At 41.7% G+C, this 72,089-nt stretch overlaps 1 long non-coding RNA gene across 1 annotated transcript; it reads left to right on the top strand.

The window, feature by feature from the left end:
• Positions 1–27,066: 27,066 nt before the first annotated feature.
• On the top strand, positions 27,067–32,572 carry LOC143692025 (uncharacterized). Its single transcript, XR_013179884.1, has 3 exons — positions 27,067–27,206; positions 27,765–27,833; positions 32,507–32,572. It is a non-coding gene; the product is annotated as an uncharacterized LOC143692025 (long non-coding RNA).
• Positions 32,573–72,089: the final 39,517 nt, after the last annotated feature.

Consider the following 72,089-nt stretch of genomic DNA (forward strand, 5'->3'; position numbering starts at 1 on the left):
TGACACAGTCATTTGGGAAATAATCCCATTGCTCAAACTCTCGTTTGGTGGCCAAGAGCCTCCTAAAAACACTTTCTTCCATTTCTTTGTTTTGTTTGTTGTGTTTAATAGCATTCTGCTTGACTGCTGAACATCATTGGACTGAAGTTTGTGTTTACACAGTGAGTTCCTAGGTGTCTGTTAATCTAGAATGCCAACTCAACTGCTTTTCTGGTTGCTAAATACAGCTACCATAAAATTGCCTGTGGAATATAATTGTAGCTTTTATTTTCTTAAAGCAGAGCATGTTTGGAAAAACAGAGAGGTACATTTAAGGTACATGAAAATGATCTAGGAACAGGATCAGTTTGCATTAAAAAAAAAAGTATCTAAAATGGGTGGTTTCAAGACTGTATTTCAAAATCAGATGGGATAAGATGGAAGCTATGAATGCAGTTTCTGAAATATTTATTTTCTAGATGTCTCGCTAGGAAAAAGAAATAATGCAATTAAGGTTGGAACTTGAGAAAGGAGAAGCTCTTCCTCAACATCTGGAGATTGAAATGACATTTGCTAGAAAAGAAGCTAATTTACAGCTGTATTCTGCAGAGGATGAACTGTGTGATGCAAAAACCAAAGTTATGGAACTTCAACGTAATCTTCAAAAAAAAAACCCAAACACAGGCCAGAGGATACATCAGTCCCAAGTCATTAAAAAAAGCAGAGATTGCACAAGGTTTTACAGTGACAGCGTTTTTTGAAAGTCTCTTATTTTCTTATTTGCCCATGTCTTACTCATCTGCTTCTATAAGCTCATAAGAGTTTGCAAAACCCTTGCTGTCTCGTACCAATTAAATATAACCTGCTAAACCTATCAATACCTTTTTTTTTCTCTTGCTCCTTACCTTCTGTTATTCCTTCCTTCAGTGGGGAGAGAATTGTAATTAAGGAGTCCCTCTCCACTTTCTGCTTATCACTATATCCAGCCGTTCTTCCTTTTTATTTTCAGGGGGGAAAAAATAAAATAAAATCCTGTTTATTTGTTTATGCTCTTTCCAAAAACTTTTTCTTTTCCCCCTGGAGTTCTCATCATGCTGCTTTTCTCTTTTGCCTTTTCAGATATTTCTAGCTTTTTGTTGCTCATATCTGGCCTCTTCATGTCATCTTTGGTTTTGTTTTTATACAAATAACATGGGTTATGACAATAGTATGTGGAAAGGAAGGGTTTTACCTACATCTTAATCCTTCTCAAACAGAGAGAGACTTCTCACTCTTAAAATCTGGGCAGTTTGGTTTTTTGGTTTTTTTTTTTTTTTTGGTTGGTTTTTTTTTTTTTTTTTTTTAGTATGTGGAAGGGTTTTACCTACATATTTTTCCCCTAGTAGTTTTGCATTCACAAACTCAAATTTTCTTAATCCTTCTCAAACAGAGAGAGATTTCTCACTCTTAAAAGCTGGGGAGATTTTTTTTCTTTTTTTTTTTTTTGTTACCTAAGTAAATATAATACTGTTTAAATTCAGTACAGGAAATGTATTTGTGAATCTTTGGTGTTCACTGAAAAGACTGGAGGACTCCTGGAGTTTGTAAGCTTATAAGGATGGAAGGAGACTCTGAAACTTGAAAGTGCATTTAAACTGCCAGATTTTTAAAAAAGATAATAAGAATTCTGCACTTTCATTCATTTGGAGAACACACAAATTACAGAAATCTTGGTTGGTTTAAATTTCTCAAACTGGCTTTTTTTGGTTGGCTTTTTTATTTGTTTTATTTTTTGTTGTTTTGTTTTTCCCTGGTTTTGTTTTTATTGTGACAAATGTCAAAGAAGCCAAATAGTTGTAGTGTTCTTCTCATTTCTTTTTCAGTTTTTAACTTACTGCTTCTTCCCTATCCCTTGGAGCCTTGCTCACCTCATGTGGTGTTTTTGATACAACCTCAACTTAACTTCTTGGACAGAGCACCTCACTTGTGCCCTTTCATTAGTATTTTCTCCAAGATATTTTTCTGCTGCTCTTCTTGAGGTTTGACTTCCTGACATCTGACAGGTCTATTCCATCATTGTGTCCACAAATTCTCTGTGTTTTCCCAACATGTCTCTTCTGGTTTTCTCACCCTTCTCCATCTAGGAAGAAATTGCAGAAGAGTAGGATGAATTTGAAGTAAAAATCTCTTAGAAAGTGGTGATCACATAAATGCCAACATAGCTAGTTGTACTCAGTAACATAAAAAAATACTACAAAATATTTTGACTGAGTTTGTGAAATGAAGCAAAGTTCCTAGTAAAACTGCTTTTAGAAAAGAACTCTTCCTTGGCATTTAAGCTTTCACAGGGAAGTAGATCCAGTATTTCCCTATCTTGGGGCAGCCATTGGGCTGAAGATTTAAATCTCTTGAGCAGCAGTAAATTTCCCCAGAAAAGCTAAGCCTTTGCTCATTAGCCCAACCTGCCTAAGGTTCTCCTAGAATCATTTTCATGTGGCAGGTGGCTGTCTCTATTGTTACTTAAACTGAGCTTGAAATTAATTGATACAGACTGAAATGTCTCATAAATATTTGGAAGTAAGCTAGCCAAGTGTTACAGAAAAATGTCATTAAGTTCCCTATGCTATAGAGGCCTCACTTGAAAGAGTTGAATTTTTATTCCTTTCCAAAGGGAGAAGAGCTTAAATTTGAAATCTAAGTTTTTGAAATCTAATTTTTTCAATGCTTTTGAGAAATCTCCAAAGCAATTCTATGTCCTTGTGTGAAAGATGCTACAGGAACACAAAATGTGATTGTTTCTCTGTAGTGAAACTGGAAATGTTACCATTCCAGTGTTTCACAGGATACCACAATACACAGAGGAACTTATGTTCATTATACTTTCTTTCCTGAAAGTGCTTATTTTTTTTCTTTTTTTTCTTTTTCTTTCTCTCTTTTTTTTTTTTTTGTAAACAACAGTAATGAATGACAACCATCAGCAGAAAGCATCAGGGACTGAGAAAAGAGTTCAAAGTGATCAGTGGCAGTTTCAAGAGGAGCAACAAAGATTTGCAGTGGAGAGGGATAACATCCACAGAGTACACCTTGCTGAGCTAGAATTCCTTTTTAAAGAAAAAGCTGAAGCAGCAATGGCTTTTCAGGTATGATGTAGTACTAGATGCAAAGTTCCATGAGATGCTGGCTGAAAGTTTTTTGATGCAAAGTATATGGTGGGTTGGAGTTTTTCTGGTTTAATGGAGAAAAAAATCCCCCAAACAGCTAAATACTGCAGAATAGTTCTGAAGATTACAGAAGTCATGAAGTTACAGAATTATGAAGTTACACTTGGTGTGTAATGCTGGTTTGGGGCTTTGATGGAAGGTGTTGTGCCTGTTTGTCATGGGAAACACCTAACCCAAGTTATCAGTACACAGTGGGAGTGAAAACAGGAGCTTGTGGACAGGACAGGAGCTGTGGACAGGACCTAATGTCCTTCTCAAAAGAAGCCAGTTTTTATTCAAAGCTGATTCTTGCAAAGGTAGGGCAGGATATAGGCTGTGAAGAAGCCTACTTTTAGATAGAGCTTTCTTTTTTAAGTTGCCAGGGGCAGCAGGGTCAGCTCTGAGTTCTGCCTAACAGTGAGTGGCTGAGTTAGTTTGAGGAGGCTCTGGGAGGGTATTGCCTTCTGTTGTGCACAGTGTTTTGTAGAAGCTACCTTCAGAGAGTTTAATGCTGCATCAAAACTCAGTGTTGAAAAAGTATGCCATGCTCTGTCGAGTGATGTTTGTCCTTGAAAAAGGACAAAAGGAGCAGTGTATGGCTCAGGACATTGTCTTCTCTGTCAGTTCCTTGGCAGTGTTCTCTGACAGTGGTTGTAGAGGAAGGGGTTTTGTTGGTAAATGTATTAAAGCTACAAAATTGTAGGAAATGTAATTCACATGAGTAGACTAAGATTGCCATGAATGCATCTAGCTCCTTAAACAGGCCAGAGTGAGCTGTAGGGTTTCAGAATCTTGATGTCACTGAACTCAGAAATCTTTCAGGACTTTCAAAACTCACTGCAAGGAAAATGCGATTCCCTGCTAGGTGTCAAACCCTAACCTGCCTTCAGTAGTAAAAATGTTACATTTTTCCACTTTGCTTTTGTAGCTGTTCCCCTGCCCACCACCCTAGAGTTATGTTATGTATAATTATAAAATGCTGGAAAATAAAAAAATCTTACATCTTGATTGTCCTTGACTGCATGGAAAGCTTAATTCATTTAAGCTTGTCAGATGAACATCAGAAATATCTGGGTTTATAAATGATGACTTTGAATGCATTGCAGTCTTCTTTTGTGTTGTGTATTTATGGGCCCAGTTTAAATCCTTTAGTTATTCTGAGTTTTAAAATGAAATGAGTTCTAAAATGAAAGGAGATTTAATTGTGGTCTTAATACGTGCAGAGAAGTGGGATTCTGAGCATGTAGGCAAATCCTGGCTGGAAAAACTGCACTGCACAAACTGTAATTCTGAACTTGGCGGTGAAAATGCTGAGGTAGGCGTGGGAGTGGAGTCATGGAGTATTGAAATGTGCCTCTGGAATGAGCACACAGGAAAAATCACCCTCCCTGCTGTGTGACAGGATCTATTGGGCGGATCCTGGCCTGGGGTAGGAGGGGTCGGATTCGGTAGGAAGGGCAATAGCATCAGCTCTTGGTTAGGCAGGAGTTCACATCCCTTCACGTTTTTTTCCTTCAAATACTTGGGAGAGTGTGTCGTTCACAAACGGTTTAAAAAAAAAAAAAAAAACAAAAAACCAGCTGTGTTTTTCATGAGCAAATATTTGTATTTGCAGGTGGCTACGAGGATAGTATTCAACAGTCATATCACCTCCAAAAAGTTCAGAAATTCTTCAAAATTCTGAAATCCTACAGCTCATGCCGACTTATTTAATGAGCTTGATATACTCACAATAATTTTAGTTTTCTAATGTTAATTATATTTCCAGTAGAAAATATTTAAAAATTTTTTGTTGTATTTCACAGCAAACTATTTGTTACTTATTTCACATTTCCCAATTCACATTTGTTAATATTTGGAAGATAGACCTGAAGAAATAAATATTTCTGTATCTTTCCAGTTATAGAGAAGAAATGTTAGAAAATGTAGAAAACAGGTAGTTCATTTTGGCTTCTTTATTTCTTTATTTTGCATTGTGAAGGGTAGAAGCCTGTCTTGCTGGATGTGCAAAGCTAGAGGATTAGCTTAAATTTAATCCAAATTCATATGGACAATGGGGATTCTGTAGCAGTGACTTCATGGAGCTGCAGTGTCCAGTAATGTCAATAATGCTTCCAGCCTCTAGCTGAGTTCAATTTCTGTATGCAGAAATTGAAGTGGGGACCATCTTCTTTTATTCTACTGAGGACTTCATAAGTTTTGAACCTCAGTTTCTAGAAAGAAGAAAATGCTTTTCAGAAAAGCAGAAATCAAAATTATTTAGTCTGTGGGACTAACTGTTTCTAAAAACATCTGAAGTTTCAGCAATCAAAATCATTACAAAAATGAACTTTTGTCCCCATGCATAATTTCCCCAAATGACCTCTGTTTCTATCATTGCCACTGAGCTGGGAGACAGAAGAGATTGGAAGGGCTGTACTCTTTAAGGGAAAGGTTTCCAGTGGAGATCTGGCTCTGATTTTAGTGTTACCACAGAAGATCATGTTCACAGTGATTTTTGGGCCAACACAGATTTCTTGGTGGTGAATCAAAAGCACCTCTGCTGTTGGGTAAACACTTCTGTTGACAGGTGCTGGCGTCGTAGATTTTAAAATCCTAACATCATCTTCTGATGCAGTCTCCATTCCTCTCAAACTGCAGTTGAACTCTCAACTGCAATACTTTATCTTAGAAAAAGTGCCTCTTGATGTATTGATTTATTCCTTTACCTATTTATCTTTAGAAAACTAATGCTGCCCTGCAAAGCATTGCCAAGAAGTTGAAGGATATGGAGGCAGAGCACAATGGCTGCACCAAGGTGCTGAAACTCCAGGCCGCCTGTCTGGAAATCAAGAATAAACGGCAGGAGAGGCTCCTCAAAGAACTGGAGGTAAAGCTTTCTGCCTGCTGCTGGGAGCCTCAGCAAGCACTGGCACAACTGAGCAGTTTCATTTCTGAGGGGTGAAACCTCTGAGTTAGGCTATGGGTGCCCCGTGTTTGATTAACAAAATGCAGAGCATCGCTTGGCAGGAAAGGTGGATTCACAGGTGAATGCTGCGAGCCTGACCTGAGAGTGGTGTTTGAACTGCAGATGGAAAGGGGTTTATGTCACTGGGAAAGTACTCTTAGCAATATGGGTACAGAGGGAGTATTTGCGCAGGATTTGTGATTTTTTTGTTTTTTATTGCAGCATCTTAAGCAGATAGATCTTGTGGGAGGAGGCAAAGCTTAAGCCTTTTGGCTGATGCTTTTGTGGAGTGGGTTTGGTAAGCTCTGTGCTGTGACTTTCTCTTTAATAGGCCTTCCACAGATCTCTGTTTCTCAATTATTTCCTTTTGTGAATGAGTGAGCTAATACAGAGTTTAAATTTATTGCCAACAGCTCGTATGTTCATTTTATTTATTTATTTATTTTTCAGTTAACGTTTCCCTAACTGAAGTGCTTAGAGTTAGGATTCAGTCTCACATGCTTGCTCCTTTGCTTTACCTGTCCAAAATCAATGACTTGACTTGTATCTGTGTAACCTTGAGTGTCTTAAATTACTTTTCATATGAATGTCCTTTTCTTCATCTTTCTGGCATCACTTGAAGGCAGAAGTCATTTTGGGGTGTATTGTTCTTTTCAAATCAATCATCAGTCAAAGTGAGAGGATGCTTTTGAAAGGAAACAATGTAGTTGAAATTTCCTGTGAATTTCTATTATAGCGGCTCTGTAGTTACTGCTTCTGCTAAAACCATTTTTTCAACTGAAATACCATGTCCAGGCCTTTATGTAGAGACAGGTTTCTGTGACTATAAAAACTGTAGCAAGAACATAATCCTACATCAATTTCTTTAACTAAATAGAAAATATGACTTTAATATCCTGGATATGTAATTGTTTCCTTTTATTTATCTATTGACATGAGTTTTCACAGTTCCAAAGTGCAAGTAGTTCAGATACCACAGGTTGGTTTATGGAGCCCTAATAAACTGAAGAAATTAAGTTGTCTTTGCATGATGTTATCATCTTTCTGGACTTAGATATTTTTTAAATGTACTTCCTTTTAGGCAGCTGCAGTGAAAATAAAGGAACTGGAGGATGATGCTGCAGCAGCAAGATGAGCACATGTAGAATGTAAATACACTACAGAAGTCATGCAGGTAAACTTTTGATTAAATATTTGGTAGAAGTTTGCAGTAAAATAGAAGATGAACTTGTAAAGGTGCGATCTTCCAAAAATGTTAAGACTTCCTTGCTCCAGGGGAAACACTGAGTAGATTTTTTGCAATGATTGTCAAGACTGTAAAAGGTAATAGAAAAATATCTCCTTGATTTCCAGGGAACCATCAAGTTCATAGAATCAATAGTCAAATAAAATGTCACATTCTTGTGTTTTACAATTCAAAGGAGCATTGAAAGAGTGAGGGAAAAGGAAATGCTTCACAATAGTTAAACTGCTAAAATATTCTGTCCTATATCTTTGGAATGAGCACTTAGGTAATTTCAGATAGAGTGCATTCACCCAGCTTCTCTAGGTGTGAGATATTAATGCATCCTGAGACTGCAGTTCCAAATGTAACTATTCAGAATACATTTCAGCTATTACATCTGCTGTTACCAGAAAAGTTTGAATATATGAAAAAATGCGATATGCATACTTGAATATTAAATTTTTGTATTACTAAACTGTGTCACACAGGGTTTGATCCATTAAAGCAATTAGGGTTTATTAAAAAAAAAAGTGAAAACCCCGTAAGATGATTGTTGAGTGATCTTGTACTGACTAACGAAGCCTTCCTAGTGGATTTTTGAAGAATTAAATGAGAAAACAAAAGGGAATTTCATATTTTTTTTCTGGTTTTCTGAGGAACACAAGCATTGCCACTTCTTCAGTCAGTTTTTTTCTTATGACCATCTCTAAGTACAGGCACTTGGATTTCTGAAGTGATGATTAAATAAATTGTGATGATTCAGGTTCTTTTATTCCCTCTCTACTTTTACAACATACAAAGGAGCTGGAAAAGTAACATTCCGTGAATTTAGCGATTTATCTTTTATGGGTGAAGAGCTCAGAAGGTTTTCTTCCTTGTTTATGTACATGAACAAGCTCCACATGAGCTTTGCTCTGAGTGCAAGTGTAGCTTTTACTGTTAATCCCACCCTTTTATGACTCTACTTCATGAATAGAATTCCCCTGGAAAACTTCTGTAATATAAATAATGGAAAACAGGAAAATCCAAACACCATGCAAGGAGAACAAAATGTGCTTTTGGTCAACATATCTATTTCTTTCTGTTTTGAACTCTATGTATTAATCCATTTTTATGTGTGTTAAATGCTTTCTAATTCCATATAGAATTAATAGAAGATATTCACCTATAAAAAGCAGAACAGAACAGTGAACAGCATTCAAGACCATGGTAGTCTTTCCTAACTTCCTTTAACTGCTGTCTTATCACTTGGTAGTTGAGAATTCAAGAACTCGAAAGGATTTTGAATGAAGAGCAATGCGGCAGGAGAGAAGATTTTCCAGAAGGGATAGCAAGGGAAGATTTCAGACAGCCAGTAAATGCACTTGAGACAGGGAAAAAAGCCTAAGTTTCCTTTTAAAGCCATTGCAAGATGGCAGTAGACAGCCTCAGTACAACTCACAGTTTACAGTCCCTGCATTTTTCAGTCAGCAGAAAATCTGGTGCAATGTACCAAACCAAACTAAAGGTTCAGAACCTGGCAGTCCATTAATAACAGGCCCATATCAGTAACCAAAGGTATCGTGAATGGTACAGATAATAACTAGCTTGTTACAGTTTATTTGCCAAACCAAAAATTTTGAAAATCATAGTTATGGTTAGGTCCAGCCTACAGCAGTGGTTGGGGTGAGTGTAGGAAAAGATATCCAGCAGGTCTAGAAAAGATGGCTTTTCTATATACACTGATATTATTATGAAAACATTGTTTTCCACTTCAATGAGTCAGTTGGATCTCTAAGACTCCTGTCAAGAAGTTGTGTATCATTTATAGTGGATAATCTTTGTTTTCAACTTTTGAATGGCTGTAGAAAGCTTTAAATGGTTAAAAAATATTGAAAAGTGTGAGAGCAGAGGAAATCTCTTGGGATGTTTCCTGGCCAGCACAGTCTGCTGTGCCTGTGGTAGCAGAACTTGGGTGAGCTCTCTTTCAGCCTAGAGCTATATGGCTCTGTATACACAGGTGTTTATGTTGACTTACTCACACAAGGAGCAGTGGAGAAAGAAAAAAATGTTTTCCCACAAGAAGGGAAGTTTGTGGCCTGAGCAACTCATTCGAAATTCATGATTATGAACATGTTTTTAGTAAAATACTAAAAACTTGAGCTGGAAAAGCCTTTGTCATCCTGTGCAAACATCAATTTGAAGCAAGCTTTTGGCTTTCCTGATGCCATGCCTAAATACTCAGGCAATCTTTTAAAATTCTTCCTTGGATTCCCTCTCTGTACTTCTGTGTCCTTTATGCTATTGTTTGGCCTTGGAGTTTTCTCTTCAGCTGCCTGTTTAGTCATGCCAGGCTCTTGATATATCTGTTTTCCTGACTGACACAGTACAAGAACAGATTAAAATTCTGGGCAGTCTGCTTTAAAAGCCAGACACAGTAGAGTCAGGCATGTGGAAACCTCAAGAGCAAGAATTGTACTTGAAATCAGCATTGATGATGCAAGATGTGACATGGTGTCTCTGAAGACAGCTGTTGTGTTAATTAAAATATGAAGAATTCTGTTTGATATATGTAACTTTGAGGCCACATCCAAATAATCTTATGAATTGCATGTCACGAGGCTTGGTAACTGAAAATATTACCTCTTGAAAAATCGTTCTTAGAAGGAATATAAATTTCTTCATTCACTTAAGAAAGGCAAGCAGCTTCAGAATCCATGTGATGTGCTAAAGTAGTATCTGCCAAATCCATTGATTATCCTTTAGAAGAACACAGGGCATTTGACAAAAGTAATTTTGGTTAAAGTATCTTTTTTGTGGAAACTTTCCAGTTCATGAAGACAGCGTTTATCCTCCGGTGTGCAATGGAAAGACCAGGTTGAGGAAAGGAAGAGAGCTCAAGATTCCAATGCAACAGTAGTGGCTCCTCCAGACAGCTTCAGCCTGCATGAAGGCTCAATAGTAAGGAAAAAGAGCCTCCATAGGAAATAGTAAATTGAAAAAAAAGCTCAATAGTAGGGAAAAAAATGTGGCACACTGTTGCAGTGTGATGCCACTTCCTGTTTCACCTATCCCAACCCCTCAGGTGTGCCAACCTTTCCTTTCCCCTTTTGCCCTCCTGCTAAGAGCTGTCCATCAATCTTAACATTCCAGCAGGGTCATGGTGTGGTTGGCAGAAGTTCAAAAGATGCCCCTCAGGTCCGGGCTCATTGGCCTGTCCAAGTGTCTGTATCCCTTGAGCCTTCCCCTCCTCACACCTGGTTGGTGCCTCACCTGTCCCTTCCCCTCCCCCTGTCCCCGGGGCTTAAAAGGAGACGGGACCATGCGGTTGGGATTCTACTGGGAGCTCTTTCAGAGGTCTACTATCCTGGAATAAAACTCTGGATTAAAACTCTATGGTAGAATCCTCTCCTTTCTCTTCACCGTCGCCTGAACCTTTTCCACCAGAGGTAGACTGAGTTTCTACTATGCCTGGATTTGTTGCGAGTGCGCAGCTGCAGCACCCAGCCGGCCAAAGGTATCTCTGAGGTGAAACACCACAGCTGCCGCCTTTGGTCCAGCAGCAAGGGTCAGGTGGGGCCAGGCACGTCCCACCCAGAAATATTGGATTAATCATCTATAGCACACATTGCTTAGATTTTTTAAAACATACTGTCAAAATATTTACTGAGGTGAGGATTTGCTGCATTTGCTGCGCTGAGCTGTAGAAGAATTCTGCCATTCTCTCACCCTTGTCGTTATTATGTTACCTTTAAAAAAATTTACTACATGAATAAATGTAACCAATGCCTTGGAGAAACTAATTTGAAAATATTTTTTAAGTATGGGTAGGATGTACTGGCATTCCTAATTAAGGCATTTTGTAGATATTGATGATCATTTCATGTGAAGAATGTTCTTTCTACCTAACTTTTTTGTCAAGTTTCATTAGCTATCATTGTAGAAATGTTTATTTCTATTTCATACACCCTTTTAGTTTTAGTGCAAGTATTTGACTGTAAAAATTGCTTGAAAATTGTTTCAAGCTTTCAGGTGGAAAAGCAGAGAGGATTTTTGTTGTTGTTTTGTTTTTTACTTGTTTTGCTAGGGATTTGGCACATTGGATGTATTTTGCTGGATTATTTTCTGAACACTTTCTCCTTTCATATGACCACTTTAGGCTTTTCTACTCTCTTTACCCAGCTACACCTTGAATAACAATTTTGCCATCTTTTTTCATAGCAGCAGGGAAAAGGAAAGTTGTCAGCATGTTTAGAAAATCTCTCCTTTCATTGTGTGGTTACATTTGCTCTCTTTCTACTCTTAGCAATATACTTTTTTTTTTTTTTTGATAGTGGCTTGCAAACTTCTCCTCTTTCTCTGTCAGAGCTCTGAGCATGGAAGGTGCATGAGGTCTGTTCCCTGTGGACAGGAGCAGAGACCTGCATCAGAGAGTGTTCAGATTTGTGGGTGTCTTTTGTTCCCTTGATGGAGTTATTCCACACTTTGTCTTAGTGCTGTCCACTGCCCAGGCAGATCTGTCATTCATAAACTGGAGGCAAATAAAATCAGGATCCTCTTTTTTCTTTCTGGGAGAATAACAGCTTCTTCCATGCAAGCATTAATGTATTAAAAGACATTTGCTGGACTACTTAGCCTGAAAAAGTCATTTCATCAGGCACAAAAGGAATACATACAGAGAAAAGCAACTGTCTGCCCTAACTACAGGCATTAATGATTGCTATTTCTAACTACAAAACACAATTGCAAGCTGAAAATATTCTACTGAAGTGCTTGCTTCCAAACGTGAAGTGCTTGCTAGCTGTTGCTGTGGTAGGAGTTTTCCTTTTTATTTGTATTCCACAGCAGTGTTCTCTCTGAAAGTGGAGAATGTTATTACTATTGTTAAGTCAATTCCTAAAACTGTCTGGTGGGCAGACAGGTGGTGTTGGACCTTCTGTGAGCTGTCATGGTGTTGGTGGATTGTTTTCAGAAATCAGGAGTCCATTTGCAATTGATTATCATGGAAATTTCCCTCCTACCACTGTTTTTGTTTCAGACATCTAATTCTGTAATTGCTTTCTAGAAGAGATACTTTCATCACGATTATTACTAGCAACTTTTGCTCCTTTAATGCATCCTTTGAATGGCAAAGCTAAATTTTCTTTTCATTCTTGTCTAGGTAAAACCCACGTAGTTATTGTTTCTTCCATTATTGTTTGGTTTGTTTCTGTCGCAGGAATGTGAAGAAACGGCGCAGAAAAAGAGGCAAAAACTCTATGGCCTCAAACAACTCTCCGACAAACTGGCCCAGGAAAACAATTCCTTGAAGAATTCATTATTAGATGCTTTCAAGGCACGCTCATCCCTGCTGGCAGCCTGTGCGCTGCTGTCAGGGGCCCTGTGCTCTCTCTAGGGCCGACTGTGCGCCACGTCTTGCCAAAGAGACATTCTCCAGGAACAGGTGAACCAGCACCAACTCCTGAACCACAAGATCGTCAGCCTCCTTTATGCTCTCCCTGCTGTCATGGAAAGAAACCAGGACGAAGGCAGGCTGAGGCAGAGAAGAGCCAAGAACCTGGTTTATGCGTTCCGAAGAGCCGTGATCGCAGTTCTGGCTGCTAACAGGCTGAGGGCTCTGGCCCGATATTCTTGTACATTTTTCATCTGGACAGATGGATGCAGAGGAAGCTCTGGAATTCAAGTTTGTCTGGGAGAATCCAGAGGCAGGCATCCTGTGCCATGTAAGTGAAATCTTCTTAAAGAGTTAAATCAAATTACACGCTTAGGGAATAACAAAGAGGAATAATATTTTTCTTGCTGGGGCATAAAGACATATTTAATGACATTTTGACAAATGTTATTTAAAGATTTTACGTTTTTATATTGCTTGACGAATTGATTTCAATCTAAGAGGAAATGCCCAGTCTTATGTTAAACATTGCAGGTAAAATTGCAATTATGCACATGAACTCAACACTATCTGGTGGTTTTGATATTTGTGTTATGGATTTCAGAATTAGGTGCTACAGCATCTTCTCTGTGGTAAATACCTTGCAATGTTCCTATTTTTTTTTTTTTTGGAAAAGGTATTTCCTCTTTTTTTAAAAATAATTTTTCATATTTATTTCCTAAAAATCCACAAAAATTGCTTTCTGATTCAGGTAAAATATTAGCATAGGATTTCAAAATTTTCTTTCGAGATTATGTCTAGATTGCCCCTTTCTGTTGCCAGACCAGTTTAGATTTCCCTCTACAATGATAAATGGTATTAAAAATGTTTTCCGAATTACAAGATTCATCGACTTCTTTTTTTTTTTTTGAGTCATTCTGGAAGCACGCTTAAAACAGTCAAAATTGTCCTGACTAATTTCTTGTTTATATGCTTATTTTTGGTTAATTTCTGAAACAGCTGGAGGCAGCAGTGTGCCATAGTTTAGTGATTTACTTATCCTGCTAGCTGCAATTCTCTTTCACAGGTTTTGGAGAGGAAGGAGTTGACTGGATTGAAGCACTTCACTGGTTGTCTAGCTCTAACCTCTAGACTGCAATAATCAGTTCCATCTCAGAACTGCAGGGTGTTCTCAGCAACCAAGGTAATTTTAACTGTATATTGTTGTAGCAGAAATATAGTTAAAAAATAAATAAGTCAGGGTGGTCATATCATTTCCATTTTTATGATTTTATCTAAACTCTTCTGGATCATAGCTCTGAAGAGATATTTCTGATATTTATGATAGACGCCTTTGACTAGAGGTTATATCCTGAGCTAGTCAATACAAATTGTAGTGGGGCTGTTTCCCTGAAAGAGTAATTTGATTACAGGGTAAAATAGTTCCTCTTCTCTACATTCTCTGAATGATCACATTTCTGTACTGTTGGAACAGATTCATTTTCTTAAGCAGCTGATAGGATATTTTATCCTTTCAGTATATAGAGTCATGGAAGCTGAAGGCTGGAGAGTGTTTCTGGAATTTATTTACAGTGAGACCTGATACACATTCCCTTGGTTCATCTGCATTTCTGCCATCCCTGGTCCTTATTAACCTCTACTTTTAGAATCCCCACATTTTTGTCCCAGAAGAAAGGATCTTAGAAGAGGGATAATTTATGTGAATAAAGGGAAATAACAGGACAAAGACAAGATGATGCATTTTCCAGAAGCCTAAACCCTAAATTGGTATCAAAGTTGCCATTGAATCAAATGGGTTTGGATTCACTTTCAGGCCCTTTCTTCTTTGATCATGCTGTTGTCAAGAAATTGAATTCATATCCTTTAAAAGCAAAGTTGGAACAGTGGTTCAGATTCAGCATTCTGTGATTCAGAATATTTACAGCTTCCATCCTGTAGAAGTGAAAAAGAATGTGATCTTATAAGACACGGGAACTAATAACCTGCTCGATGTTTCCTTTGTTTTGTTTTTTTCTTCAAGATTTGGAGCTCTGGCTTTCTAGTAACTCACTGATCGGCACAGCCAGGAACTGCTTTGCACAACTGATGGACAACCTGAGCGTTCTGATGGAGACAGTTCAAGGGAACGCTCGTGGGTGCAGAGCCTACCTGGAGAGGGACTCGCTGATAGAGAGGCTGGCTCGTGGCCTCCAGAGAGTAAATGCCAGGCCCTGGAAGCTGGATTCCATGACAGACTGCCCAGCACAGTAAGCAGATTGACAGTCCTCCTCCATGGAAACAGAAGGTTTACAGCAACGGTGAAGCTCCCTTGATAGCAGCATTTCTTTGGTTTCAGGCTGGTGATGAGTCCAGGGCAGTCAAGTGCTACTATATGGACACTCCACAAGTTGATTTGTCCCACATTAGGGTGTGAGTAAGTCTTTTCTTTTATTGAGAAAGAATTTTTGGAGGAGGTTTAGTGTATCCAAGTAAACGATTTTTTTTCAAGTTCTATCAGATCTGTATTAGCTTATAAGAACAAATTTGCTTTTTGGCTTGATGTAAATGTTAAGGTTACTTTTTATTATTATTTTCTACTTTCTCATGTTTACCATCCTTTCTTTCAGTAAAGATAACCTTCTTCCCTTTAACCAAAATGAAAGGATAAACTCTTTCTCTAATCATCTTCATAGTAAACCTTAGGTGAAAAGAGTAGTTCCTTGTAAACAGAATTTGCAGTAACCCTTGGTAGGTGACAGGTTCAAACTTTTGTCCTTGTGTATGTCTTTTAGAGCTGGAGGAAAAAATTATGTTTTCTTTTTCTTGAGTCTTAAGTCTTATTTATTTGATTGCTAAAATAGCAGATTTTATAGCCCATCAACTTGTTTCTGTTTGCTGACAGAGAAACATAGCAACTTTGCAGCAAGAAATACTTGAATTTTCACAAAGGCTTCATGCAGCAGAGGTAGAGTCCCACTCACTGCACCTGCAGCTTGCAGAATGCAGATGGGCTTTCACTGAGATGCAAAAAAGATGCTGAAAAACCCCACAGACTGCAGAGCCAATTAAGTGAAGTTCAGCAAGTAAGTGCATTTGACTTGGAGGCTCTCTTGCTTAAAAGAGATTCTCCTTTCTACACATTTTTTGATTTGTGTTCTTTTGGAAAACAAGCATAAAATTGATTTCCTTTCAACAGAATTTTCCAGAAACCTTTGCAGCAGTGCAGCCGTGAGAAAGACGTCCAGCTAGCCGACCAGCACCGCTAGCAGCACAGGGGGCACTTGTCCCCATAGCTCAGCTTCGGGACAGCGCCTAAGGCCAACGCCCAGCTTGCGGCTGTCAGCGTTGCCTTGTGCAGGACGAGACCGTATTGAAGCTGCAACCAGCGCAATAAGAGGGCGGACTCCAACTGCGGTTTTATCCAGGGTTTAGGGAATCCCAGGGGAACCAGCAGGAGAAGACGGGGAGGAGGGGATTTACAGCGGTTTTTAAAAGCTGGAGGAGGTAAGGGAGGTGCCAGACCTAGGACCAATAGAGACACAGTGGGGAGTGGGATCCGAAGGACTGACACAGGGAAAACACCAATGGGGACAATACTGAGGAGGGGCCCCGGTCCTTGGACCAATCATCCAACTCTCCAGCTGGAAACTTCTAGCAACAAAGGTGGGGATGGAGAGTGACTGGCAGGGCACTGGGGAGGGGTTGAGAAAAGGATACATTGGTTTCTGGGGAACCCGCGGAGGAGTTTTAAAGGATACAATACCAACTGGGATGGAGTTAGGGTGACAGACACTAACAGGGATGGGAGGGAGAACCAGGGCAGAACCATTGTCAAACAAGGGGGGAACAGAACAGTCCAACTTTAACTGAACACGGTACAACAAACCTTGCCTGGAAATGTCACTAAACCAGAAGACAGATTTATTTAGAAATATCCCTTTTCCACTGGAGCTATCTTTTGATTTGTAGAAGGAGGTATCCTGTATAAATTAGAGTTTGGTCTTCAGCAATCCAGGTTCTATCATTTGTTGGAAATGTTGATCTGATTTATGTATCCTAAAAGAAGATTTCACTTCAACAGAGTAAAGTCAGTGGGAATGGGGGTATTCAATAGGAATGTTAATGAAATATAAAGATAGCAGTTGAAACTCTGTATGGATGTTGACGAATGTTATAATAAATACAATACAAATTTTAGCGGGTCTGTTTCCCTGAAGAAGTAACTTTATGGCAGGGGGAGGAAAAGCTTTTGTCTATATTCTCAGTAGCACAAAATTCCCCTGAGTCTTTTGATGTTGCTGATTGACTTACCGAGACACTGTGGGTTCCCTAACCTGAAGCCTAGTTGGTGGAACCTGTCAGGGTGTCCCAATCCAAACACTTCTAAGCAGGGAATATCTGCTAGATGATGTCTCACCCATTGTCCTTCCTATTCTTAGCTAGTGAAATGGATTTTTTTTTTACTCAAAAATCTCTAATCATCTTCAGTTTTGTTCTTAACAGGTTTTATGCCCTTAGTGGTTTTGGACTGTTAGATGAAAATTATCACATATTGGATTGTAGTTGAAATGCAGATGACAACTTTCTTTGAAGAATTATTTCTTTCTGGAACAGTTTTTGGACAGGAAGAACAGTCCACAAAGGTGTTTACAAGGGTTAAGAAGCTCTCCACTAAAATTCTGAACATTGATCTGCATATTTTTCCTTCTAAATACTGAAGTTTTGCATCCCACAGTGCTAATTAGAATAGAATAATGAATGTCAAGACTTTCCATGAATGTTCTTTATAAAAAACACAGCAATTAACTGGTCTGCCATTTTATTGTTCAGTGATGTCTTCATGTTAAAAAAACCTCAATACTAATCACAAGCATGCGTTTATTTTAGAATTTGATATGTGTGCAAATGGAACTCACTCAATGGTAGGGAAACCACTGAATATAGTTACAGAATCAGGCACAACTTGTTTCTCTTTCCAGAAAATCAACCAAGACAATGTACAGGAGGAGTTACAAAATGCTTTGCAGCGTGAGCATGAGGCACAATTGCTTTTACAAGAACAGCAGTGACGGGTTCAGGAGCTGAGCAATAGACTGGAATCACACTCATTTACTGAGCTAAGTAAAAGCCACAAATCTGTGACGGTAAGATAATTCTTCTGGAACAGTCACCAGAGTATTACCTTTCATGAAAGAAGCCAAATAGCGCAGTCCTTGTGTAAATAAAATAACAGGAGTAAATACACACGGACTACTCAAGTCTGCTGGAACTTTAGGCTACTGAGAAAACACTTCAAAGGCTCCTTTTTAAAATTTTTTTTTAAGCTTTTTTTTTTTAACAGTTTAAGAAAAAGTCTTCAATGGGGTTTTGTTTTGGGGTTTTTTTTGCCTGCAATCATTTTGCATTCTAAAGCACATTTATATATAGCAAATATACTAAAAACTAGGGGGTTCTGAGTCAGTAATGATTTTGCTAGGAAATTCATAAAACCTTAGGATGCAGTGGTCCAAATGTACTTCACAATCAATTTGTCTGCCACGTTGGTCAGTAGCCAGTGGCATAAAGTGAAGTTTCTTTGGGCGACAGAGTAACTCTGCTCTCTGTCTGCTGGCAGGGCCTCCCTGATACAGCGGAGGAGCTGAGGAAAAGAGACCAAGTTCTGGATCAACAGGAGAAACTCCTGAAAGACATGGAGCAGGACCAGAAGCGGCTGTGGGAGACTCTCGAGGAGGCAGAACGTGCCCTTGAACAGGGAGTAAAGTGAGCCCTGGGGCCAGGGGGATGTCACTTAAAATGAACAAAAATTGAAATTCCTACTTCCATGGGCAGGGCTTTACTTCCCTGGACAGCGTAAGGTTAGAAAAGTACATCTGTCTCTTTTGTTTTGAAATTCAGGGATAGTCTTCTAAAACCAAAAGTGTTAGTTCAAAATATTAGGTCATACATTTTATGCAGTTATCCCATAGTAGTGCTTCAAATTCTGGGTGCTGAAATAACTGGCAAACAAAATACCTGTGCTATCTAACTGATCTGACAAGATCTCTTTGGCACATCCTTAAAGTTCTGTTTATTTAAGAAATGATTGCTTCCTCTCTGTGTTTCCACACCAACTTTGTATAGGCAGATACAATTTATTTATAGTAAATACAGAAGCATCAGCTAGGGGACAGGTCTTCACTGCCAAAGGGACTGAAACCCATTTTGGATCTTGCCTTTCCTGTGGTACAAGATAGATCTTCCAGCTGATTTCAGGGAGTTTTGGATTTAGACCTAATCCCCACACCACTTGCACCATAACCTGGAGTGGCAGAAAAGGCTCAGGCACTGGTCTTGAAAAGATTGGTAGTCAAAAGGAGCCCCCTTGACTTGAAGGAGCTTATTACTCATCAATTCTTATGCCATATGAAAAAAATAAGTCTTTGCAGACTTTGTGTCTAATACTTTTCATAGTATGAAGTATGTGTTATGAATATTGTTGTTCCATGGCTAGGATCTAAAAAAATTTTAGTTAATTAAAATTTCTCATCATACCTGGGATCATTCAACCTCTGAAGAACAATATCTGAGAAGCTTTAAGGGTTTTATGCACCAGGGAAATAATGCAATTTGTATGGTCATCAATGAAATGTTTAACAAACTAATTAAAATGACAAATGTTATTTGGTATGAGTTGATCAAAGCAGGTGTCACCTGCAGAAAGATTTGTTCCAGAAAGCTTGCCCTTTTCATCCTGCCCCAATCTATTTTGGGCATTTCAGTAGAGATCATTCCTTGTGGCCATATATATATATATATATCCAGAAAAGGTTATTCTAATGTGAAGTAACTTTAAAACTGGCTTTATTTTTTTTTCTCCTGTATATAGCAGCTGAATATCAACAAAGAAAGCTACTCTTCCTCCAATCTTACAGCAACTCTTCACAACTAATAGGTTTTATTTCTCCCTTTGGAATATAAGCAAAAGAGATTAAATAAACAGAATCTGTCTGTGGTTTCCAATACAAGAATATAATTCCATCCTGCTAGAGACTTTTTATGACCTCTGTATCCAAGCCATGATGGTTGTTCATTGATAGGCCTATAATTATCTCAATTTTAATTGCTTATCCTCAACAGAAGCATCTTTCATATGGAAATGCACCAAATAGTGGTACATGAACTATATTTAGGGTTGGCATTGGAAATATGAAAAAGAGAGAAAATCCTAACAGTTTGGATTATCAACAATTATTTCACAGAACATGACAGCCATCAAGTAGCAGAAGATTAATTTCTACATTGGTAGAGTTTCAGTTCCATAAAGTTACTTCATTGTTCTTGTTTTGTTTTGTTTTCTTTTATCTTCTTTTATAATAGAGACAAAGAGTTGATCATTAGTCAAATGAAAGCTGTGGAAGCTGCCCTGAACGAGGTAAGAATTTGACGTGTTCCCTCTGATTTGTGTTTCTAAATCAGCTAAAGCCTTAGAACTGCTTATTCTCAGGGGACGAGAGAAGTTGTAGCAAAGCAACTTCCTTTCCTTAGTGTTGAAGTTTCCCCTCTCAACTTGTTCCATCTTAAAAAACCACAGTGAAATAAAATGCAAGTTTGTAGTACATACACAACTTTTTCTGAATGTAGAAGTTATGACAAAATTCACTTGCCTTCCCTCACTGAGCACTGTTTCTGGTTGACAAGGGAAGACTAATGGAACACACCAAAAATTGGCAATTGTTGTGGAGTTACCCCCTCTACTGAATAATAAAAAAGTGACATACTTGGTGGCCATAAAACATTTGGCTTTGTGTCTGCTACTTTAACCTATGAAACATCATCAATAGGAAGAGAAAAGGCAGGAAGTAGTAATGTGTGGTCAGAAACTTCCATAGTATTTTTTAAAATCATATTTTAAACTTAATAGTAATCTCAAGTTTTCCCTCTGACTTGTGCAATTGTGCCCTGATATAGGACTATTTGAAATTCCAACAAAGCTATACATATGAATTATTTAGGAGAAAGGACTTTTTCAACTATAGCTCTCATGGCAGATGGTTTCATAACTGTTTTTAATCTAGAGCAGCACAGAGCAAAAGTGATTTCTTACCTGGGAGTGTCAATTTCCCTTACTATATCTTTAATTCCCAGCAATGTGGGAATCACTATTTTAGTTTCAGAGGTCACCAAAACTGTTGCTATTTATTTAATTTATTTATTTTCCGATATCTTTTTCTAGTCTCTTTCCTTTAATGTTCACGGAAAGTGACAGAATCTGAACTGCATCTTTCTCCTACAGCAAACTGTGCTGATAGAAAATTTCCTTTGTGCCACCACCATCTCCATACTGCTTCTTTCAAACTTTGGAAGTGAATGTCATGCAGCAAGTGCTGTGTTCTTACAGTAATACATAGGTGCCATATCCTTGGCCTTTCTCTTTTCAGGGCAGGGCAAGGTGCTTTGTTTTGGTAGCAATCTCTCCCAGCCCTTTGAATTAGAGATTTATTTGCAATGAAAATTCAATCAGTCGTACTTTATTCATGGATGTTAGGTGCAGTGATCAAAGCAAGTCCACTCAATGGGCTCAAGGGGCCACCGTTCATCCCCGCTGGTGTGTCTGAAGGAGAATGACCACTGATGCTGGGGTATTTTCCCTTCAGGCCAAAGAGCAGGCAGCAGCATCAGGTGCTGAAGCAGCCGCGCCACTCCCCAGCCTGCAGCTGCAGACCCTTCCAGAGGAAGCAACGGCGGGCAGGCCAGAGGCTGCATCCTTCCAGGTTAGAATCTAAAACCAATCCTGTTTAATTTTTTTTTAATTTTCTTTCATTTTTTGCATCTGAGATACAGCTGCTCTGAGCATGTGGAGAGCAAAAAGCTTCAAAACTATTGCAGTCAACAGTTGAAAGACAATTTCTAATTATACTCCTGCAGATGGTATTTCAGAGATGATGGTAACTTTTAATTTTGCAGTTACAGCGTTAAATAACTGACAGCAATACAAACATGGACAGAAGTATATTTACCTAAAAATTAATATCCCTCTATCCCCCTCCCTTTTTTCCCATTAATATACAAAAGACTAATTAAAAAACCCAAAAAAACCACAAACAAAACCAAAATCAAGATCCCCACCAACAAACAAAACCAACCAAAAAAAAAAGACAAAATTTTCATATTCCTTCTTGGTCAGTATCTGATTTTTTTCAACCCAGAGTTTTAGAATCAATTGTGGGGTTTTGAGCATTCCTTATTTAAAAGAAACTGCTATTTAGAATGTTTAAACATAGAAGCTATGTTGCCCATGTAGGTTTAAAAACTTGCACATTTCAAACTACTAATTTTGTTAGGATAAAACAATGAGTGGGAAAAAAAGAGAAATTAACAGAAGACGTGCCATATTTTCAGCTCTGAACATAGATTCAGTGCAATGCCTCCTCATTGTTTTTAAGTTTGATGTCTTCTACAGAAACTATATTAGTCTTTAGAGCTGTGCAGAATACATTAGTGCCAAGACAGATTTTTTTTTCCCAATGAGAGAACAAAAGGCAAAGTGAGTACATATGTCTTTCATTGTGCTTCTCTGTCTGAATTAGAGAGAGAGTAGGTAATCAAGTAAAGTGCAAGGAACTTAGGCAAGGTAAGTATTGCATACAGTGTGTAAGCTTCTGCAGTAATTCCTCCCAATTGATTGTAGATTTTCCTTTCTAATGCAGTATATAATTGCAGGATCAGGGTCACAAAATCAAACATTCAAGAAAGGCAGAGTCTAAACGGGAAATTTTTCACTGTTGCCCTCTTGCATGCATACATACATTTCAATATGATAAAGAGATAAATTATGTGTGCATTATCATGTTTCCACACTAAACTATGGAAATATGGAATATGGAATGCCTTGAGATTCCCATAAAGCTAATTAGCACAGATGAACTTTTCTGTCAAGAGGCAGAATTACAAATCTTTTCCCAGTACAGTGATGATCCATTTTAGAGCTGCACAAAAGGTCCCATGGGTGGCATCTTTCCACAGGAGGCATTGTGGCAATCGCCAGCTTTTAAATCCTTATTTCCTAATTTGGTAGTGGATGTTGCTTTTTTTTTTTTTTTTTTTAAATCCCATCTCAACTCCCATTCTTTTTTGACCTCACAATGACTGCAGTAGCACATGCAGCCTGTTCCCTCTTTCTCTCCAGAAGAGAATCATAAACACAAAAAGTTGCATTTCATATTTGCACAGAGTGCTTGTGGTATAAGTAACATAGTACAGTATGTGCTGGGGAGCTCGCTGGTGGGGCAGAACTGTGAAGTTCTTGTTCACCTGCAGCCTCAGGTGCACTTGGTAACTCAATACATATACAAACAGCAGCAATGGCTCACAGTCTGTGTCACTGTGAACTTCCTTTTCTCCATCCCTTTTTCTCTTTCTCCTTTTCCTCATCTCTCTTTCACCCTTTTCCCTCTCTCTCTCCTCAGCCCTCATCTCTAGTTCCTGTTTCATTTCTTTCCAAGCTCATTACTGAGGTTTTATTACAAAGTTTGCCTTTTATGGACAGAGGTGACCTAATGGATTTTAGTTTTACTCTATACCAAACTGTATTAAGGGCAGTCCTGCAATCTTGAGTGAGGTAAGCAGTAGGAATGACTTTAGGGACACTTGTCATTAAAAGCAGTGGAGTTGTTTGCAGGCACATTCTCTACAACTGCCTTAGTCTGTGATGGGAACATTTCAATTAAAGGCCTTATAATCTGCAATAATCCTCTTTTGGCACTAAGACCACAGCACCAAGACATTTTGGAGATTCTTTCTGATGAGAAAAGATGTGATACGGGTTAATTTGCCACTGCTGTTTCCTAGACACCACGATGAAATCACCTGATGGATTTTAGCTGTGTTAACATCTATTCTGAAAATCATTAATGTGAAACCAAGGAAAGGAAAACTGAAAAACCTTTGCAAATCCCTGTTTGTGATACTTAGCTGATTTTTGTCTGTATCACAGGTTTACATTCAAAAGACCAATGTAGTACTATCTGAAGGGAAAAATCATAACAAATAAAATGTGATTAACCATTGTAAAGAAGACCAATAATTTCAACAGTTAGTTGAGACTACTTGGGGTAGATATAAAGTGACCAGTACTGCCAAATCATCTGTGCTCTCTTGTCCTGCTAACTTTATCATCAATCCAATCAATATAACAAAATTGGGACATTCTTCCACTGCATACATGGAAACAGCTACATTTTTCCAGTTCTAGTGCAATCAGATTATTTGTTTTCAGAAGTCTGTAGGTTTGTGATGTTTCTTTTCTTACTGCCAAGTTCATTGTTTTGCTGTGGAGTGGAAGGATTAGTAAATTGATTGATCTTGCCAGTGTGAACATTAGCCTGAAACTGTGTGGTAATTGTCAACAGAAATTGAACCTGCACTACGTCTTGTATTGAAATAAAATGAAAAAGTTGTATCAAGAGCTCAATGCTGTATTGCATGCTTGAAAACATCTCATCAAAGCAGCTCCTAACTAGGGTATGGAGCAATTCCCTTTTCCTCAATGATATTAATATTCAACATTTTAGAAAAAAATAGAAAATCCAGTGTTAGATGTTTTTGATGTTTAAGTCCTGAGACTGACATTCTCCCTGGCTTACAAACTCTATTTTATTTCTCTGCTAAAAAAAAAAAAAATCTGTCTTTTGTAAAAATCTGGATATGTGCTATTTGCCATTTAAGTGTAGTTTGCCTGGCACTAATGATTCCTTCTACTTTGATTTAAGAATGTGGTTAGAAATTTTGAGGATGTCTACTCACTGGCGGCTTCCAAAATTGATGTATTAAGAGCAGGAAGAGACTCTTTGGGCTCTAACTATGGATCCTTATCAGCTGTTGAGAGTCTTACTCTTTCTGCTGAGGCTAAGTCTGCTTTTCAAGCAATTGTAGTCCCTGGGATGTGGGTTCCTAGCCAGCATCTCCCTTCATGCTGCACAGCTTCTGTAGGCCAATACAGCAACACTTAATTGTAAACATAATGGAGAGCAATAAAATTACTGCAAAGAGAAACATCCTGAGATATTTTCCAGAAGAGAAAGGGGATGGTGAAAGCTAACACAGTCATTGAAATTACTACTGTATGGTTTTTTTTCTATTGCTCACTATTTGATTGGGGGTTTTTTGGTTTTAGTTCAGATTCCTTGCTTGATTGGTTGGATTGTTTTTTTTGGTTTTGGGGAGTGGTGGTGGCGGGTGGGTGGGTATTAGTTTTTTTTATTTTTATACATTACCTTTATTTCTGTTCTTTTTTCTCTCTTTCTCTCTTTCCTTCTCTGTCTTTATTTTTCTTTCTCTTTCTTTCTCTTTCTTTCCTTTTTTTTTACCAAAGGATTTTCCTTTCTTTCTGTTATAAACCATTAACATTTCTGCAATAGCCTTTTTTGCAACCATAACCCCTTCAGTTCTGTCCATGTCCTTGGTTTTTAACATTTACTTTCTCTGAACAGAATCCCCACAAGTTCACTTTGCACCTGCACCAGCTACTTCATCTCCTATTCCTATTACTCCTCCTGCTCCTGCAGGTAAGTCTGCTTTTCAAGAAATTATAGTTTCTTAGGTGTGAGTTTCCAGACAGCATCTCCCTCCATGCTGCTCAGCTTCTGTAGGTAAATAGAACAATACTTGATTTGAAACATAGTGGAGCAATAAAACTAGTGATAAGAGAAATGATCTGTGACTTTACAGAAGAGAAAGGGGATGGTGAAAGATAAAACAGGCATTAAAATTACTACTGTTATTTTTTTTTCTATTGGTCCTGATTTGCTTAGATATTTTTGGTTTTAGTTTGGGTTTGGTTGGTTGAATCTTTTGTTATTGGGTAGTAGTGGTGGTTGTTGGGCGGGTGTTTTCTTTTTGATGGGTTTTGATTTTTGGTGGGTCTTTGATTTTTGCTGGTTTTGTTTTTCATTTCTTTCTTTTCTGTTACTTTCTTTTTTTTTTTTTTAATGAAGTATTTTTCCTTTCTTTCTGTTAGCAACCATTAACATTTCTATATTGGCCTTTCTTTGCAACCATAACGCCTTCAGTTCTGTCATTTCCTTGCCTTATAAAATTTCTTCCTCCGAGCAAAATTTTTACAAGTTCACTTTGAATCCAAAGCAGCTGGATTGTCTCCTCTTTCTCCTGGTGGTGCTATTCCTCTTCCTTCTCCTATTAGTGTTGGTAAGTCTGCTTGTCAAGCAATTGTAGTCATTTGAATGTGGGTTCCTAGCCAGCATCTCCCTTCATGCTGCACAGCTTCTGTAGGAAAATACAACAATAATTTTTAGTGTAAACATAATGGAGCAACAAAAGTAGTGCTAATGGAAATGATCTCGGACTTTTCAGAAGAGAAAGGGAATGGTGGAAGATAGCAGAACGATTAAAATTACTACAGTAATTTGTTTTTTCTATTCGACCCTCTTTGCTTGGGTTTTCTTATTTTCCTTTGGTTTTGGTTGCTTGGGGAGTTGGATTTTTTTGGTTTTGGGAAGTGTTGGCTGTGGAGTGGGTGGGTTTATTGGGTTTTTTTGGTATTACTATTTTTTCCTTTCTTTCTTTTTCTTTCTTTCTTTCTTTCTTTCTTTCTTTCTTTCTTTCTTTCTTTCTTTCTTTCTTTCTTTCTTTCTTTCTTTCTTTCTTTCTTTCTTTCTTTCTTTCTTTCTTTCTTTCTTTCTTTCTTTCTTTCTTTCTTTCTTTCTTTCTTTCTTTCTTTCTTTCTTTCTTTCTTTCTTTCTTTCTTTCTTTCTTTCTTTCTTTCTTTCTTTCTTTCTTTCTTCCTTCCTTCCTTCCTTCCTTCCTTCCCTTCCCTTCCCTTCCCTTCCCTTCCCTTCCCTTCCCTTCCCTTCCCTTCCCTTCCCTTCCCTTCCCTTCCCTTCCCTTCCCTTCCCTTCCCTTCCCTTCCCTTCCCTTCCCTTCCCTTCCCTTCCCTTCCCTTCCCTTCCCTTCCCTTCCCTTCCCTTCCCTTCCCTTCCCTTCCCTTCCCTTCCCTTCCCTTCCCTTCCCTTCCCTTCCCTTCCCTTCCCTTCCCTTCCCTTCCCTTCCCTTCCCTTCCCTTCCCTTCCCTTCCCTTCCCTTCCCTTCCCTTCCCTTCCCTTCCCTTCCCTTCCCTTCCCTTCCCTTCCCTTCCCTTCCCTTCCCTTCCCTTCCCTTCCCTTCCCTTCCCTTCCCTTCCCTTCCCTTCCCTTCCCTTCCCTTCCCTTCCCTTCCCTTCCCTTCCCTTCCCTTCCCTTCCCTTCTCCTTCCCTTTTTTTTAACAAAGGCTTTTTCCATTCTTTCTATTAGAAACCATTAACATTTTGTAATAGCCTTTCCTTGCAGTCACAACCATTCCAGTATGGTGCATTTCCTTGCTTATTAAAATTGACTTTCTCTAAACAGAATCTCCGCAAGTTCACTTTGAACCTAGTGGTACACCTCCTGCTCCTATTCCTCTTCCTCCTCCTATTCCTGCTTCTGTTCCTGCTGCTTTTCCTGTTTCTGCTCCTGCTCCAGTTCCTTCTGCTGCTGCTGTTCCTGCTCCTGCTGGTAAGTCTGTGTTCCAGGCAATTGTAGTCACTGGGATGTGGGTTCCTAGCCAGCACCTCCCTTCATGCTGCACAGCTTCTGTAGGCAAACAACACTTAACTATAAACATAAGGGAACATTAAATCTAGTGCTAAGAGAAACATTATCTGAGACTTTTTGGAAAATAGAAAGGGGGTGGAGAAACCTAACAAAGGGATTAAAATAAATTACTCCTGTAATGTTTTTTTCTATTGGTCCCTATTTCTGCTTTTATTTTGGGTTTGGCTGCTAAACTGGTTGGATTTTTTTGTTTTGGGGAGTGGTGGTGGTGGGTGGGTGGGTGTTTGATTTTTTCTTTTTTTTTTTTTTCTTCTTTTTTTTTTTTTTTCTTCTTTATTTTTCTGTATTTATTTTAACTGAAAACTTCTTCCTTTCATTATGTTATAAACCAGTAACGTTTTTTTAATCGTCTTTCCTTCCAACCATAACCATTTCAGCATTTCCTTGCTTTTTAAAATTTCTTCTCTGAAGAAAATTTAAAATTGACTTCTCTGAAGTCAATTTACTTTCTCTGAACAGACGCCTTTCAGTGTCCCATTTCACCCCAAGCAGCTGGAAGACCTCGTACTCCTGTTTCTGCTCCTGCTGGTAAGTCTGCCTGTCAAGCAATTGTTGTCCCTTGGATGTGGGCTCCTAGCCAGCATCTCCCTTCGTGCTGCCCAGCTTCTGTAGGCAAATACAACAATACTTCATTGCAAACATCAGGAAGCAGTAAACCCGGTGCTAACAGCAAAGCTGTAAGACTTTTCTCAGAAGAGAAAGAGGATGGTGAAACCTAACACAGGGATTGAAATTATATTTTGTATACTAAAAATATACTAAAAATTACTAGTATGAATTTTTATTCTCTGAGGGTGTGGCACAGCAGTTTGCGTAGCAGTTGGCGCAGGCAGGGCAAGCAGGCAGGGTTGCAACTTTTCTTGCCCGCAAAGTTTGCTGTGTGTTGTTTGCAGTGTTTCTGTTGGTTGGTGGTTTTTGGGGTTTGCGTTAGTAATGGTTTTTACGCAATTGAAAACTGTAGTTAGTACAAGTGTACATAATCAAACGGAACCCTCCAAAAAGGTTACATCGGTCCAGACCCATTCCTGTGCGGACTGTTTGAGCTTAGTAGCAGTTTCAGGGGGCGTTGTGGAGGAAACCTGCCTGCAGTGTGAACAGGGGAACAATCTCCTTTCTCTGGTGGTTGAGCTTAGAGAGGAAGTTGAAAGATTAAGGAGTATCAGGGAAAGTGAAAGGGAAATAGATTGGTGGATTTGCCCTTCCATCCTTGAGGGAAGCCCACCAAGAGTCAGAGGACTCCCATGCCTCTCACTGGCAGACAATAGAAGGACACCTGATAGGTGAAGGGGACTGGAAATGGGTACCTACTTGAGGAGGTAATAATAAAAATTCCTCCTGACCCCCATCCCCAAGTCAGGTGCCACTTCAGAATAGGTATGAACCCCTTCATCTAGAGAGTCAACCAGATGATTTAGAAGAAAATTATCTGCCCAGTAAGCCTCCCAATTATGACTCATCTGTGAGAAGGATTACCACCTCTAACATCAGGAAAAAAAGAAGGGTACTCCTAGTGGATGGCTCCCTTCTGAGGGGAACAGAGGGCCCCACATGTCAACAGGACCCACCCCACAGAGAGGTCTGCTGCCTCCCTGGGGCCTGGGATATCACTGAGGGGCTTCCTGGGCTGATTCAGCCCTCTGATTATTACCCACGGCAGATATTCCAGGCTGGCAGTGATGAGATTGAAAAGAGGAGTGTCAGGACAATTAAAAGGGACTTGAGGGCACTGGGACAAGTAGTTGATAGGACAGGGGTACAGGTAGTCTTTTCCTCAGTTCCTTTGGTGGCTGAGAAAAACAGTGAAAGGAATAGGAGAGCTCACATTATCAACAAGTGTCTCAAAGGTTGGTGTCATCGGCAGAATTTGGGGTTCTTTGATCATGGGGCAACTTTTACAGCACCTGCTCTACTGGAACCAGATGGGCTCTGTCTCTCTGTTAAGGACAGAAGGCTTTTAGCTCATGAACTGGCAGAACTTGTTGAAAGGACATGGAACTAGGTCTGAAGGGGAAAGGGGATGCATCTGGGCTGTCTGGAAGCAGGCCCAAGGGTGGTAAGCCTGAGACAGGAGTGAAATCAGCAGCCCAGCTGAGGTGCAGGTATACCAATACACGCAGCACAGGTTACAAACAAGAGCTGGAGGCCACGGTCCAGCAGCAAAGCTATGATGTCATTGCCATCACAGAAATGTGGTGGCACGACTCACGTGGCTGGAGTGCTGCACTGGATGGCTCCAAGTCCTTCAGGAGAGACAGGAAAGGGAGAAGAGGTGGAGGGGTGGCCCTTTATATTAGGGAATATATAGGCCAACAAGGCTGACATCCTACTGGGAGTCTGTTCTTGTCCACGCAACCAGGAAGAAGTGGTGGACAATTCATTCTATAAACAGCTAGAGAATGTTTCTGGAGCATCAGCCATTTTTCTTGCTGGCAATTTCAACCTGCCGGACATTTCTTGGGAACTCAACACAGCTGAAAAACGGCAGTCCAGGGAGAGTTTGCAGAGGACAACTTTTTGTCAGAGCTGTTGGGTGAGCCCACCAGGGGAGGGACAATGTTAGATCTGTTATTTGCAAATAGAGACGGACTGGTGGGAGATGTGGTGCTTGGAAGTCACTTAGGCTGCAGTGATAATAAAATTATAACATTTTCTATATTTGGTTAAATCAAGAGGAACATTAATAAGACTTTCACATGTGACTTCTGGAGGGCAGACTTTGTCCTGTTCAGGACACTTATTCAGAGAGTTCCTTGGGAAGCAGCCTTTAAAAACAAAGGAGTTCAGGAAGGGTGGGTGAGCTTCAGAACAGAGATCTTGAGGGCACAGAAACAGACTGTCCCTGTGTGCCGAAAGATGAGTCGATGAGGCAAACGTCCAGCCTGGATGGGCAAGGAGATTTTGGAGGAACTTAGGAATAAAATAAAGGATGTATTCTCTTTGGAAGGAGAGTCATGTCTCTCAGGAAGTATTTAAGGGGGCTGCTAGAGCATGTAGGAAAAAATTAAAGAGGCCAAAGTTCAGTTTGAACTTAAAGTGTTGACTTTTGTAAAGAATAATCAAAAATGCTTTTGTAAATAGATTAATGGTAGAAGATCATTTAGTAAATGGTAAAAGAAGAGTAAGATCAACCTTTGTTGTTTATTGGATGCAGAAGGGAACTTAGCTGCAGATGAGGAGAAGGCAGAGGTGCTTAACACCTTCTTTGCCTCAGTTTTTAGTGGGAAGGCTTGCCTTCAGGACAACTGTCCTCTTGGGTTGCTCGATGATATCGGGGAGCAGAATGGTCCCCCCGTTATGCAAGAGGAGGCAGTCAGAGAACTGCTGAGCTGCTTGGACCTTCACAAATCCATGGGTCCAGATGGGATCCATCCCAGGGTGATGAGAGAGCAGGCAGATGAGATTGCAAAGCTGCTCTCCATCATTTACCAACAGTCCCGGCTCACTGGTGAGGTTCCAGAAGACTGGAAGCTGGCCAATGTGACACCCATTGATAAAAAGGGTGGAAAGGAGGATCCTGTTAATGATAGGCCAGTCAGCCTGACCTCAGTCCCCAGTAAGGGGGACTGAAGAGTTTATATGCAGTGTCATCACACAGTGCTTACAGGATGGCCAGGGTATCAGACGGAGCCAGCAGGAGTTTAGGAGGGGTAGGTCATGTTTGACCAACCTGGTCTCCCTTTATGAGCAAGTGACCCACCTGGTCGATGCAGAAAAGGCTGTTGATGTTGTGTGCCTGGACTCCAGCAAGGCCTCTGGCACTGTCTCCAACAGCACACTCCTGGAAAAGCTGCAGCCCACGGCTTGGGCAGGAGCACTCTGTGCTGGGTTCAGAGCTGGCTGCATGGCTGGGCCAGAGAGTGGTGGTGAACAGTGCTGCATCCAGCTTCAGCCAGGCACCAGGGGTGTCCCTCAGGGCTCTGTGCTGGGGCCAGCTCTGTTCAGTATCTTCACTGATGCCATGGATGAGGGGATTGAGTCTTTCATGAGTAAGTTTGCAGACGACGCTAAGCTGAGAGTGTGTGTTGATCTGTTGGAGGGTAGGAGGGCTCTGCAGAGAGATCTGGAATGGTTGGATGGATGGGCAGAGTCTAACAAGGTGAAGTTTTATAAATCCAAGTGCTGAGTCCTGCATTTTGGCCACAATAAGCCCCTGCAATGTTATGGGCTGGGGATGGTGCAGCTGGACAGTGCGCAGGCAGAAAAGGACTTGGGGTTACTGTTTGACACTGGCTGAACGTGAGCCAGCAGTGTGCCCTGGTGGCCAAGAAAGCCAATAGCATCCTGGCCTGGAGCAGGAATGGTGTGGCCAATAGGAGCAGGGAGGTCATCCTTGCCCTGTACTCAGCACTGGTGAGGCCATACCTTGAGTGTTGTGTCCAGTTCTGGGCCCCTCCGTTTAGGAAGGATCTTGAGATGCTTAAGGGCATCCAGAGGAGGCAACGAGGCTGGTGAGGGGCTGGGAGCACAAACCCTGTGAGGAATGACTGAGGGAGCTGGGGGTGCTCAGCCTGGAGAAAAGGAGACTCAGAGGTGACCTTATCACTCTCTCCAACTTGCTGAAAGGTGGTTGCAGTCAGGTGAGGGTTGGTCTCCTTCTCCAGGCAGCAACTGACAGAACCCAAGGGCACAGGCTCAAGCTGCACCAGGGGAAATATAGGTTTGATAATAGGAAAAAGTTTTTTACAGAAAGAGTGATAAAGTACTGGAATGGTCTGCCCAGGGAGGTGGTGGAGTCACCATCCCTAGATGTGTTTAAAAAAAGACTGGATGTGGCACTCGCTGCCATGGTTTAGTGGTATAGTGGAGGTGTTAAGGCATGGGTTGGACTCAAGGATGTTTAAGGTCTTTTCCTACCTAGTCATTCTGTGAATTCTGTAATTACTGTGGTTTTTTTCTATTGGTCCCCATTTGTTTGGCTATTTTAGGGTTGGGTTTTGTTGTGTTTTTTTTTTTTTTTTTGCTTGGTTGCTTTGTTGCATGGATTTTTTTTGTTTTGCAAAGTAGCAATAGTGAGTGTGTGGGTGTTTGTTTTTTAACTTTTTTTTTTTTTTTCTTATTTTCTCCCTTTCCCCTCCTCTCCCAAAGGCTTCTTCCTTTCATTTTATTATAAAGCAGTAATGGTTTTTAATCATCTTCTGCAAAAATAACCATTTCAGTTCTATGCATTTCCTTGCTTTTAAAAATTTACCTTCTCTGAACAGATATATTTTGGATTAGCTTTGGACCCAGACCACCCCATACACCTACTATTCCTGTTCCAGCTTCTGCAGGTAAGTCTGCTTGTCAAACAATTGTAGCCCCCTGGATGTGGGTTCCTAGCCAGCATCTCCCTTCATGCTGCACAGCTTCTGTAGGCCAATAAAGCAACTTAAGGGAAAACATAAAGGAGCATTAAAACTAGTGCTAACAAAATTGTTGTGATACATTTTAGAGAAGAAAAAGGGGATGGTGAAAGCTAACGCAGGGTTTAAAATCATTACTGGAATGTGTTTTCTGTTAGTTCCTATGTCCTTGTGGGTTTGTTTTGGTTTTAGTTTGGGTTTTGATGTTTGGTTGCTTGGACATTTTTTAGTGTTGGGGAGTGGTTGAGGTGGGTAGGTGGGTGGGTGTTTGATTTTTGAATTTTTTCTTTTCCAACTTTCTTTCTTTCTTACTTTCTTTCGTTCTTTCTTTCATTCTTTCTTTCATCCTTCCTTTCCTTTTTTTTAATAACCAAAGGGTTTTTCATTTCTATCTGATATAAAACATTCACAGTTTATATTAGGCTTTCCTTTCAAACATAACCATTTCCAAACAGTTCATTTCCTTAGTTTTTAAATCTTACTTTTACTCAACAGATATTTTCCAGCCTCGTGGTTCACCCCAAGCAGCTCGTGCAATTCTGGCCCCTGTTCCTGCTCCTGCTCCTGCTCCTGCTCCTGTTCCTGTTCCTGCTCCTGCTCCTGCTCCAGTTCCTGCTGTCATTCCTGCTCCTGCTCCTGCTCCTGCTCCTGCTGGTAAGTCTCTTCTTCAAGAGAGCAGTCACTCTAGTCACTGGGACGTGGGCTCCTAGCCAGCATCTCCCTTCATGCCGCACAGCTTCTGTAGGCAAATACAGCAACACTTTAGTGTAACGATAATGGAGCAATTCACCTAGCGCAAAGAGAAATGTTCTGAGACATTCTTCAGACAAGAAAGGGGTGGTGTAACTAACACAGGGATGAACATTTTTGTCTGACTGTAGAAGTTTGTTTCCTTGATTAAAAAACACACCCTAGAAATTATAAGGACGAGGGGTAAAATATGTCTGTGAGAATATGCAGAACTTCAAACAACGTCTGATTACAATACTTCCTAGGGCAAGATACTTGTGCTAATGTCCTTTGTCTTTTAAGGATTAATATAGCATATTTATATGCCATGTGTTTCAAATAAGCAATTAAGACAAGGAGCAAACAGCTGTAAGTACTTCAAATACATACTCTTGTCAGAGCTATTTAACAGCAAATGTAGATTCTCTCCTGATTTGTTTATATTCATTTTTTTTTTATTCCAGCATTCTGGGGACGTCCAAGATTCAGAACCTATACTCTGTCTGAAACCGACTCAGGCTCCAGTAGCATGACAGCCAACAGAACCTACACTGTGTCTGGGAGTGACTCTGTCTTCACTTCGTCACCCAGCAGATCCTATACTTTATCTGGAACCGACTCAGGCCTCCTTAGTATGACAGCCGGCAGAACCTATTCTGTGTCTGGAAGCGGCTCAGCCTCCAGTACGTCACCCAGCAGATACTGTACTGCATCTGAAGGCCACTCACCAGCAGATACTGTACTGCGTCTGGAAGCAAGGTATTTGCCGGTGTGTCATCCTACAGAACTTTTACTGTGGTTGGAACCAACATTGCCTTTCCTTCCAACTAAAACCATTTCCATTCCTTACATCTCCTTGCTTTTTCAAATTTACCATATCTGAAGCAAATTCACTTTCTCTGGACAGACTCCTCACAGCGTCCCCAAGGACCTATTTCACCTAATGATCTTACTCTTGCTATTGATTATAAGTCTGCTGGTGAAGAAATTATTGTCATTTGGATGTGGGTTCAGAGCCCACATCCATGGGGAGTAATTGTTTTTCCTTTATTTCTGTTACAAACTATTCATATTCTGCAATAGGCTTGTTTTTCAACCATAACCATTTCCAATCGGTGCATTTCCTTGGTTTGTAAATCCTATTTTTCCATAAGAGATAATATTCAGCCTCGTGTTTCACCCCAAGCAGCTCGTACACCTCTTGTTTGTCCTGCTCCTGCTCCTTCTCCAAAGTCTCTTTTTCAAGCAATTTTAGTCACTGGGATGTGAGTTCCTAGCCAGCATCTCCCTTCATGCTGCACAGCTTCTGGAGGCCAATCCTGCAACACTTAATTATAAACACAATGGAGCGTTAAACCTAATGCAAACAGAAATGGTGTAATACTTTTTAAAGATGAGAACGGGGATGTTGGAGGCTAACCCAGGGATTAAAATTAACGCTGGAGGATTTTTTTTTCCTATGGGTCTTTTATTTGCTTAGATATTTTTTATATTAGTCTGGGTTTAGCTGCTTGGTTGGTTGGATTCTTTTTGGTTTTTCAAAGTGGTCCTTGTCGGTGGGCGTTGTTTAATTTTTGATTTTTTTTCTTTTATGACTTCTATTAATTGCATTTTTTTAACCAAATCCTTTTTCCTTTCTTTCTGTTTTAAACCATTAACATTTTTGTAATAGCCTTTCCTTTCAACCATAAGCATTTCAGTTCTGAGTATTTCCTTGTTTTTTAAAACTTACTTTTACTCAACAGGTAATTTTCAGCCTCCAATTTCATCCCAAGCAGCCAGTACACCTGCTGCTCCTACTTCTCCTGATGCTAAGTCTGCTTTTCAAGAAATGATAGTTTCTTGGATGTGGGTTTCTAGGCAGCATCTCCCTTCATGCTGAACAGATCCTGTAGGTAAATACAACAATCCTTGCTTTTAAACATAATGCAGCAGTAAAACGAGTGCTAACAGAAATGTGAGAGTTTTTAAAGGAGAGAATGGGGATGGTGAAACCTAACACAGGGATTAAAATCACTTGTGTGATTTTTCTTTTGGTTCTCGACTGCATGCAAAATTTTTGTTTTCAGTTTGGATTTGGTTGGTTGGTTGGGTTCTTTGGTTTTGGGGAGTGGTTCCACTGGGTGCTTTGGTGTTAGGTTTTAATTTTTTTCTTGTTTAAAATTATCTCCGCTTTCAACTTTTTTTTTTTACTGAAGGCATTTATTTTCTTGATGTGATAAATCATTGTAATAGCCTTCCCTTGCAAACATAACCATTTCAGTTCCATGCATGTCCATATTTTTAAAATTCACCTTCCCTGAACTACATTTCCTTGCTCTACACAGAATCATTTCAGCTTGTCTTCGTACCCCAAGGACCCATTTCACCTCGTACTCCTGATCCTGATGGGAAGTCTGCTTGACAAGAAATGATAGTCATTTGGATGTAGGATCTTTGCCAGCATCTTCCTTCATGCTGCACAACTTCTGCAGACAAATACAACAATACTTGATTGTAAACATCACGGACCAATAACACTATTGCAGACATTTTGAAAGAGACATTTCTTGCAACGATAAACATTTCAATTCTGTACATTTCCTTGCTTTTAAAAATCTACCTCCTCTGAAGTAATTATTTATTTATTTTCTCTGAACAGCCTCTTTTCAGTTTCCTGTTTCAGCCCAAGCTGCTCGTACACCTCCTGCACCAGCACAAGCTCCTGATGCTAAGTCTGCTTGTCACACACTTGTAGTCCCTGGGCTGTGGGTTCCTAGCCAGCATCTCCCTTCATGCTGCACAGCTTCTGCAGGCAAATACAACAATCCTTAATTGGAAACATAATGGAGCATTAAAATTATTGCTAACAGAAATATTCTGAGACATTTCTCAGAAGAGAAAGGGGTGGTGAAAGCTAACACAGGGATTAAAATTACTACTGTGGTTCTTCCTATTGGTGCCCAATTGCTTGGCTATTTTTGGTTTGGGGTTTTTTTTGCAGTTGTTTACTTGTTACGGTTTTTTTGCTTTTATAGAGTAGCAGTAGTGGGTGGGTGGTTTTTTGACTTTTTAAATTTTTTTCTTATTTTCTCTTCTCTTGTTTTTGCCAAATGCTTCTTCCTTTCATTATGTTTTATACCATTAACGTTTTTTAATCATCTTCTCTTGCAAACACAACCATTTCAGTTCTGTGCATTTCCTTGCTGTTCTGTGCATTTCCTTGCTTTTAAAATTCACCTTCTCTGAAGTAAATTTATTCTCTCTGAACAGATAGATTTCAGGTGAGCTTTGGACCCAGAGCACCCCGTACACCTGCTACTTCTGCTCCTGCTGGTAAGTCTTATTTTTGAATTTTTTCTTTTCTAACCTATTTTAATTTCTTTCTTTCTTGCTTGCTTTCTTGCTTTCTTTTTAAAAGCCAAAGGCTTTTTCCTTTCTTTCTGTTATAAGCTATTAACATTCAGAATAAGTTTGTTTCCTTGAATAAAAAACACAGCTTTGGAGTTAATATGATGAGAGGTAAAAGATGTCTTGAAGTGAGTACTTGTAGCACTTGATTTAAAGTGCTATACCACCAATTTATGGGGCAGGATACTTGTGCTAATGTCCTTTGTCTATTAAATATTTCTATCTAATAATCAGGTGTCATGTCTTTCAAAGAAGCATTTAAGGAGCAAACATTTCTAAGTACTTCACATCCGTGCCCTTGTGAGCAGCATTTGACAGCAAACATAGATTCTCTCCTGATTTGTTTTTTACCCTTTTGTTACCCCCAGCACAGCGGAGAGGGCCTGGACACAGAGTCCATACTGTGTCTGACACCAACGTTCCTCCCGTTGTGCTACCGGCCAGACCCTACAGCGCATCTGACACCAACACAGCCTCCGGTGCCATGCCACGCACAACAGGTTTTGGGTCATCAATGGAACCAGCCATCAACCTGATACCAACCAGAACCAATAGTGGGCCATCCATGGATGCATCCTCCCACACCAGACGAAACAGAGCTTTTACCCTGCCTTCAAGCAACATGCCCTCCCGTCTGACAGGAAACAGAGCTGGTACTGGCTCTTCATCCTTCAGGTTCAGACCACGCAGAACCAGTTCTTTGCCTTCAGTAGCTCCTTTCAGCCGGGATATCTTACCCAGCACTAGAAGAAAGAAGGACATTTAATTATCAGATGTGAAAGACTTCTTCATTGAAATACTAGCTTCTCTTCAGAAGGAAAATACTCCAGCAATACAAGAAGATCTAAATAAAGTACACTCTTCCCTACCTTTCTATTGTAGTTCACTGTATATATTGGTTTGTAATTTCATATTTTTATGAAAATGTCATTCATATCTTCACATTTCTGTGTTTCTAATGAAAAAACACTTATTTATAGAACTCTTTTTATTGCAGTTTTTAATTTTTATGTAGTCTATTTTAAAATGTTATAAAACAACACCTTTTGGGTAGTTTTCCCCATTCCTAAAAAAAATAAATCAATCACAAGCCTTTTTAGTCTCTGTCTCTCATAATTGTTTCATATCTGTCTATTCTAAACCAGGATTTCAATACTTTAATAGGATTGGGAGAGGTCCATGATATGTACACCAGTGATTCCTCTTGTCATGGCCTTGTCTTTTGGTTTGAAAAAACAGGTGTCTGCTAAGGAAGGAAGGAGCCTCCCTTGGAATGGAAAATGCAAACTCCCTCTCTCTGAATTATCAGTTTGAAATTAAGGGGCTCTCAGGCAAAGACATGGGAGTAGGAATAGTAGTTCTTTATTAGGAAAATTAAAATACAAATGCACTAGTACAAAAACAAACTACTGACAGAGTCAGAATATGCCCTGCCACTCTGTTGGTTGGGGTGTTGGGAGCAGTCCAAAGATACATGGTGGCTGTAGCTTTCTTGGAGTGGCAGATGTGCTTCTTTTCAAGCAGTGATCCTGGAGAAGGGTGCAGTCTTCCTCTGAAGGTGCAGTGGTGGTGTAGATGCGCTTGGTCTTCTTCTGGAAATCTGCTGAAAGAAAGCTGCTCTTCTGGGAATCTAGTGGGAAAAGGCTGCCGTGGTGTTGCAGGTTATATCCAGGTAAGAATGCTTGGGTCCTTCCCCTGGGTAGAGCATCTCCCAATGGGATGATGCAATTTTTTCAGTCATGCAGTGAGATTCAGTGGCCCACTAACAGAAGATATTTTCTGGAGGGAGGATTGGTTATGGAAGAGATGAAGAAAACTGCCCCACCTGGTTTTAACAGGTGGCCCAATCAGCAGAAGATAATTGCCCAATCTCTTAACAGACAGCAATAGAATACATACTCCCAGACACATTTTCCAACCTAAGACATTATCCACCCCTTATTCTATTACTATTTGCATTATACTCAAATCAATAAACTTGACCCCATGAAACCTTACACACAGTTCTTACTTAAGACTGGGTTTTGCTGTGGTACACTGTCGCTGTTGAGTTAGGAAGGGATGAAGAAAGGTGACATTGACTCCTAGGATCAGAGAGCATAAAGCGAGATTTATTAGGAACTTCACATATTTAGGGGCAAGATCGTTCACCCAGAACTTGAACGCCCCTCACACCACTGGTTAATGAGGAGCAACATCTTCTGGAAAAATATCTTTCCATAAACATGTACAAACAGTCCACGTGTTCACAAATACCAGGTGCAGAGATTAAGATAAGAATTGTTTTCATTCTTTCTCTGAGCATTCTCACAACTTCCCTAGGACAATGCCTGGGAAAGTTGTCTGTTTCTCCCTCTGTCAGCATCCAGAGATGACAACAAGAGGCCAGGCCAGTCTTGTGGAATCATCAAAAGAGAGGGAAGTCCAGGTTGCAGAGGCCCCATGTCCTCTATGATCTTGTTGATCTTCCTCAGCTCGTGGAGCAATCTCCAGGAATCATAAGTCTTCTTATGAATGACAAAAACTGGGCAATTCCAGGGACTCTTTGTAGGTTTGATGTGGCCTTTTTGTACTTGTTCACTTACTAATTTTTTGAGACTATTCAATTTTTTCTGCTCAAGAGACCATTGATCAATCCAAATTGGCTGATTGGTTTTCCATGGTAATTTCAGAGTGGCAGGCGTTGCTGTGGTTTTTGTCAAAAACCCACTTCTGTCTTTGCTCCCCACTGGGACAACACGTCTCTCCCCCGTACTGTGATGGGCTTCTGCACCACGAAGGGACAGATGGTTGCCGTCCTTGCCTTGGGACCTGTAACAGTAATCATGAGTTCACTTTGCAGACACAAGATAGCTCCTCCAGTTCCTGTGAGAGCACCCATGGCTGTCACCAAATTCCAATTGCACAGCCGGGATGCACAAGAAATCACAGTGATGTCTGCCCCTGTGTCCAGCATACCTGCAATACGAACGGCTTGACCAAGGTGTGTAAGACTCCATGTCAGCTCTGGCCCTTCATTGCTGACATGTTTTATCATTAGGCATCGGGCCAGAACTCTTAAAACTCTCAAAAGAACTTTCAGCATACAACTTACTTATTTCTAGTCACTGGTAATGTACTAGTGATAGCTATTGCTGGTTTTGGTTCAATTACCATTGGAGCATTGTAAGTAAGAGCTGAAATCATCAGCTCTTCATTATAATTTGCTGAGACAACAGTTGGAAAAATTGAAAGTCCAAGAATTTTATTACTGTCCTTGCCTATAATGAAAAAATCTTGGTTTTGTTGTGAATACATTTCCTGTGCGAGTATATTCATGGTAAAAGCCTTTTTAAAAATAAATTAAATTGGAATTTGTTAGTTTGCATTATGCCCCTGGGGGTAATAAGTTGGGATCACTTGGGAGATGGTTTTATCTTGTACGACTTTACATCTCACCTTACCCCAATCAGTCAGTCTTTTTCAATTATTTCCTGAATCAAAAGAAGGTAAAGTAGGGGGATTAGTATGTAATATGTTAACTTCTTCAGAATCACTAGAATTCTCACTGTTCTTTTCCTCCCTCACAACCTTGTAAATTACAGACTGTCTCGGAGGAATTTCACAGCAACTGGAGCTTGTTTGTTTTGTAATGTTAACAGAGAAATCCTGCCTTTTGCTAGCAGAGACACTGGTGTTGAGAATTTTTTCCCTCTTTCTCTCCCCTCAATTTTTCTCACAAGCCCCCTCTGTCTCACCGTCCTCCAGCAGCTCCTCAGGGGACAGTGCCTGGGGCCAGCGGCAGCTCCCACCGCTCCAGGGACAGCCGGGGCTGGAAGTGCTGCTCCGCCCGGCCCGGCCGCCAGCTGGGACCCAGCACAGGGACAGGGGACACAGGGGGCACCGGGGGAAAAGCAGGAAGTGAGGGAGGAAGCAGAGCAGAGAAACAGGTTAAAAAGAGGCCTCTAACTATACAGACATCAATCTATGTAACTAAACCCCATACACAAATATGTACATGAACACACTTGCTCTCTCATCTCACAACTCATTCTGCAAGTTGCAATAAACAGCTGAATGCTCTCAGTCACTCCAAGTTGTTCCTCTTACCATCCTGAAGGGACAGGCAAAAGTAGTAATATCCAGTAGGAACAACTCTTCAAATCTATTAAAACCTAACTCTTCAAAGATCAGTTTTTATTTTGTGTCTTCCAGGGAAGCAGATGTACCAAACACAGAGGAGAACATGATTTTACTCGGTGCTGTTTGGTCTGGCAGTTCGTATGGTCAAGAACTGCTTTCCTCAGGAACTGGTGGAGAATCCCTCTCTGTGCCTCAAGAACTGCATCATGAGTAAAGCCTGAAGGGACCAACTTGCATTTCATGTGTTAGATGGTAATCCTTCCATACTCTGAGCAGTGTTTAATAAAGCAGTTAAGGGATATTGGAAAAACATCCTCTCCTGGCTTGATCTGTGATTTATGGGTAAGAAAAAATGTTGGTTTTCCAAAGAGAAAAACAGTGTTTACAATAGGGAGTTCCCTAGACCTGCCTGAGAAAGCTGCACTTCAGAGAAGGCAATGAAGCAATATAGGGATCAAAAAGAAACTTAGCTTAGAGCAGAGAATAAAAGCACAGAAACACATAATAGAGATTTTAACCTATCTTATACACTGAATGGCTATGACTCCAAAACTTTTATTTCAAGTTGTATAAGTTTTCATGTCTTTTTCCATCATTTATTTTTAAGTAGGACTGTACAAAGAAAGTAAGAAAAGCATGAAGTACACCTAGTACCGTCTGAAGAGTGATGTTAAACACAGGCAGAATCAAATCATGTCAAACCATGTCAAGCAATTTCTGAAGCTATCTGAAGTCTGCTGGTTAGTTGCTGACTGAAAGGAACAGTAGAAACACCAGAATAAATGCAAAAAAAGACAAGATTGGCTAGGACATCTTTAATAAATATCCATGCATAAGTGCTTTCTACTATGACAAAAAGTTAGGTCAGTTCAGATCAGTGAAAGGATTCTTGCTCACTGCAGTGGGTTGGAAAATGCAAATTGGAAATAATTAACTTTGTGAAAAGATCCCAGAGAAAACATTAAACTGATCTTCATATCCTTTGTAATCAGTCTGTTTCCTCCAATGAAAACAAGATCAAAAATCACAAATCACAATCATTCCTCTGCTATTAGTCTTAGTTTGGTATTTCACAGCACTCTTAAAATGGAATTTGCTGTTCTCCTTTCTATTCTTCTAGCACTCACATGAGTAGGGACAAAAGTGCTGACAGCTCACAGTGAAGAGTCAAAAAGTGCACCCTAACTGTGTGGGTTTTTTGGTTTTTTATTGCTACGTCACATACGTGTGTGACCCTCTCCTTACGTGAGCTTCACTATAACCATTCATACCTGCTAAATATCACAGCCATTCAGCAAAGGGATTCATTTGTTTCAAAAGTCAGACTCCTAAAGTCAGTGCCCTTCATGAAGCTGCTTTCCCACCGATGGAGACCTCTTCAACAAAGCCTCTTGGGTTTGTCTTGAGAATTAAGAGCAGAAGTGCCAGCTGAGCACATCTGCAGCTGCCAACATCTCCTGCAGACCCTCATGCCTCCAAGCTGAGCTAGATTTTCATATATCCATATATCTAGACATCTACATATCTATATAGATAGATATCTATATATCTATATCTATAGCTGTATCTAATCTCTAGATGTAGATGTGTATAAATCTATATATCTCTATCTCTATCTATCTATCTAAACAAGCTCCCATGGAGGCACAGGTACATGGGAGACTAAAGTACAGCCCAAAATGATTAAATCTCTAACTACAATACACCTGTGGAAATAAGGAATGGGGGAAATAAGGAATGCAAAGAAGATGCAGTCCTACTATAGAGACTTTCTGTAGCTGCCTAAGAGTATTTGTTATCAATTTTAATGGTATATGACATTTTTTCTTTGCATGTGCCAAAGGGCATTTTCTGCAGGTCTTGGTCATATTGTGGACATTTTGCATTTAAAACAATATTAGACAGCTGTGCTGAGACTACAGATAAATTCTAGATATCTGGTTTTAAATTATAGAATATTTAGATATTCTAAACTATAGATATCGAAATTCTAGATACCTGGTTATCACAGACTTGATGAGCATTCATATACAATCCTGGAGCAGCCCAGAAGAGCAAAGACAAAAACTTAGGCAAAAGCGATTCTTGGTTTAGATGGCTTAAAATAACAAAATGTGGAGAATATGAAAGCTTTTTTAATATTACTTTTCCTAGATGGAAACTATAGAGTCTGTGATCTAAAATGTCTCCTACAATCCATAGCTGCTTACCAAGAGCACAAATATTAGCCAAAGGAATAAATCATGCTGCACATAGATAATCAAGAGATTTCATAATGTGGCCTAAACAATAACAAATCTTTGATATTGAACTGCATTGCTGCTGCCTCAGCAACCTCCAGATGAATGAGTAGAATAATTCACTGATGCTGTTGAGTCAGAGATGGAATGAAAGACTCCAGTCTTCAGAAGCTGAATCAGAAGGCAATTGAATCAAGGGAGTGTGTCTTTTATAATGTGACTCGCTAAGGCGGGACTTGGTTGGTCTCAAAGTAAAAACCTCTCACACTATTGGTGAACTATGACTACCACACTCTGGAGAACCATATCTATAAACAAGGGTTACAGAAGGAGAGATAATAATTGTTTTAATTCTTTTCCCAGGCTTGGCCTGGGAGAAATTCTCTCTGTTCTTTCTTCGACTGAACTGAGGATATTCACAATTCCCCCTTTTTGTTTAGAGGAGGAGGCGGTGTTTGTTTGATCCTGTGGGATCCCTTGCAGGAAAGAGAATAAACACAGCTCCAGAGCTTTAACAGTTATCGTTCGAAACCTCAATCAGACATTGGCTCAGAATGGTCAAAGAGATCTCATACTTATTCTATTACATTCCATAAACTTTAACTATTAATTCCAAAAGTCAGTTACCAACTTTTAGTATAGCAACATTGTTAATCTGCTGATAACACTGGGAGTCTAACTCGGCAACAATCTGTTTCTGGAAACAAAGAAAAGAGAAAATGTTCATTCCCCACTTGTAGAGGGCTCAGCTTGTTGATGGTCAGTGTCTTGATCATCATTCACAGACTGATGATCAGTGGTCAGCACTTTGGCCACTGCTTGAAGGTTGCCTGCTGGCCACATTCTGTTTCTGATGTTGCAAGTCAGGGTGAACACTCCTTGCAGGTATCCATCGTACCCCGGTACCTGCGGAGACATATGCATACCCGCCGCCTCAGGCGATAAGGTGGCACGGGCCCTCCCACTTCTTGGTGGCAAGGTCCCATATCCAGACCTTGGCTCCAGGCAGGTGCGTCTCACCTGCTGAATTCAACGAGAGAAAATGGTTCAGAATTACAGGAATCTCTGAATTCTTTGGCACTGTAAGGTGATTAATTGGATATAAAGCTTTTTCTAGTCGACTGTGTGAAGTCTCTCCCAGCATTCCCCTTTTATATTTTTCCAGAACATGCTTCAAGTGCATGAGTGTGTTCAACAATAGCTTGACCAATTGGTGAATGCAAAATACCAAGTTTGTGTGAGACTCCCCATAAGCATAAAAACTAACGTGTTTTCTTGTGAGACTAGGCAGGGCCATTGTCAGTTTCCACAGAAGAAGGTATCCCCAATGTGGGAACTCGGCACATCACTCCGGATGTCCACAGTTACCAGGGGAACCCTTGGGGGTCTCGGAAATCCTGCAATGTTGCCAAGAGTGCTTGGTGGCTTGATTTTGATCCATCCACAGAAGTGACAGCAGTTTGAGGACATGAGAATCACTTTAGAGTGAAGGGTGTAACAGGGACACATTTATAGGGTGAAATATAAACTTCAAGGTTTTTGGTACAGGGGGGTTATGGAGACAAGATGGAGGGATCAGGGCGTGTCTCGTCCTTCTTTCTTCTTCTTGTCTTCCATCTTCCGTGGTGATGTTGGCACTTGGGGATTGGTTTATGGTGAAGGTGCACTTGCCAACATGGGTGAAAAGCATTGGAAAATAAAGGTAAATATCATGTACGTAGATTTTAGTATAAAAAGACATGACCGCCCCGTGGGTGGTCAGAGTGCCTTGGCTGCCTTGCAGATCAGGCCTCTGTTGGGCAGACAGAAAATTTTGTAGATAAGGAACAATAAACAATCTGAAGATCGAAAAGCTGAAGAGTCCAGACTCGTCCTTTGAAACGCGTGCCACCCAAGAACCACCCTACCCGTGTCCGGGCAGAGACAGACAGCCGGACCGGACACAGTTTCTTTCATTCTCCACTACTACTTGTGTAAGTCAACATAAACACCTGAGTATACAGAGCCATATAGCTCTAGGCTGAAAGAGAGCTCACCCAAGTTCTGCTACCACAGGCACAGCAGACTGTGCCTGCCAGGAAACATCCCAAGAGATTTCCTCTGCTCTCACACTTATCAATATTTTTTACCAATTAAAGCTTTCTACAGCCATTCAAAAGTTGAAAACAAAGATTATCCACTATAAATGATACACCTGAACTTCTTGACAGGAGTCTTAGAGATCCAACTGACTCACTGAAGTGGAAAACAATGTTTTCATAATAATATCAGTGTATATAGAAAAGCCATCTTTTCTAGACCTGCTGGATATCTTTTCCTACACTCACCCCAACCACTGCTGCAGGCTGGACCTAACCATAACTATGATTTTCAAAATTTTTGGTTTGGCAAATAATCTGTAACAGGCCAGTTATTATCTGTACCATTCACGATACATTTGGTTACTGATATGGGCCTGTTATTAATGGACTGCCAGGTTCTGAACCTTTAGTTTGGTTTGGCACATTGCACCAGATTTTCTGCTGACTGAAAAATGCAGGGAATGTAAACTGTGAGTTGTACTGAGGCTGTCTACTGCCATTTTGCAATGGCTTTAAAAGGAAACTTAGGCTTTTTTCCCTGTCTCAAGTGCATTTACTGGCTCTCTGAAATCTTCCCTTGCTATCCCTTCTGGAAAATCTTCTCTCCTGCTGCATTGCTCTTCATTCAAAATGCTTTTGAGTTCTTGAATTCTCAACTACCAAGTGATAGGACTGCAGTTAAAGGAAGTTAGGAAAGACTACCAAGGTCTTGAATGCTGTTCACTGTTCTGTTCTGCTTTTTATAGGTGAATATCTTCTATTAATGCTACATGGAATTAGAAAGCATTTAACACACATAAAAATGGATTAATACATCGAGTTCAAAACAGAAAGAAATAGATATGTTGACCAAAAGCACATTTGGTTCTCCTTGCATGGTGTTTGGATTTTCCTGTTTTCCATTTTATATTACAGAAGTTTTCCAGGGGAATTCTATTCATGAAGTAGAGTCATAAAAGGGTGGGATTAACAGTAAAAGCTACACTTGCACTCAGAGCAAAGCTCATGTGGAGCTTGTTCATCTACATAAACAAGGAAGAAAACCTTCTGAGCTCTTCACCCATAAAAGATAAATCTCTAACTTCACGGAATGTTACTTTTCCAGCTCTTTTGTATGTTGTAAAAGTAGAGAGGGAATAAAAGAACCTGAATCATCACAATTTATTTAATCATCACTTCAGAAATCCAAGTGCCTGTACTTAGAGAAGGTCATAAGAAAATAACTGACTGAAGAAGTGGCAATGCTTGTTTGTGTTCCTCAGAAAACCAGGAAAAAATATGAAATTCCCTTTTGTTTTCTCATTTAGTTCTTCAAAAATCCACTAGGAAGGCTTCGTTAGTCAGTACAAGATCACTCAACAATCATCTTACAGGGTTTTTCACTTATTTTTTTTAATAAACCCTAATTGCTTCAATGGATCAAACCCTGTGTGACACAGTTTAGTAATACAAAAATTTAATATTCAAGTATGCATATCGCATTTTTTCATATACTCAAACTTTTCTGGTAACAGCAGATGTAATAGCTGAAATGTATTCTGAATAGTTACATTTGGAAGTGCAGTCTCAGGATGCATTAATATCTCACACCTAGAGAAACTGGGTGAATGCACCCTATCTGAAATTACCTAAGTGCTCATTCCAAAGATATAGGACAGAATATTTTAGCAGTTTAACTATTGTGAAACATTTCCTTTTCCCTCACTCTTTCAATGCTCCTTTGAAGTGTAAAACATAAGAATGTGACATTTTATTTGACTATTGATTCTATTAACTTGATGGTTCCCTGGAAATCAAGGAGATAAGTTTCTATTACCTTTTACAGTCTTGACAATCATTGCAAAAAATCAGTTTTTCCCCTGGAGCAAGGAAGTCTTAACAGTTTTGGAAGATTGCACCTTTCCAAGTTCATCTTCTATTTTACTGCAAACTTCTACCAAATATTTAATCAAAAGTTTACCTGCATGACTTCTGTAGTGTATTTACATTCTACATGTGCTCGTCTTGCTGCTACAGCATCATCCTCCAGTTCCTTTGTTTTCACTGCAGCTGCCTAAAAGGAAGTACATTTAAAAAATATCTAAGTCCAGAAAGATGATAACATCATGCAAAGACAACTTAATTTCTTCAGTTTATTAGGGCTCCATAAACCAACCTGTGGTATCTGAACTACTTGCACTTTGGAACTGTGAAAACTCATGTCAATAAATAAATAAAAGGAAACAATTACATATCCAGGATATTAAAGTCATATTTTCTATTTAGTTAAAGAAATTGATGTAGGATTATGTTCTTGCTACAGTTTTTAGAGTCACAGATACCTGTCTCTACATAAAGGCCTGGACATGGTATTTCAGTTGAAAAAATGGTTTTAGCAGAAGCAGTAACTGCAGAGCCTCTATAATAGAAATTCCCAGGAAATTTCAACTACATTGTTTCCTTTCAAAGGCATCCTCTCACTTTGACTGATGATTGATTTGAAAAGAACAATACACCCCAAAATGACTTCTGCCTTCAAGTGATGCCAGAAAGATGAAGAAAAGGACATTCATATGAAAAGTAATTTAAGACACTCAAGGTTACACAGATACAAGTCAAGTCATTGATTTTGGACAGGTAAAGCAAAGGAGCAAGCATGTGAGACTGAATCCTAACTCCAAGCACTTCAGTTAGGAAAACGTTAACTGAAAAATAAATAAATACATAAAATGAACATACGAGCTGTTGGCAATAAATTTAAACTCTGTATTAGCTCACACATTCACAAAAGGAAATAATTGAGAAACAGAGATCTGTGGAAGGCCTATTAAAGAAAAATCACAGCACAGAGCTTACCAAACCCACTCCACAAAAGCATCAGCCAAAAGGCTTAAGCTTTGCCTCCTCCCACAAGACCTATCTGCTTAAGATGCTTCAATAAAAAATTAAAAAATCACAAATCCTGTGCAAATACTCCCTCTGTACCCATATTGCTAAGAGTACTTTCCCAGTGACATAAAGCCCTTTCCATCTGCAGTTCAAACACCACTCTCAGGTCAGGCTCGCAGCATTCACCTGTGAATCCACCTTTCCTGCCAAGTGATGCTCTGCATTTTGTTAATCAAACACGGGGCACTCATAGCCTAACTCAGAGGTTTCACCCCTCAGAAATGAAACTGCTCAGTTGTGCCAGTGCTTGCTGAGGCTCCCAGCAGCAGGCAGAAAGCTTTACCTCCAGTTCTTGGAGGAGCCTCTCCTGCCGTTTATTCTTGATTTCCAGACAGGCGGCCTGGAGCTTCAGCACCTTGGTGCAGCCACTGTGCTCTGCCTCCATATCCTTCAACTTCTTGGCAATGCTTTGCAGGGCAGCATTAGTTTTCTAAAGATAAATAGGTAAAGGAATAAATCAATACATCAAGAGGCACTTTTTCTAAGATAAAGTATTGCAGTTGAGAGTTCAACTGCAGTTTGAGAGGAATGGATACTGCATCAGAAGATGATGTTAGAATTTTAAAATCTATGACGCCAGCACCCGTCAACAGAAGTGTTTACCCAACAGCAGACGTGCTTTTGATTCACCACCAAGAAATCTGTGTTGGCCCAAAAATCACTGTGAACATGATCTTCTGTGGTAACATTAAAATCAATACCAGATCTCCACTGGAAACCTTTCCCTAAAAGAGTACGGCCCTTCCAATCTCTTCTGTCTCCCAGCTCAGTGGCAATGATAGAAACAGAGTGCATTTGGTGAAAGTATGCATGGGGACAAAAGTTCATTTTTCTTATGACTTTGATTGCTGAAACTTCAGATGTTTTTAGAAACAGTTAGTCCCACAGACTAAGTAATTTTGATTTCTGCTTTTCTGAAAAGCATTTTCTTCTTTCTAGAAACTGAGGTTCAAAACTTATGAAGTCCTCAGTAGAATAAAAGAAGATGGTCCCCACTTCAATTTCTGCATACAGAAATTGAACTCAGCTAGAGGCTGGAAGCATTACTGACATTACTGGACACTGCAGCTCCATGAAGTCACTGCTACAGAATCCCCATTGTCCATATGAATTTGGATTAAATTTAAGCTAATCCTCTAGCTTTGCACATCCAGCAAGACAGGTTTCTACCCTTCACAATGCAAAATAAAGAAATAAAGAAGCCCAAATGAACTGTTTTCTACATTTTCTAACATTTCTTCTCTATAACTGGAAAGATACAGAAATATTTATTTCCTCAGGTTTATCTTCCAAATATTAACAAATGTGAACTGGGAAATGTGAAATAAGTAACAAATAGTTTGCTGTGAAATACAACAAAAAATTTTTAAATATTTTCAACTGGAAATATAATTAACATTAGAAAACTAAAATTGTTGTGAGTATATCAAGCTCGTTAAACAAGTCGGCATGAGCTGTAGGATTTCAGAATTTTGAAGAATTTCTGAACTTTTTGGAGGTGATATGACTGTTGAATACTATCCCCGTAGCCACCTGCAAATACAAATATTTGCTCATGACAAACACAGCTGGTTTTTTGTTTTGTTTTGTTTTGTTTTTTTAAACCGTTTGTTAACGACACACTCTCCCAAGTATTTGAAGGAAAAAAACGTGAAGGGATATGAACTCCTGCCTATCCATGAGCTGATGCTATTGCCCTTCCTATCGAATCCGACCCCTCCTATCCCAGGCCAGGATCCGCCCAATAGATCCTGTCACAAAGCAGGGAGGGTGATTTTTCCTGTGTGCTCGTTCCAGAGGCACATTTCAATACTCCATGACTCCACTCCCACGCCTACCTCAGCATTTTCACCGCCAAGTTCAGAATTACGGTTTGTGCAGTGCAGTTTTTCCAGCCAGGATTTGCCTACATGCTCAGAATCCCACTTCTCTGCACACATTAAGACCACCATTAAATCTCCTTTCATTTTAGAACTCATTTCATTTTAAAACTCAGAATAACTAAAGGATTTAAACTGGGCCTATAAATACACAAAACGAAAGAAGACTGCAATGCATTCAAAGTCATCCTTTATAAACCCAGATATTTCTGATGTTCATCTGACAAGCTTAAATGAATTAAGCTTTCCATGCAGTCAAGGACAATCAAGATGTAAGATTTTTTTATTTTCCAGCATTTTATAATTATACATAACATAACTCTAGGGTGGTGGGCAGGGGAACAGCTACAAAAGCAAAGTGGAAAAATGTAACATTTTTACTACTGAAGGCAGGTTAGGGTTTGACACCTAGCAGGGAATCGCATTTTCCTTGCAGTGAGTTTTGAAAGTCCTGAAAGATTTCTGAGTTCAGTGACATCAAGATTCTGAAACCCCACAGCTCACTCTGGCCTGTTTAAGGAGCTAGATGCATTCATGGCAATCTTAGTCTACTCATGTGAATTACATTTCCTACAATTTTGTAGCTTTAATACATTTACCAACAAAACCCCTTCCTCTACAACCACTGTCAGAGAACACTGCCAAGGAACTGACAGAGAAGACAATGTCCTGAGCCATACACTGCTCCTTTTGTCCTTTTTCAAGGACAAACATCACTCGACAGAGCATGGCATACTTTTTCAACACTGAGTTTTGATGCAGCATTAAACTCTCTGAAGGTAGCTTCTACAAAACACTGTGCACAACAGAAGGCAATACCCTCCCAGAGCCTCCTCAAACTAACTCAGCCACTCACTGTTAGGCAGAACTCAGAGCTGACCCTGCTGCCCCTGGCAACTTAAAAAAGAAAGCTCTATCTAAAAGTAGGCTTCTTCACAGCCTATATCCTGCCCTACCTTTGCAAGAATCAGCTTTGAATAAAAACTGGCTTCTTTTGAGAAGGACATTAGGTCCTGTCCACAGCTCCTGTCCTGTCCACAAGCTCCTGTTTTCACTCCCACTGTGTACTGATAACTTGGGTTAGGCGTTTCCCATGACAAACAGGCACAACACCTTCCATCAAAGCCCCAAACCAGCATTACACACCAAGTGTAACTTCATAATTCTGTAACTTCATGACTTCTGTAATCTTCAGAACTATTCTGCAGTATTTAGCTGTTTGGGGGATTTTCTTCTCCCTTAAACCAGAAAAACTCCAACCCACCACACACTTTGCATCAAAAAACTTTCAGCCAGCATCTCATGGAACTTTGCATCTAGTACTACATCATACCTGAAAAGCCATTGCTGCTTCAGCTTTTTCTTTAAAAAGGAATTCTAGCTCAGCAAGGTGTACTCTGCGGATGTTATCCCTCTCCACTGCAAATCTTTGTTGCTCCTCTTGAAACTGCCACTGATCACTTTGAACTCTTTTCTCAGTCCCTGATGCTTTCTGCTGATGGTTGTCATTCATTACGGTTGTTTACAAAAAAAAAGAAAAAAAAAAGAGAAAAAGAAAAAGAAAAAAATAAGCATGTCCAGAAAAAAAAAAAGGTATAATGAACATAAGTTCCTCTGTGTATTGTGATATCCTGTGAAACACTGGAATGGTAACACTTCCAGTTTCACTACAGAGAAACAATCACATTTTGTGTTCCTGTAGCATCTTTCACACAAGGACATAGAATTGCTTTGGAGATTTCTCAAAAGCATTGAAAAAATTAGATTTCAAAAACATAGATTTCAAATTTAAGCTCTTCTCCCTTTGGAAAGGAATAAAAATTCAACTCTTTCAAGTGAGGCCTCTATAGCATAGGGAACTTAATAACTTAATGACATTTTTCTCTAACACTTGGCTAGCTTACTTCCAAATAGTTATGAGATATTTCAGTCTGTATCAATTAATTTCAAGCTCAGTTTAAGTCACAATAGAGACAGCCACCTGCCACATGAAAATGATTCTAGGAGAACCTTAGGCAGGTTGGGCTAATGAGCAAAGGCTTAGCTTTTCTGGGGAAATTTACTGCTGCTCAAGAGATTTAAATCTTCAGCCCAATGGCTGCCCCAAGATAGGGAAATACTGGATCTACTTCCCTGTGAAAGCTTAAATGCCAAGGAAGAGTTCTTTTCTAAAAGCAGTTTTACTAGGAACTTTGCTTCATTTCACAAACTCAGTCAAAATATTTTGTAGTATTTTTTTATGTTACTGAGTACAACTAGCTATGTTGGCATTTATGTGATCACCACTTTCTAAGAGATTTTTACTTCAAATTCATCCTACTCTTCTGCAATTTCTTCCTAGATGGAGAAGGGTGAGAAAACCAGAAGAGACATGTTGGGAAATCACAGAGAATTTGTGGACACAATGATGGAATAGACCTGTCAGATGTCAGGAAGTCAAACCTCAAGAAGAGCAGCAGAAAAATATCTTGGAGAAAATACTAATGAAAGGGCACAAGTGAGGTGCTTTGTCCAAGAAGTTAAGTTGAGGTTGTATCAAATACACCACATGAGGTGAGCAAGGCTCCAAGGGATAGGGAAGAAGAAGCAGTAAGTTAAAAACTGAAAAAGAAAGGAGAAGAACACTACAACTATTTGGCTTCTTTGACATTTGTCACAATCAAAACCAAACCAGGGAAAAACAAAACAACAAAGAATAAAACAAATAAAAAAAGCCAACCAAAAAAAGCCAGTTTGAGAAATTTAAACCAACCAAGATTTCTGTAATTTGTGTGTTCTCCAATTGAATGAAAGTGCAGAATTCTTGTTATCTTTTTTTAAAAATCTGGCAGTTTAAATGCACTTTCAAGTTTCAGAGTCTCCTTCCATCCTTGTAAGCTTACAAACTCCAGGAGTCCTCCAGGCTTTTCAGTGAACACCAAAGATTCACAAATACATTTCCTGTACTGAATTTAAACAGTATTATATTTACTTAGGAAACAAAACAAAAAAGAAAAAAAAATCTCCCCAGCTTTTAAGAGTGAGAAATCTCTCTCTGTTTGAGAAGGATTAAGAAAATTTGAGTTTGTGAATGCAAAACTACTAGGGGAAAAATATGTAGGTAAAACCCTTCCACATACCCTTTCCACATACTACTGGCATAACCCATGGTGTATTTGTATAAAAACTACACCAAAGATGACATGAAGAGGCCAGATATGAGCAACAAAAAGCCAGAAATATCTGAAAAGGTGAAAGAGAAAAGCAGCATGATAAGAACTCCTGGGGGAAAAGAAAAAGGTTTTGGAAAGAGCGTAAACAACTAAACAGGATTTGATTTTATTTTTTCCCCCCTGAAAATAAAAAGGAAGAATGGCTGGATATAGTGATAAGCAGGAAGTGGAGAGGGACTCCTTAATTACAATTCTCTCCCCACTGAAGGAAGGAATAACAGAAGGTAAGGAGCAAGAGAGAAAAAAAAAGGTATTGATAGGTTTAGCAGGTTATATTTAATTGGTACGAGACAGCAAGGGTTTTGCAAACTCTTATGAGCTTATAGAAGCAGATGAGTAAGACATGGGCAAATAAGAAAATAAGAGACTTTCAAAAAACGCTGTCACTGTAAAACCTTGTGCAATCTCTGCTTTTTTAATGACTTGGGACTGATGTATCCTCTGGCCTGTGGTTTTTGGTTTTTTTTTTGAAGATTACGTTGAAGTTCCATAACTTTGGTTTTTGCATCACACAGTTCATGCTCTGCAGAATACAGCTGTAAATTAACTTCTTTTCTAGCAAATGTCATTTCAATCTCCAGATGTTGATGAAGAGCTTTTCCTTTCTCAAGTTCCAACCTTAATTGCATTATTTCTTTTTCCAAGCGAGACATCTAGAAAATAAATATTTCAGAAACTGCATTCATAGCTTCCATCTTATCCCATCTGATTTTGAAATACAGTCTTGAAACCACCCATTTTAGATACTTTTATTTTTGTTATGCAAACTGATCCTGTTCCTACCTAGATCATTTTCATGTACCTTAAATGTACCCCTCTGTTTTTCCAAACATGCTCTGCCTTAAGAAAATAAAAGCTACAATTATATTCCACAGGCAATTTTATGGTAGCTGTTTTTAGCAACCAGAAAAGCAGTTGAGTTGGGATACTAGATTATCAGACACCTAGGAACTCATTGTGTAAACACAAACTTCAGTCCAATGATGTTCAGCAGTCAAGCAGAATGCTATTAAACACAACAAACAAAACAAAGAAATGGTAGAAAGTGTTTTTAGGAGGCTCTTGGCCACCAAAGGAGAGTTTGAGCAATGGGATTATTTCCCAAATGACTGTGTCAGGAACTGGAGTCGTGTCCCAGGCCCTGCCATGTTTGATCCATGTTTGAGCAGGTTGACAAGACAATGAAGAAAAGTGTCTTGTATAACAGGCGACCCTTGAAAGAGAAACAATCTATTGGTCAATCAGTGAGCAGTCAAGCTTTGAAAGGGGAACAGTGCATAATGGAGCCCTTGGTGGCAGGGAGTCATGGAGTCATCCTGAGCCATCATCTCACAGTCAGCCATGTGTGAGCTGATGCTGTAACTGGGAAAATGGCACTCCTGAGCAGGAGATACAAGGCCTGGTTCTGAGCTGGAAGGGTGAGAAGGATGAGATGCACACTGTTTTGATCCAGGGCATGTCCTGGAAGTGCACTGCCTACCTGCCCCTGCTGCCGAGCACCACGCTCCATATCTCCTTCTTCTGCTCAGTGGATTTTTGGGAATCCAGGGGTTGGTATGTATTATTTGCTACTGCAATTAATGGAATAAATTTGCTTTGCAAGCTCAGTTGCGTCCTAGGTTCTTTTGTGCATGGGTCTCCTCCTGAACCTGTGGCAGCGACCACCAGGGACCTACAGGACACTCCTACCCTGATGCCAATAAATTCTGAGAAGTGATTGAAATATGTCAAGAAATCTGGGGTAATATTTAGCTTGGGAGTTTCAGCAAAGTATTGAACATGTCTTAGTTCCATGCATACAAACTGGTAGGTGAGATTGGTGGCTGTGCAGGCCTTAGGGAAGTGATTCCCTATGCACCCAGCACTGAAATAAAGTGATGCCTCCTTTCTAACGCTCAGCTGGCAGCAGGGATCAGACCCCGCTTGGAAACTTTCATTTTGGCAACTTCTATTAGCAGGTAGGGAAGGTCAAAATGAAAGCTTTTTCAGCTGTTTTCCTCTGGTTGATCTTTTTAGGCACCAAAGCTCTGTGCCACGCCTGGCCTGGGTGTTTGCAGAGCAATGCAGCCCCCACAAAGCCCTTGGTTTCCCCACGAGTTGCCAGTTTGACTGCTTCCAAAGGGGAAGGAAAGGCAGAGATGTACATCCACAGGAGTCCTGGCCATGTCCAATAAATGTGCAAACATGTGGGGGGATATGTTAGGAATGATTTCAGCTGTGATGCCAACAGTGCCTTCTCTCCTGGTTCTGTGCACTATAGGTGAGTAAAGTAATAGTTGGCTCTCACAATTAGGAGATAGCTATTATGTGGATAGATATTATGTTCAAATGGAAAGTGCTGTTATTGTAATATGTCCTCCCATAGTCCTCTTCCTTATCCCCCTTGTAATAGCCTTGGTGGTCAGGGCATTTGGGGAGGGCTGGCTTATGACCAGCAGGAGGGGTGGAACAACCCCTGACCTCCAATCAAGGTGCAAGAAAGTAATCTCCACCAATGGACAGCAGAGAAAGAGTTGACTGACAAAACTTTTGCAGGGGCTAAGGGGATGAAAGGCAGAGCATCCCTTTTGTAGATGAGCATGTGGCTGCTAATCATGGAGACTCCCAGTGCTGCAATCTTTCTTTATTCAGTCCTTTCTAAAGGTTTAATAAACCTCTAAAAAAGTTAAAGGAAGGTTCATTTCTCAGATGGGCAATGCTTTAGCCCATTTTCTTAGTCTGATTTCCTTTGCTTGGGTCCCATTTGAGTGCTCAGTTGGGGTACAGGCTGTAGGTGCTTGGGGTACTCTTGGATCCCTTGAACAACAGGCTTTGGTCCACAAGGGGAATTTGTGCTACTTTGTGACAGAGGAGAACTTCCCAGGCTCTTTTGTGTTTGCTGTAGGGAAGGTTGGTTAGTGCTTGGCAAAATCTCACAGAGCAACATGGAGCGTTTGCTTTGTGATGTCAGGGCATGGTTGCCACATTGTCGTGGTGACATCAGAAGGGTGCCTTGGTGCACGGAAGGCCTGAGTGTCAGAGCAGCCCTAGCGCTTGCTCAGTTCAGGAGAATCCTCCTGGGCAAGGCTTTTGTTAGTGGCCTCTTGCACACTGACAGGAGCCTCGTTTTTTCTACCGGGTGAGCACAGCCTGCAGACTTGCAGGGCACGATTACAATGATTGAGCGACTGGCACCTGTCCTTTTCGCCGCATATGGCGTTACGTATGGTGCCTATTTCCTCACACACTTTGCACGTAAGTAGATGTTTCCTCTTCTGCTTAGGTTAGGGTGTAACCTAACCTGGCTTTTGTATGTCTTCCTGCTCTTTCTTAGTGACTGAGTTTCTGATTTTGAAACAGAAAGAGCATTAGGATGCCACTGCTTTGGTCAAGCTCCTGTCAAGGTGTTCAGCTAGAAAGGGGGTGTCTGTAGCCACAGGGGCAGCATTTGCCAGGCAACCTTCAGGGCTTCTGTTCCCTCCACGGGAGAGTTGTGGCAGCAGAGTCTGTCATTTCCTCAGTTTGCTGGGACAAGCAAGACACCTTGGAAAATGTAGACTGGCAGACCTTCAGGGAATGCCTTCTAAAAACTCTGCAGTTGTTCCCAGAATTCAGGGAAAGCTTCTTTCTTTCTCAATTTTGTCATGAAGGGATTTGACTGTCTAACTTGATCCTTTAGTGAGTGCTAAAATAGAGATTCCCTTTGCAATGAAATGTAAACTCCAAAGCACTGAGTGTCTGCTCCAGAACCCTGGAGGTACTGTTGTGCTGTTTCACAACAGAACTGCTGCAGCTCAGGGGGATTTTGGGGAAGCTTTTCTGGGCAACAGTTTCCAGCAAGTCAACGAGAATTGGTGCATGCAACTGACTTTTAAAAAAAAAAAGTACTCGAGGGAGAGATGAAAAAAGCTGTTTTATGTATTTGGTAGAAGAGGAACACCAAGTGTTCAAGAACAATTTGAATTTTCTTCATCATGTTTGTAGTCATTTACTGACAAAACAGGCACAAGTGTAGGCACAAGCAAGAATACGGTCCTGATCCATTGCTTGCTGTGTGAATGAAACATGTCTCCTGGAGGGATGTTGTGAAATGGGAAATCATCTGTGTTTGGGTTGACTTGTTCTGTGGGTTTCACAAGCCCAAGCAGTTTTCTCAAAGCATCTGGTTCATTTTCCATTGCACACTACAGGTCACCTGAAGCGTGTATTCAGAGGTGCTGATCCTGAGGTGAGTGAGATTTCATGTTCCAGGTGTTAAGAAATTATGGACCCAGCTGTCAGCTTGGCCAGTAGCAGTAGAGTGTAGAGGGAGGCCAAAAGAAAATCCATTTTCATGCCTTCAACAAAAATAACATATGGCATAAGTGGATAGTTCCTACTTTCCACCTCAGAGCCCTGAAGAAATATAAACTCAGTTTGACAGGTAGAATGTCGCTTCCAGACAGCACCTAGAGGGGAATACTGAACTAAGAGACATTTCCTATACAGTAGAATTCCCCAATTTCAAATTAGTCAGAGAGACTGAGAATTCTACACTGATAAATTTAATGCTATCTCCTTAGGAGATGCAGCTGTAAAAAAACAAGGACATCGAGCAATGGTGTCTGCTGTACTTGAAGTATTTTAGGAAAATTTGTGGCTGGGGAGCTGCGTGGGCCAAAAGGAGCCAGGGTTGCTGCTGGCCTTGAGCCACTGAAGATGAGGCAGCGTGTGGCCAGGTGGCCAAGAAGGCCCAGGGCATGGTGGCCTGTGTCAGCAGCAGTGGGGCAGCAGGAGCAGGGCAGTGAGCGTGGCCCTGTGCTGGGCAGCGCTGGGGCCACAGCTGCAGTGCTGGGTGCACTTGTGGGCCCCTGGGCAGCAGAAAGTCCTTGAGGGGCTGCAGCGTGTGCACAGAAGGACAGGGGAGCTGGGCAAGGGGGTGCAGCACAAGGCCAGTGAGGAGGTGCTGAGGGAGCTTTAGCCTGGACAATGGGAGGCTCTTGAGGGACCTTCAGCATCTCCCAATGCATCCAAATATTTGAGCCACTTTTAAAACTGACTTTTTTCCCTTTTTTTCTTGGTGGTTTTTTTTTGTTTGCTTGGAGGAAGGGGCTTAATCATTTTCTTTTTCTCACAACTAAGTTGCTTTTCCTCATTATTCCCTGCCCTTTTATATCACTGGAACTGGGTCTGCTAGAATTTTAATTTCCCAGATGTCACTTCTGGAGAATGCAGTATTTTTGCATGAGAACACATCATTCTCTGCAGGGACCTTGGTGCAGAAGGAGCGGTTGTGGTTCCAGGCCAGCCAGTATGGCCTTACAAATTACTTTGATCCTAGTAGTGCCCATGCCTTTTTGCAGCCCAGGCAATCAGTGTGTGTTGGGTTTGGGAATTGAGCAGGACATCAATGCCCTTGCATTCCAGCTGCTCCTCAAAATCACAGGAGCTGGGAGGGACTGGGCTGCATTTCTGATTCCAGCCACTTTACTCCCGCCGCCTTCAGTGTGGTCATGTCCAAGAGAAGAACTTGCCTGAGCACAGATGCACAAAGAGTGCAGCTCCCAGTGTAATGCTCTGGGTCTGATCCCTTTCCATAAGGACCTACACGCTCCAGATTCCCCAGCAGTGTGCTTTTCTGAAGCAACAGGAGAGCAATCTCAGAATTTTAGTTGAGCAGGACACTGGCTACCAAGTGTTGATGTCTGTAGCAACAGAAAGGACAGTAAAGAGAGATTTCAGTCATGAGATCTGTCTATCTGTCTATCTATCTATCTATCTATCTATGTAACATTTACATAATTGAATCTTCCCAGCTCTGGTCCAAGGCTGTTGGAGGTGCAAAGCTCACCTAAAGCATCCCTTTCAGGAGAGGATTAGAGACATGTTCCCTCGACTGATTCTGAGCAGGCAGAGATGTTTCCCCCTCCAGATATGATGGTTTCTTCCCCTCAGATCTGTTTTCCTCCTCTGGCCTCTTCTGCCCTCAAGTCCCCAGTTAACTCTTTAGGTTTCTGCCTGTCCTAGAGAGGTGCAACACTTCCATGTTTAGGTGCTGTTTGGTGACTCTGGTCATACGTGCGTTATGTGACACATGGTTTCCTTCACTGGCATCCCCAGGGCTGTGTAAGTGCATTCGTTCATGGGGCCTTAGGAGAGTCTCTTTCCCTCAGCAGCAGCAGCAGCAGCAGGGAGCGGTGGCACGGTCAGGACGAGGAGGAGGTGGCTGCCCTGGCCCTTTGCTCCTGGGCTCCAGGCCAGGAGGGCTCTGGCTGCAGCAGGGCCGCTCTCTGGGCAGCCCCTGGCAGCCTCTGCACGGAGCACGGCTCGCTGCCCCGTCCTGCTCGTGTCACTTTCCTTCAGCAATACCCTAGAGCTCCTCTTCACAAGGAAAAAACTCCAGCAATGGAAAAAGAGATCATTCCAGTCCAGTTCTACCTGCCTTTGTATTGTACTTAAGGGCATGTATTTTTTGTCTATAATGTCATGACTTTTATGAAAACATGCATTCGTATCTTCACATTTTTGTCTTTCCAATAGTTCCTATACCAAAACATTTCTTTTTTAACTCTTGATTTATTGCAGTTGGTAATTTTGAGGTAGCATATTTTAAAACGTCACAAACCAACACCCTTTAGGTAGTTTTCCTCACTCCTAAAACAAACCCCATAAGCCGTTTTAGTTTCTGTCTCTCCGAGTTGGTTCATACTGGTCTATTTTAAATCAGGGCTACAATACTTTCTTAGGATTGAGAGAGGTCCAAGAAATGCACACCACTGATTCCTCTTGTGCAATTTCATGGCCCTGCCATAAAGCCTCTTTTTACTTCTTTTTTTTCCTCTCATTAGCTCAACTGCAAACACGTTTAGTTGCAAACTTACACAAGATTGTTAGCATTCAAAAACACATAATCACATAAGCGATTAGATGTGGTGCTTTTTATTCAAGAGCTCTGGGAATCGGGGTCGTTTCCACCCAAATCTGATTCCGACCATACATTCGAGGTGAACGTGTTTTATACTCTATCGTTATAGAACTTTCACGATCATTATCAAACTTATATTGTTCTATTGTACATACAGATTTCAGCTAAACATAGCCCCCTTTAAATTTCCAACATAGTTTCTCACGAGTCTTCTTATGGTTACATAAGAATTATATTTAATTACTAAACAATCATCACATCTAACAATTTTATCATTTCTCATACTGCTTACACAGGTGCAGTGATCTGAGAAAACATAAAGCCTCAGATTTTCAAAGACTATTTTGAACTTTATCAAGATGAGCAAAATCAAAATGATGTGATGGGCCTTTGGGAACTCCTTGCTCATCTTTCTGCTTCTTCAGTTGAGCAAGGCTCTGATCCAGGCAAAGAGATTGCACTTAGAACCACTGGGCTGGAACTCTGCTCATTTCTAGCAACAGCTGGAGGCCTCTATCTCCCTAGGATGTTTGGGCTGCAAAAACCGTTGCCCTTGCTTTCTTACATCCCCAAGTACCATAGCTGGGCAAAAACTGCCACGTGGGTCACATTCCTAAGGCACTTTGGTCTGCAGTTGGTGAAGGAAGGAGACCATTATCCACTCCCAAACCACATGAAAAAAAAATCATGGAACACAACTTCCCATCCTTAACAAACAACTGACAATTCACAAGTGGATCTAGAGCTTCTTTATGGCATGAAAAAGAAGGCAACCTTCCAGTGGAACTGTGCTTTCTGGAGTTTTTCTTCTGACTCCCACTCACAGCTGGCACTGGAAAAAGGCACATCTCTGCAAGTGTCAGTGTCTTCTGTCTGCCATCAATTGTTTTGCTGCAACTATCAACAACAGGCATCAGGCTGGAGAGAGGCTCAGCTGATGTTAGGAACAGGAGCTGCCCCACGGTGAAAAAAAGCAATGAGCTTTTATCTCCCAAACCCATCTCCCCAGAGGCTCAAGCAGGATTCCTCTGCTTCCCAGAAATACAAAGAAATAGGGCTGAGAAGACCCTCTGCAGCTATGTGTTCATGCCCAAGATCTTTGCTGATGCCATTTGGGTTTTGCCTTTTTTTCTTTTCTATCTTTTCTGTATTGCTTGCACATCTACTTAGAGCTCTGTACGCTACTCTATTTGCAACTAGTTTTCCCAGTATTTTTCCATGGCCTTTGCCTAAGCAGAAAGACAAATTCCAGAGCTCCATGTGCTGGGGGGTAGAAGGCCTCAGTGTTATCTTGATTCTTCCTCGGACAGAGCCCTGCAGGGAGCTGGTGGACTCCCCATCCCTGCAAGCCTTTGAGAGAAGACTGGATGTGGCACTCGGTGCCGGAGGTGTTAGGGCATGGGTTGGACTCCATCATCTCGAAGGTGCCTGTCTTCAAAGGCAGCGATTCTGTGATTCTGTGACTGAGGCAGCTTTTCCTGCACCCCTGCAAAGAGCTGCAAGGGCCCTTGGCCGAGGACGGCCATCAGGGCTCATGGAAAAGAAGCAAAGGGCTCAAGGCGAAGGCCGAGAGGCCCGAGCTGCCCCAGCGCGGCCCAGAGCGAGCCTCACGTCCTCCTCCTCCTCAAGCTGCGCCCTCTGCGCTGCCTTTGCAGCACCGGCGGCTCCTCTCGCTGCGGGGCTCCAGGGCATGCTGGGGGCCGGGCCCCTCGTCTTCGGCAAGCGCCGGAGCCTCGGAGGCGAGCGGCTGCTGCTGTGGCCGGCAGGGGAGAGCTGCGGCTGCGGCCCTGGGCACGGCCAGCTGCCGCTATGGCCGGCTCCTGCCGCGGCTCCTGCCCTGTGCGCACAGACACGGCCGAGGGCTGCCCGACAGCTCCCTGCCGCTCCGCGGCGGGCCCGGCCGGGCTGCTGCTCTCTGCGGCCTCTGCCCGCCGCTGCCGGCCCCGCCGCGTTCCCGCCCGCCTCTGCCGCAGCCGGGCCCACACGGGAGGCAGCACATTGCGGCCGGCTCGGAAAAGCCCCGCCCGCAAACTGCCCGCCACGGCCTCGGCCTCAGGGCACGGGCTGCCGCCGTCCTCGCAGCTGCGAGCCGGCCCGGGCCGCCTGCCGGCCTCGGCCACAGCTCCCGCCTGTGTCCCCATGGCCGCGGCTGCTCGGCCCAGCGGGCTGAGCACAGCGAGCGCCAGCAGCAGCAGCTCCTGACGGGCCCAGCCTCCGCGCGCTCCGAGCCCGCCCTCCCCCGAATTCCAGCCCTGAGGGCCTTGGCGTCCCAATGCATCCCCTGCGGACAGCAGAGTCGGCCGCTGAGCTCAGCCCATGGTGACACCACCAAGTGACCAATGGAAAAGTCACCAAATCCTCAGCAGAGACAAGACAAAACTCCCATGCTGCCTGACAGCCTGAAGCAACTGCCAATTCCACATCATTCCATCCACGTGGGAAAAGAGACTTTTGCATTAAAGCAGAAAAGAGTTATCTAAAAGGAGGCCAGGAACAACCAACAAAGTTCTTTGGACTCATGTTCCTTCTGGCTGTTAGAAAGACCAAGAAAATGCAATCTTTGCTCTTCTGACACAGCTCTCTCTTCATCATGTGGGGACAGACAGTGAGTGCTGATGTGCAGGAGCTGATGGAAGGCACAGGGACCAGGATGCAGCAGGCACAGAGCCAAGCTGACACAGGGATGATCTCTGCCAGTGGCACTGAAGGAGAGGAGTTTCCAGGCAGGACAGAAAATGCCTCTTGCTTTCACCTCTTCTTTCAGTGCTGCTAAGAATGTAGCCTGCAGCAAGCTGCAACACCAGAGCATGGAGCCCTTTCTCCAGGCAGGGCTGCATCTACTGCAGGGGCACAGAGAGCCCAGCAGGGATCAGACACAAAGCAGCAGGAGACTGAGGAGCCCCTGGGGTGGCAGTGAGCAGCCTCGGGCTCTGCTCACTGCTGGTGCCATTTTCCATTGAACCATCTCCCCCAGGACTTTTGTAGAGCTCTCTATTTCTAAGCCTTTGCTCTCTTGAGGTTTTTTGCTTGTTTCCTACACCTTTCTTTCTCTACATTTTCCTACTCTGTCAACAGCAGCCTTTGTCCAGAACTGGCTCTACAAATATGAGCAAAGCAGCTGGCAACAGCAGTGTGTGGAATCCTGTGGCTCAGAGATTTATGCCAGAACCTGCCTGTGTGCCTTATGCTTGTCAGTACCTCCTCCTCTGTGCAAAAACTAGTCATCAGTGGAGTGTTTTTGCCCAAGAACTCCTGAGGAGCCAACGTTGTGCTAGAATTCTCATGAGTGTATCCATTAAGTTGACTGCTGGGAAACAGAAAGTAAGGCCAGGCTAGCAGAGCAGCTGGAACACCACGTGCCAGGATGGGCAAAAAGGGTAAATGTGCTCAAGGTGCAGCAGGTGAGGTTTGGGTTCACTCAGAGAGCAGGTAGGGGTGGCGAGCACTGCAAGATCCAGCTGCAGTCCCCATCCATGTCCCTTTCAGTGCTGCCTTTAGGGTGTCTGCAGCCTGGATCCAGAGCGCCCTGGGGGGCTCCTGTGGCTGCCTTTGCACTCAGGGTGAGGATGCCCAGGAGCCCCTGAGGCCGGCAGTGGGGACCAGGGCTGGGGCTTGTGGCCTGGCAGGTGCGGCTCTGGAAGCTGGGACATGCCAGGGCATGGTCACTGTCACTGGCCTCCGGAGCCCTGGCTAGCTCTGTGATGTTCCAGAGGCAATGGCAAGAGCGAGGAACTGGCTAGGCTAGGGTTTTGCCTGAGCCAGAATCTCTAGGCCAATTGCCTAACAGTACAGAGCCCTGGAGGATCGACGAGGACCGACTGAAGGAGGCAGAAGAGGCTCTTCTGCAGTGTAAAATACAGCAAATTTATCAGCAGAGGTGGGGGAAAGATACATAGAAGTGAACAGCCCAAAAGCAAGCAGAAGTAAAAAATGCTCCCAGCATCCCTGTGCATGGGTTTTTAAAATCTTTCAAAGTGGAGGGTGGACACCATATAGTAACCAATAAGCGACTCTCAGGGTGTGGTTTCGAGGGCTACAACAAATCAGAACAAGGGGAGGAGAGAGGGTTGGGATAGGGATTGGATCTTAGGGTGAGGGACAGGGAACTTTCTGGAACAAAGGGTAGGGTTTGGGCTGATGGATAGGGCAAAGGGGCCGGGTTGTCTTGACAGACAGGGAAAAATCTGGTGAGGAGGGAGGGGATTCCTTGAGGGACGCCTGGGTAGGAGGGCATAACACAGGGGAGAAACTAACTGTAGGAACTCAGGGAGCACTTGAACGTACCACAAGATAACAGAAGATTTGACTCAGAAACTAACACACTGCAACACAGACATTCAGGCTTTTAGCAGCCTAAAGGTGGCACTAGTAGAACCCGCAGCAGCTGGTGAAAGCCATCTCTCTCCTTCAGGTTCTTGCTGCGTGGGAAGGGGCTGCGAGTTGGGGTGGCTGCACTCCCCCTTTGCTGGGAGGGTGATCTGTACCAGGGGAGAGCAGAAAGCTGCCATGGTGAGCAGAAGATGCTCAGAGCATTACAGTTGAGAGAATGGCACTGCCCCTGAAGTGCAAAAAGCTTGAAAGCATATAGTTCTGTGCAGAATCACTGTACAAATTTTCTCTTTTAGAACGTGCCCATTTTTGTATTCTGTAGATGAATACTCTGGTTTTTATAGAATAAATGGGGTTTTTTTTAAAGCTTTTTGGGAGAACTCTCAAGTTTATTTGCGTTTTACATCCAGCAAGTATGCAGATTTTTTTTTTTTTTCTTTTGTAAATACTTAGGGAAAAAATACCCAAGCATATTAAATCCTTTGGGATAGCGTGATTAATATTTTTTGAAAGAAAACCTTGTTGAACAAGTGTGAAAACAGAGAGAGAGGGAAAATATTATAAAAGTCTTCTAGAACAGGGCACGTAATAAGGACTGCAGAACTGAGTAATTCCTCCAAGGGCAGAATGAGCAAGATATATTACCAAGAATACCTGCCAAAATACTTCCTTAAATCAAGGGAAATGTGACCTGCAGCCATATGAAGTACAGCCAAAGCAAATGAAAACCTTTGGAAAAGAGGGAATTTTGCCAGTGACATCAGTCTGTCTGGATAACTGAGGGATGCCCATCAACCTTGCACTGCATGCATTCCTCAACATTTGCAATGTCTTTTCTCCCAGTTTCTGGGAAGTGAATAAGCTGCAGTTGTTTACCATTAACTTAAGCTCTTAGGGGAATTACCCAGCACCATGTATGGTTTTTTGTAGCTGAGCAGGACTTGAGTTTCCCAAATCTTCTACAAAGTAGAAGTGAACCACACAGTTACTTGTGCTAATGTTAATGAAGGGTTTCATGAAAGCAGGTGAATGAGAGCATTGCATTGTAAAACTTCCACATTCAAGAAAACAGGAGTCCACTTAGAATAAAACATATGAGGCTAGCATAACATCAGAACAGGATAAAATGAAATTGCTGACAGGAAGTGATGCATCAGAAATTAAGTGTATAATTTCTCATACATCTGCATGCATTTGCAAGCTAAAACAGAAAAAGAAGGGCAGAGATAGAAAGGAATGAAGATTTTAAAATTCCACTGTGCAGAGGAGACACATAAGCCCACATAAGCCACCAGGATAAAAACAGCTGAGAGATTCAGCTTGGAGATGTACTTGAGTGGAATCCATTCCCTGAAGGTTTCTGGTGCACACGAGTGCAAAGACTGAGGAAAAAAGGAGAAAAGTTTAATTTCTGAAAGCCATTTAGATTCCTGGAAGCATTGCCTAGAGATCCAAAAAGCTAAAGCCTCAGAGAAGCTGAACCTAAAACATCCCCAAATGGATTGATAAGGTATGATGTGCACATCTCTGCTGTTTTCAGAGTCAGTGAAACTGACAATGAGTGTCTGGAAATTAGGAATGCCAACCCAGATTTTATCTCCATTACTTGAAGAACACCTTAATAAGGCACTTTAGGAAGGGAACATGAACATTCTCACCCTGCTCTATTTACTTTAGTGACTATTTATTTAGTCTATTTACTGCTCTATTTACTTTACATTTGAATACAGGCTGATAGAAGGAGAGATCTGGCTTTAATTTCTCCCCAAGTTACCTGTTGCACTTTCAGGTAAGGAGTAGATGTAAAGTTCAGCTAATCACTCTCTCTATCCATGAATAATCCACTAGTAAACTGACATGTAGAAACATCCTTTTCTCTTGGTATCTTCCTAAGTGGTACCCAATGAACAGGAGACTTGCATAAATCCCACAGAAAATCACCCAAATTGCTGAAATTAACACTCAATTCCATGATAAAAGCTTTTGAGAAAAGGCTTGACAGGATCACTGAACAAAGTGAAACTTAGGAGAGAAACATGCATTTTAGCACTGATCAAAGGAAAAGAAAAAGAAATGCTGTAAAAATTCCAAGTGGAAGATAAGGAGAAAGACAGGCAGCACAGGAAGAACAAGGCCCTGTCAGATGACCTGTGGAAGGTAACTTTGTGCCCGAGCACTGTTAGAGGACATTCCCTGTCATTGGTGCAAGCAGCTGGAGACATAAATAGTGATTGATTTGGGGGCCACCATCTTGGTAAGTGCAGAGGTGGTTCAATAACGTGACATGAGGGAGTTCCCTCAGAGCAACTGGGATGCCTGAAGGAAGTGAACAGCTCACCACAGCCTGGTCCACTCGGCTGCTTTTCCTTCTGACTCTCCTGGGGAGGCTCTGAGATTTCCTCTTCCCTGATGGAAGTGCAGCTGCTGCCAAGGGAAACGTCCCCAGACTGACTCAGTGTTCCCTTCGCTTGCCAGATGTCCCATCTGCTGTCGCTGTCCAGGAGAGCTGCTCTGCACGGGAGGAGGAGACCGAGGGAGAGCCTGGGAACATCAGCAGCTGCAATCCCTCCTGATCTAGTGCTGTTTATGCATGTGTAGATTTAGACTTGGATAGTTACAAATATAGGGATATTTACATACACTGACTGATATTTGTATAGGGATATTATGAATGCGTATCTAGTTACATTTTTGGATGTATGTGTACATATATATATATGTGTAAATATATATAAAAACATAGATATGTATGCAGTTATTTATATGTGTACCTTGTATCTAGTTATATTTATATGTCTGTGTCCGCTTTACATCCCTGCTTTCTTATATTCACCATATGTGTACAGTTGTACAGCTGTTTAGTTCTACTATTAAAGTTAGATGGATTTTTATATTGGTACAATGATATTTGTATTTATAGATAGGATTCTTATGTGTATTCTTATATATGTCTGTTATATGTAATATGTAACGTAACACTTAATACATATTTATACTGTACGTTGTTGTGGTTGTGTGTTTACTTCTATTATATTGAAATGTGTATGGATTTGTATAGTTCTGAAATTGTATTCCTTTAATTCTAGGCATGTGGTTATTTAGAGAGGGATATTGATATTTCTGTGTTTGTATATGGGCTGTACAGTTGTAGTAGTATGTAACAAATCTGTTAAACTTCAATTGATATTTGCTTAAAGTGAGTGTTTGTAGATGGTTTCAGTACATTAGTTTTTTACCTGCATTTGATATTTGTAAATATTTACATTGCATGATAGTAACAATAAATTTCTTTTGTAACCTTAAATTGATATTTGTATGTTGGCAGTGCAGGTGTAGCAATTTATAAAAAATTTCATTTTTTAAACTTCCGTTGATTTTTGTGTATTTGTTCACTGTTGCAGCATTGCAGGGTGGTAGAAATGCTGCAGCCTTCTTTGAGGCATTTCCTTCAGGAGCTGCTAAGAGGAAGGCCACGAGAACAGCCATTTCCAGTCCATGTGTGCATGGACTCCTGGACTCACAGATAGCTCAGCAGAGGAAAGACAGGAAGGGTCTTTGCATGAGATATTCCAGCGAGGGTTTTATTGCATCCCTCATGCCAGAGGGACGAGACAAAAGGGCAAACCACGTCCTCTGCACAGCTTAAGTGTGGGGTCAGTGACCAATGACCTGAGGGCACAGGGGCGGGCAAAGGGCAGGGCCAAGGGCAACAACAACCTGTAGGGGGGATGAGGGATGAATAATTGGGGTGGGCAGTGTCAACTGGCCAGTGGGGGAGGCAATCTGATGTAGATTGGCAGTAGTGCTGCAGAGCGTCATGGGTTAAGTGTTCTCCATCAGCCTAGGTGGGGAAAACTCTATGATACAGAGTTTGAGGGGGGGGGGAGTCAGAGGATTCCACAACTCCCCTGTTTTTCCTTACTATGAAGACTTCCCCAGTGGACCTCTGCAGACACCTAACTAAACAGGGAAACAGGAGTAAAAACAATGATTACAACCCCAAGAGTTCCTCTAAGAAACGATGAAACCTATACTGTCAATCGCCATTGTCCAAAAAGTTCATTGATGTCATCTGAGTTCTTCTCAACTTTTAAGTCCTTTACTTGCTCCTTCAGCTCTGGATGTTTACGTGGATAGATGTTGAGTGCGAAGAAAAGTTGAAGCAGAACATCCTTTGAAAGTTGTGGCAGCTGTATCCACGGACAAGCAGTGAAAAATCTATTGCTGCTATTAGCATTTGTTAGCAGCTCACTCGGTGCTTATGACCAATGATAGCATTGGTTTGCTTACTGAGCTAGCACTTTCAATTCTCTTAGCATTTTTTTTTAAGTTTTTGCAGCAGTAACCCCAGGGACCAATACTGAGGCTGCTATTTTCTTTTTCTACCTCAAAAATCAATTTTGTTTCTGCAGCCAGACTTAAACTGATGGACAAATCTGTTGAGCTTAATTTTTTTGGTCACGAATTATGGTAATGTTAGGTGCTAGCAGAGCAGGCTTCCCCAAGTCATGTGGGTCACTTCAGCCATGGGACCATTTATTTGCTGGTGGGGAGTAAGGTTTCCAAGAGGCTGCATGGGCGAGCACGGCTCCCTTGGAGATAATTTCTCGGAAAACAACCTGTAAATATAATGCATCTGCAAGAAAAAATTAAATTGTAATAGGCTGCAAGATTTAATAAAGACTGAGTATTTGCAAATTTCAGTTCATGGATTTTTTGCATCTAGAATACATAGAGAGACAAACTTCTATTTAGTTACACATCCTTTTCGTAAGGCTATTAGAGGGTTTTAGCTCTCTGCTTCTCAATGGCTTTAAAGACTCCTTATTCTTAAGACAAATTCACTTGGATCTTCTAACTACCATTATAAAAAGGAGACAGTTGTGCAGTTAGAATATAACAGAATTTTGGAAACAGAAAGCATTCTTAAAAGCTCACAAGAAATAGCTATAAAAGAAGCTATGCCTTTTTTAATTTTTTTTTTAATTTTATCAGATGACTTGCATGTGTTTGAGCAATTGAACATTGGTATATGACTTTGCAGGACATTCACACATATGGAACAAAGAGTTTTCAACACTTCTGAAGTTGCTGCAAATGAGGTTTGGGTGCACCTAGAGGGTGGACAGGGGTGGTGAGCACTGCAAGATCCAGCTGCAGTCCCCATCCGTGTTCCTTTCAGTGGTGGCTTTAGGGTGTCTGCAGCCTGGATCCAGAGCACCCTGGGGGTCTCCTGTGGCTCTCAGGGTGAGGATGCTCAGGAGCTGCAGTGGGGTCAGCAGTGGGGACCAAGGCTGGGGCTTGTGGCCTGGCAGGTGTGGCTCTAGGGGCTGTGACATGCCAGGGCATGGGTCACAGTGGGAGCTGTGAGCAGGGGTGTTGAGAGTTTTTGCAGGACAATGGACATATGCAACATATGCACAATCCAGCCTTCATAGAAACTGGGTAAGGTCACAATGCCCTTGAAAGGCATGAAAGAGGAAGAACACACTCAGGAGCAGACAGTTCAGGATGCAAAGGCAGACAAGAAAACCGCAGCGAGACGCACGAAGAAGAAAGAGTAACCAAAATTAACTGAAATATTAAAATGCATGCCTAAAAAGGATTTAACCAATCATGTATTAGCTTGAGGTGTGAACAACAGAGAACAGTATAAATATAGTTTGCTTTTTGTAATAAATCAGCTTCAACTGATCATATTGATCATGGCATGATCTCCTGTTACTGATCCTCCGCACAGGGGCATGGCCAGCTTGGCAGCTGAGTGACATGGTTCTGCTGGCTGTGACATCACAGAGGACAGGTCACGCTGGCACCTGTGTCCAGGGGCAGCACCGGGCAGTTGCATTCTGGCAGCCAGTGAGTGCACACACAGGGGGACAGCTGAGCTGGATGGGGGCTGGGAAAGGTGCCCTGGGGGTTTAAAGCCAGAGGCAGAGCTGGGACCCTCAGGGCAGGCCACTGTCCCCAGGGCTGGGAGAAGTGGGGCTTGAGGCTCTCAGCATGGCAGGTGCCCAGAGAGGCTCTGGGCACATTCCAGGTGTTGGCAGCCCCTTGCTCCCTCCCAGCCAGACGTGCAGAGCTCCCTTTCTCCCACCAGGGCATGTCTCCAACGCTGGCCTTCATCCTGGCCCTGTTATGCACCCCCAGTGGGTTGAAAGCGGACATGAAAATTGATAAGGATGTGGTCAGGCGGATGCAGGAGCGGGAGGAATTTCTGCATCAGGAGATGACTCGGCTCCTGCAGGAGGTGGATGACAACAACTCCATCATGGAAAGCCTGTTCCTTTCTGCACGGCAGCTGCTGTGGCTGCCTTGGCTCACCAACGCTGGGCAGAAGGTGCATCCAGAAACTGAAAAGAGTGAAGCTGAACGGATGCAGGAGCGCGAGGAGTATCTGCTTCAGGAAATGACTCGGCTCCTGCAGGAGATTGATGGCAACAATTCCATCATGGAAAGCCTGTTCCTTTCTGCACAGCAGCTGCTGTGGCTGCTTTTGCTCACCGAGGCTGTTTTGCTCTCTCTGGCCTTCTGGCTGGTCAGGAGATGGAAGCGCAGCTCTGCTAGACACAGCGCGCAGGAGGGATCCAGCAGCAAGTGGAATATTGTCAGGGGGGAGTTCAGCAGCAAGGAGAAGGTCAGTGAGCATGAGAAGATCAAAGGTGCAGACTGGGGTGGCAGCACTTTGGCTGTGCCCAGCCCATCACCAATGGGCACATCCAGGATAGGGCTGGCGTGGGCTGTCAGCAACCTGATCTCGTTGGGAATGTCCCTGCTCATTGCTGTGGGGTTACACTGGATGGTCCATAAAGGTCACCCCTGAGCCCAGCTGTTCTGTGATTCTGCAGCAGGGCCTGCCCAGCACGAAGGTGCTGCAGGAGCTGGTGGACGAGCTCCTCGGTGTCTGCCAAGTGCTCTCCCAGAGGAGCTTCATGCCGGAGCTGCACCCAGCTGCTGGGACGGACACCAGCCCTGCAGCCTGCAGTGTCCAGGAGAACAGCAGCACCTACCGCCCGCTGGTCATCCTGCGGCCACCCCCCGGCCACTCCTTCAGCCTGGAGAGCACGAAGTGGCCGCCAGCCAGGCGCATCCGTGTGGCGCTGGAGTGCCTGTGCTCCGGGGAGCAGCTGCTGGGGCACACGTGCTTCCTGCACGCCTCTGGTGGCCAGCTGCCCAGGGATCAGGAGTGGTACCTGATGGACACCCTCTGCACGGGCTCCTACTTGGATGCCAAGAAAGTCACCCGCTGGGTGCAAACGTTGGTGCTGTCGGCCTGGCTGCTCCTGCCGCAGTCGCGCCACTGCCAGCTCACGGCGCTGCCCTGCGGCAAGTCCTGCAGCTTCCGGCTGAGCGGCGCCTCTGGCCTGCACTGCAGCATCGAGATGGCTCTGGCCGTGCAGCGAGGCAGCTCAGGTGCCTGCCTGGGCCTGGAGTAGGCAGCAGCCAGCTCTGCCAGCAGCACCGTGTGCGCCAGAGAGCTGCCACCTCTCAGACTCACTGCCACGATGGCACTGCTGCTGAGGTGACAGCATTGCCACCGAAAATGACTTGAGGAAGGTGAAGAGAACCATTCCTCATGGGACATTTTTTGTTTTCTCTTAGGATTCTTTAGTTCCTTATTAGGAAGTCTGAAAAATGCTGCCAGACC

Source organism: Agelaius phoeniceus, chromosome Z (assembly GCF_051311805.1).
Source record: "Agelaius phoeniceus isolate bAgePho1 chromosome Z, bAgePho1.hap1, whole genome shotgun sequence".
In the NCBI taxonomy this organism is placed as follows: Eukaryota; Metazoa; Chordata; class Aves; order Passeriformes; family Icteridae; genus Agelaius; species Agelaius phoeniceus.